Here is a 72,089-nt window from a genome sequence, read left to right as displayed (position 1 = left end):
GGATGCGGGAGCCTCGGCGCCCTTGAAAAGCACCTTCTAGACATCTTCATACGTCGTGTCGAAGAGCCTGTCAGAGTTCGGTGCTGCGCCGGGTTGAACTCCCACAGATTGAAGGCCCGTTGTTGACATGGGAGGATCCGGCGGATGAGCATGACCTGGACTACATTGACAAGCTTGAGCTGCTTGTCCACCAGGGTTTGGATGCATGTTTGCAGTCCAGTCACCTCTCCTTTGTTGCCCCACGACAGGCCCGTGTCTTTCCAGGATGTGAGCCGCGTTGGGGGTCCGGACTGGAACTCGGGGGCTGCGACCCACTTAGGGTCGCGCGGCTCGGTGATGTAAAACCACCCCGATTGCCACCCCTTCAGGGTCTCCACAAAGGAGCCCTCGAGCCATAAGACGTTGCGCATCTTGCCCACCATGGCGCCTCCGCACTCCGCCTGGTTGCCGTGCACCACCTTCGGCTTGACATTGAAAGTCTTGAGCCATAGGCCAAAATGGGGGCGGATGCAGAGGAAAGCCTCGCACACGACGATAAACACCGAGATGTTGAGGATGAAATTCGGGGCTAGATCATGGAAATCCAGGTCGTAGTAGAACATGAGTCCCCGGATGAATGGGTGGATAGGAAAGCCCAGTCCACGGAGGAAGTGGGGAAGGAACACTACCCTCTCATGGGGCCTTGGGGTGGGGAGGAGCTGCCCCTCTTCGGGAAGCCGGTACGCGATGTCGTTAGACAAGTATCCGGCCTTCCTCAGTTTTTTGATGTGTCCCTCCGTGAAGGAGGAGACCATCCACTTGCCTCCCGCTCCGGACATGGCTGGAGAAGGTTGAGGTGGGGAGTGCGGACTTGGGCGCTGGAGCTCGAGTGCACGAAAATGGATAGGCAAAGGAGGAAGAAGGTGTATGTGAAAAGGTGGATCATTATCCCCTTATATGGGTGGACGCAACTACGTGTCCCCACCAGCCTGGTAAAACTCACTTATCTCCAAGCGCCGTAATCAATGGCGCGGTTGGGTTACCCACGCCCGTATTGATGAGTATCCCGGAATAAGGGGACACGATCTCTGCTTTGACAAGACGTGCCAAGGAAACCGCCTCGCATGAGGCACTGAGGTGGGATAATAAAATGATTCGAATAAAGGCTTGGCCGTGGTGCGTCACACTACGGAATACGTCAGCTGATTAGATTTGTGTAAATATTATTCTCTCTATGGCAACATGTGGAAACTTATTTTGCAGAGCCGGACACTATCTTTGTGTTCAAAATCTTCTATGAAGTACTTGGAGGAGGAACCTGCCTTGCAATGCCAAAGACAAACTGCGCGCCGGACTCGTCGTCATTGAAGCCTGGTTCAGGGGCTACTGAGGGAGTCCTGGATTAGGGGTGTCCGGATGGCCGGACTATACCTTCAGCCGGACTCCTGGACTATGAAGATACAAGATTGAAGACTTCGTCCCGTGTCCGGAATGGACTTTCCTTGGCGTGGAAGGCAAGCTTGGCGATACGGATATGTAGATCTCGTACCATTGTAACTGACTTTGTGTAACCCTAACCCTCTCTGGTGTCTATATAAACCAGAGGGTTTTAGTCCGTAGGACAACATTCAAAACAACAATCATACCATAGGCTAGCTTCTAGGGTTTAGCCTCTCCGATCTCGTGGTAGATCTACTCTTGTACTACCCATATCATCAATATTAATCAAGCAGGACATAGGGTTTTACCTCCATCAAGAGGGCCCGAACCTGGGTAAAACTTCGTGTCCCTTGCCTCATGTTACCATCCAGCCTAGATGCACAGTTCGGGACCCCCTACCCGAGATCCGCCGGTTTTGACACCGACAGAGGGCTTTGTCAACTTAGTCAATATGCATGGTTCTAGCTCCAGTGACCCTACGATGTCCATCCAACGGCCGTAGTGCTTCTTCAACCTCTGGTCTTCTTGCTCCAGCCGCCCAAACCAGCACCGGCCATGCCTCGTGCTCCTGCCTCCCGTGGCCGGCTGCGATGCAGCGGAGGCCTCACCGCCCCCTACTACTCCCACCGCTGGCCAGGCCATCCCTCTACTCACCCACACCCCCTGTTATTCTGCGGCGACGGCAGCCTCACACCGCAGCGAACCAGTGACCCCTCGTACTCCTCTACGCGTGGGCATCCACTACCGCGTCTTCCCCGGCTCCGCGTCGTCCCCTTCCTAGGCCTCGCCGTCATCCACCGCCCTGGTGCTCTCGGCGCGGCGTGGTCAACATGGTCAAGGAACGGCTTCCATCGGACATGGACTGTACGTGGAGAGGCTGACAGCTAGGTCCATGGCCGCAGCAAGGAAGTGCCTCCTTATTACGTGCAAAATAATTATTCCTCCACCTGACAGCAGGACCCACCGGACGGGCCACCGTATTTCGCCCCCCTGACTGCTGGGACCCACCAGCTACATCTTCGCACGCAAGGAAGTGCCTGACAGTCGGGACCCACCTGGTCGAAGCGTATGTAGCATTGTCATTCTGGTCGCGAATGTGTACGTACATATATACTGGTCGATGTAGAGGCGTGCACGTGTCGTAGTAGAGGCGGCTAGGGTGCAAGAAAGAAAATACGGCCACGTATGTGTACATACGGGCGGAGTCTCGAACGCCTACTCGCGCATACGTACGACGAGGGCTCGTGTACATGGCTAGGTCGGAACGAAGAAACAGCGTCGTCATCGTGCTCATGGGGAGGCAACGGAATGCGTCGTGTTCATGGGGAGGCAACGGAATGCGGTGTGTTCATGAGGAGGCAACGGAATGCATCGTGTTCATCGGGAGGGCTTGAACAGAGCAGACGATGGAAAAGAGGCCTGGCGTACCACAGAACGGAGGAAACAGCCTTGTGTTCGACCGGCCACGTTCAAAACGGGATCCTGTTCATCGGGAGGGGTGTGGCGTACCGCAAAACGGAGGAAACGGACCTCCTACGGTCAAAATGGGGGTCCTATTGATCGGGAGGGGTATGGCGTGCCGCAAAACGGAGTGGTCATTCTGCCCTCCACCGTCTACTGTTCATCCAGCCCTCCACGGGGTGGTCCTGTTCATCCAGCCCTCCACGGGGTCCTGTTCATCCAGCCCCAACCGGCTCGATCGATCGGGGTCCAGTTCATCTAGAGGCAACACCACGGGGTCCTGTTCATCCACCCCCAACGGGAACTGTTCATCCAAACCCCCCTGCAACGCTCACTGTTCATCCAGAGGCAGCATCGATCGGCTTCAGTTAGCAGCAGTAGCGAAGGAAACGCTCGATCGGGTTCAGTTAATAGCCATCGATCGATCGCTCGGGTTCAGTAACACGTAGCCTGCAGTGTAATCGCTCGGGTTCAGTTAGAGCCCAACACCTCACTCGGGTTCAGTTAGAGCCAACGCCTCGCACACACGCGCGTACGTGTATGAGAGAAACGCGCATCGCTCGGCCCCTGACCTCCCACCATAACCGGGAACTCCCCGAAATTTTCCTCGCCCTCGCTTCTACCATGGTTTTTTCCGTCATGGACGGCCCAAAGAATGTCATGCAGCTGCGTCTCCGGCCAGCCCAGGACGAAAAGCCCATTTTCTGTCATGATTTTTTGTCATAGAAGTAGGAGCCCACCACATCTATGATGATACCGGGGTTTGTCACAATTATCATCATAGAAGTGTCATATGTATGACAGAAAAAAAATTTGTTCGGCCCAAAATGTCACGGATGTGTCTTTCTTTTGTAGTGCAAGTTCCAACCGACCCCTCGTGTGCGTGTCCGAAACTTCCCCAGACCCGACCCGGGCAGTCGTCACCGTTGGGTCCGGATCATCCCCAAACATCTAGAAAACATCACTGTTTTCTTACTTGGACTCCCTAGCCTATTTTTCCCGACCGTCCGATTTTGATCGGAGGGACGAGATAGCCCCTAAACTTAATCCCACCACTATATATAAGAGGACCAAACCCTAAAATCTAGGGAGATGTCCCATCCATCAAATCCTCCTCCTCCGCCACTGTTTTTCTCCCACCTCGGGACCCCCTTCGCACCAACCAGACACCAGCTCTTGATCCCCACCTTGTCCTCAATTTCAGCGCCACCCAACCATCATCCCCTCGACCCACCTCGCTCGCGGATCGCCCGCAGCCTCCCCGCCTTGCTGCACAATCGAGAGAGGAGCTCCTGATCCAAAGCATCCCCGTCTCCTGTGTCCTCCCGTCCCCGAGCACGCAAGCCACCGGAGACCTCTGACCCTGTCGTCTTCTTCTCCTTCACCGGATCTTCCTCCCGCCGAGTGCCGGCGGCGACCAAACCAGGACAGTGTAGCCACTTCCCCGACCGTCTCTCTTTTCCTCTCTGTCTCTAATCTCTTTGCTCCCTCTCTGCCGCCATGGACAGGGCTTCGACGCCGCCGCTGTCGTGTCTGCCTCCCTCCGCCTCGCCAAGTCCCTGAACCGCCAGGTCCGCAGGAGCCAAGCTCGCGGACGGCTTCCTCCAGGTCCGGCTGGATCCGCCTCCTCCTCCAAGCACGGCCCATCCTGGCCGGATCCCGCCGCCTGCTATCGTCCTGAACCTCACGTCGGCTGCATCTCGCGCCACCGCTGACTTCCCCTGCTCTCGCTACGCTCGTTCCGGTCGAGCGTTGACCGCAGTCCAATCCAGACCAACTCGGGCTCGTCCCACCGCCCCGAGCAAGGCCCAACCGGCTCCCCTATGATTCCCGCGTGGGCCGCCTCCTCTCCAGCCATCGTCAAGGCCCGCTCCAGAGCCCCGCGTGGGCCTCTTCCAGAGCCGGCCCAGCTCCAGTTTCGGCCAGAGATGGCCCGATGTGAGCGTGCACCCGAGCCGCCCCTGCACTTTTGGGCCAGCCAGATTCGGCCCGCTATGGTTTTTCCCTAGTCTTGCGAATTTTGCCAATATTCCAGAGACGACTATTTTACAGAAAATCCCCTGTTCTTCTTGCATTTAATAACTCACCAACCATGCATCACATGTAAAAACTTAATATATGAAACTTGCTTAGAATTTTGTGTAGATTAATAATTTGCAACTTTCATCCATGTTTAAAATGTTTAAATTGTTGTTTGCATATAATTTGCCTATTGTCATGCTAAAATGCTTTAATTCATAACTTAATAACCGTAGCTCGGTTTTTAATAAACTTTATATGTAAATGGGGTAGAAAAATACCTAGTTTAACATGGTGTACTTGCTTTGCATGTTTAACAACTTTAAAATATGGTTTAGGGCATAACAGTACCAAATCTAATATATGCTCATGAGGATTTTTCCGGACTTGTTGCTTGTTGTTCCGGCCTCATTTAAACTTGCCTAGTTAGGTAGTTTTCATTTTCTTAACCTCTTGCCATGTTAATCAACATTTAATATTGTTGGGTACATAAACGAGATCGAACCAAATAACTTGAATGTGGTGTTCCGTCAATATGCAACTCGTTGCATATTGAGCTCCACTTAATTTGTAGTATTGTTTGTGCACTTTGCCATGCCATGCCTCATTAAACCGTACATGCATCATACTTGGTTGTGCATCATGTCATGTTTATGTGATGGTTGTTCACCTTGATGTTTGCTCCTTTTCGGTATTGCTTCTTCGTGTTAGTTCTGGTAACGTTGCGTTTGTGAGGATCCGTTCGACTACGTCTGTTTGTCTTCTTCACGGACTCGCTCTTCTTCCTTGCGAGATCTCAGGCAAGATGACCATACCCTTGAAATCACTTCTATCTTTGTTTTTTGGTTGTTCGCTCTATTGCTATGTCGCGCTACCTACCACTTGCTATATCATGCCTCCCATATTGCCATGTCAAGCCTCTAACCCACCTTTCCTAGCAAACCGTTGTTTGGCTATGTTACCTCTTTGCTCAGCCCCTCTTATAGCATTGCCAGTTGCAGGTGAAGTTGAAGTTTGTTCCATGTTGGAACATGGATATTGTTGGGATATCACTATATATATTGTTTATTTAATGCATCTATATACTTGGTAAAGGGTGGAAGGCTCGGCGTTATGCCTGGTGTTTTGTTCCACTCTTGCCGCCCTAGTTTCCGTCATACCGGTGTTATGTTCCTTGATTTTGTGTTCCTTACACGGTTGGGTGTTATAGGAACCCCTTGACAGTTTGCTTTGAATAAAACTCCTCCAGCAAGGCCCAACCTTGGTTTTACCAGTTGCCTCACCACCACCTACCTTTTTCCCTTGGGAGTTGCGCTCCCGAGGGTCATCTTTATTTTAACCCCCTCCCCCGGGCCAGTGCTTGTCTAAGTGTTGGTCCAAACCTGCCAGTCGCTGGTGGCCATCAGGGAGCAACTCTGGGCTGGCCTACCGGAATCTTGGACAATCTGGTGTTGCCCTGAGAACGAGATATGTGCAGCTCCTATCAGGATGTCGGCACATCGGGCGGCTTTGCTGGTCTTGTTTTACCATTGTCGAAATGTCTTGTAACTGGGATTCTGAGACTGATTGGGTCTTCCCAGGAGAAGGAATATCCTTCGTTGACCATGAGAGCTTGTGATGGGCTAAGTTGGAACACCCCTGCGGGGTTTGAACTTTCGAAATCCATGCCCGCGGTTACGGGCAGATGGGAATTTGTTAATATCCGGTTGTAGATAACTTGACACTTAACTTAATTAAAATGAATCAACCGCGTGTGTAGCCGTGATGGTCTCGTTTCGGCGGAGTCCGGGAAGTGAACACGGTTCTTGTGTTATGCTTGAACGTAAGTAGTTTCAGGATCACTTCTTGATCACTTCTATCTTCTCGACCGTGCGTTGCTTCTCTTCTCGCTCTCTTTTGTGTATGTTAGCCACCATATATGCTTTGTGCTTGCTGCAGCTCCACCTCACTACCTTTTCCTACCCATAAGCTTAAATAGTCTTGATCTCGCGGGTGTGAGATTGTTGAGTCCTCGTGGCTCATAGATACTTCCAAACAGTTGCAGGTGCCGATGATACCAATGCAGATGACACAACCCATCTCAAGTGGGACCTTTATGAAGCTCATGTTTGTTGTGTTGTTTCGTTTCCAGTTGCTCAGTAGTGGAGCCCAGTTGGGACGATCGGGGATCTAGCATTTGGGGTTGTCTTTCTTTATTTTGGTTCCGTAGTCGGACCTTGTTTGTATTTTGGATGATGTATGATATATTTGTGTATTGTGTGAAGTGGCGGTTGTAATCCAACTCTTTACCCCTTTCTTATTCAGTACATGCGATGTGTAAAGATTACCTCTCTTGCGACATGATTACCATGCGGCTATGCCTCTATGTCATTCCCCGACACGTGGGAGATATAGCCGCATTGTGGGTGTTACAAGTTGGTAATAAGAGCCATCCCCGACTTAGGAGCCCCCTGCTTGATCGAATCGCTGACGTTGTTCAGTCTAGAACAAAATGTTTTTAGTCTTAGGATTATATATATCGCGGAGTAGGATTCTTTTTACTCTTCAGTCCCTTCGTCGCTCTGGTGAGGCCTCCTGACGCAGAAGTTTTGACTCTTCTTTCCTCAAATTTCACGATTTTTTTAGGATCACACGGGTATCTTGGAATCGTTCCGATGGTTTTGTGACGAGAACATTGTTCTTGGTGCCTCCTGACAGTTAGGGGTTGTGGCAGTGTCCCGGGGAGTTGAGCTCTGAGGTGTTGTCGTCACAATTTTATCGTTGCAGTTCTGGAATACCTGAGTTCGCCAACATCGAAAATCTCTTTTATGCTGTTTTTGGTGAGATAACCTCGACGCCACCCAGTACTGGGGCGGGAGTTTAGGAGTATTGCCATAACTCATATAACGGATGCTTTTCGAAGGTTGAGGTAAATGATTTCCGAAGGTTTCTTGGTTATGTGTTGAAGGATGGATACAACTGGATGTAGGATTTGCAAGTTTTGGGTGAGATATTATGCTTCCCCTGTATCCCCAACACCTGATTGCATAACCAGAAAGTTTCGGGAGTTTATAAGTGGGAATTCAAGTAGCTCCTAGAATATTTTTCCAACAGACACATGATACGATATGGGATCTATCATATGTTTGTTCTGGCTTATTTTGCAAGCCAATCCTTTGTTTTGTTTTTGTTGTGGTATTCGAGTTGCTTCAATGTCAAGTGTTGATTCCATACCTTTCCTAAGCGGTGTTCTCATATTCCTATGTGAATACTAATCCTTCTTGATCATCGAGTTTGTCATCTCAATTTCTTCTCAACCAGTGTGCTTCTCTTCAAGTGGATCCGATCATTTCAACATCCGCAAGATCACCTCTCATTTTTTTCCAATGTTGTTCGTTTCATCTTCCCCAAGTTGCCTTTGTTTTCCCGCCCACCCACCCTTTTTCTTCAAGGACTAATATTTATTAATCAAGTATCCATCTTATTGATGTGAAGTCTCTCCATTCTTTTCTGTCAATAGTCTTATCCGGTGATTCTCATGAAGATTCTAACGGAGCTTCAAGTTCATCATTCTTCGTTCTTTTTCTTCTCCGGTGGATCCAACTCAAGCTTTTAGTGTGATCATATTCCTTTCCTTGTTTCAAAGGTTTTCTCATGCTGACGCACCTCTTAAGCATCCACCTCTTGATATTTTTGTATCCGGAGTGCTGAAGATATATTAGAAGATTTGTGTCTCCTTTATCAATCCGTTCAAGATATCTCGAGGTTGTTATCTCATTCAAGCCATTTAATTCAACCACTGCAATCTCTCTTTTCAAGCAATCTTTTCAATGGTGTTTCTTTTGAGTGTGCCCTAACCCACAGGTTGAAGGAAATATGCCCTAGAGGCAATAATAAAGTTATTATTTATTTCCTTATATCATGATAAATGTTTATTATTCATGCTAGAATTGTATTAACTGGAAACATAATACATGTGTGAATACATAGACAAAAACAGAGAGTCACTAGTATGCCTCTACTTGACTAGCTCGTTAATCAAAGATGGTTATGTTTCCTAACCATAGACATGAGTTGTCATTTGATTAACGGGATCACATCATTAGGAGAATGATGTGATTGACTTGACCCATTCCGTTAGCTTAGCACTTGATCGTTTAGTTTGTTGCTATTGCTTTCTTCATAACTTATACATGTTCCTATGACTATGAGATTATGCAACTCCCGTTTATCGGAGGAACACTTTGTGTGCTACCAAACGTCACAACGTAACTGGGTGATTATAAAGGTGCTCTACAGGTGTCTCCGAAGGTACTTGTTGGGTTGGCGTATTTCGAGATTAGGATTTGTCACTCCGATTGTCGAAGAGGTATCTCTGGGCCCTCTCAGTAATGCACATCACTCAAGCCTTGCAAGCATTGCAACTAATAAGTTAGTTGCAGGATGATGTATTACGGAACGAGTAAAGAGACTTGCCGGTAACGAGATTGAACTAGGTATTGAGATACCGACGAATAAATCTCGGGCAAGTAACATACCGATGACAAAGGGAACAACATATGTTGTTATGCGGTCTGACTGATAAAGATCTTCGTAGAATATGTAGGAGCCAATATGAGCATCCAGGTTCCGCTATTGGTTATTGACCGGAGATGTGTCTCGGTCATGTCTGCATAGTTCTCGAACCCGTAGGGTCCGCACGCTTAAAGTTCGGTGACGATCGTAATTAGGGTTTTTGTGTTTTCATGTACCGAAGGTTGTTCGGAGTCCCGGATGTGATCACGGACATGATGAGGAGTCTCGAAATGGTCGAGACATAAAGATTGATATATTGGAAGCCTATATAAGGATATCGGAAACGTTCCGGGTGAAATCGGGATTTTACCGGAGTACCGGGGGGTTACCGGAACCCCCCTGGGGGTTATTGGGCCTACATGAGCCATAAGGGAGAAGAGGAGGGCCGGCCAGGGCAGGCCGCGCGCCCCCTCCCCCCTAGTCCGAATAGGACAAGGAAGGGGGGGCGCCCCCCTTTCCTCTTTCTCCCTTCCTCCTTCCTTTTCCAACAAGGCAAGAGGGGGGAGTCCTACTCTCGGTTGGAGTAGGACTCCTCCAGGCGCACCCATAGGACCGGCCGCACCTCCCCCTCTCCATCCTTTATATACTGAGGCACGGGGGCACCCCATGACACACAAGTTGATCCTCGTGATCATTCCTTAGCCGTGTGCGGTGCCCCCTTCCACCATATTCACCTCGATCATATCGTAGCGGTGCTTAGGCGAAGCCCTGCGTCGGTAGAACATCATCACCATCATCACGCCGTCGTGCTGACGAAACTCTCCCTCAATGTTTTGCTGGATCGGAACTCGAGGGACATCACCGAGTTGAACGTGTGCAGAACTCAGAGGTGTCGTACGTTCGGTACTTGGATCGGTCGGATCGGGAAGACGTACGACTACTTCCTCTACGTTGTGTCAACACTTCTGTTGCCGGTCTACGAGGGTACATAGACAACACTCTCCCCTCTCATTGCTATGCATCACCATGATCTTGCGTGTGCGTAGGATTTTTTTTGAAATTACTACGTTCCCCAACAGTGGCATCCGAGCCTAGGTTTTATGCGTTGATGTTGCGCACGAGTAGAACACAAGTGAGTTGTGGGCGATATAAGTCATACTGCTTACCAGCATGTCATACTTTGGTTCGGCGGTATTGTTGGATGAAGCGGCCCGGACCGACATTATGCGTACACTTACGCGAGACTGGTTCTACCGACGTGCTTTGCACACAGGTGGCTGGCGGGTGTCAGTTTCTCCAACTTTAGTTGAACCAAGTGTGGCTACGCCCGGTCCTTGCGAAGGTTAAAACAACGCCAACTTGACAAACTATCGTTGTGGTTTTGATGCGTAGGTAAGAACGGTTCTTGCTAAGCCCATAGCAACCACGTAAAACTTGCAACAACAAAGTAGAGGACGTCTAACTTGTTTTTCCAGGGCATGTTGTGATGTGATATGGTCAAGACATGATGCTAAATTTTATTGTATGAGATGATCATGTTTTGTAACCGAGTTATCGGCAACTGGCGGGAGCCATATGGTTGTCGCTTTATTGTATGCAATGCAATTGCGCTGTAATGCTTTACTTTATCACTAAGCGGTAGCGATAGTCGTGGAAGCATAAGATTGGCGAGACGACAACGATGCTACGATAGTGATCAAGGTGTCGCACCGGTGACGATGGTGATCATGAAGGTGCTTCGGAGATGGAGATCACAAGCACAAGATGATGATGGCCATATCATATCACTTATATTGATTGCATGTGATCTTTATCTTTTATGCATCTTATCTTGCTTTGATTGACGGTGGCATTATAAGATGATTCCCCACTAAATTATCAAAGTATAAGTGTTCTCCCTGAGTATGCACCGTTGCGAAAGTTCTTCGTGCTGAGACACCACGTGATGATCGGGTGTGATAGGCTCTACGTTCAAATACAACAGGTGCAAAACAGTTGCACACGCGGAATACTCAGGTTTAACTTGACGAGCCTAGCATATAACAGATATGGCCTTGGAACACGGAGACCGAAAGGTCGAGCGTGAATCACATAGTAGATATGATCAACATATTGATGTTCACCATTGATACTACTCCATCTCACGTGATGATCGGACATGGTTTAGTTGATTTGGATCACGTGATCACTTAGAGGATTAGAGGGATATCTTTCTAAGTGGGAGTTCTTAAGTAATATGATTAATTGAACTTAAATTTATCATGAACTTAGTACCTGATAGTATCTTGCTTGTCTATGTTTGATTGTAGATAGATGGCTCGTGCTGTTGTTCCGTTGAATTTTAGTGCGTTCCTTGAGAAAGCAAAGTTGAAAGATGATGGTAGCAATTACACGAACTGGGTCCGTAACTTCAGGATTATCCTCATTGCTGCATAGAAGAATTACGTCCTGGAAGCACCGCTAAGTGCCTAGCCTGCTACAGGAGCGACACCAGATGTTATGAATGTCTGGCAGAGCAAAGCTGATGACTACTCGATAGTTCAGTGTGCCATGCTTTACGTCTTAGAACCGGGTCTTCAACAATGTTTTGAACGTCATGGAGCATATGAGATGTTCCAGGAGTTGAAGTTAATATTTCAAGCAAATGCCCGGATTGAGAGATATGAAGTCTCCAATAAGTTCTATAGCTGCAAGATGGAGGAGAATAGTTCTGTCAGTGAACATGTACTCAAAATGTCCGGGTATCATAATCACTTGACTCAACTGGGGGTTAATCTTCCTGTTGATAGTGTCATTGACAGAGTTCTTCAATCACTGCCACCAAGCTACAAAAGCTTTGTGATAAACTATAATATGCAAGGGACGAATAAAACTATTCCTGAGCTCTTCGCGATGCTAAAAGCCACGGAGGTAGAAATCAAGAAGGAGCATCAAGTGTTGATTGTTAACAAGACCACCAGTTTCAAGAAAAAGGGCAAAGGGAAGAAGAAAGGGAACTTCAAGAAGAACAGCAAACAAGTTGCTGCTCAGGAGAAGAAACCCAAGTTTGGACCTAAGCCTGAGACTGAGTGCTTCTACTGCAAGCAGACTGGTCACTAGAAGCGGAACTGCCCCAAGTATTTGGCGGATAAGACGGATGGCAAAGTGAACAAAGGTATATGTGATATACATGGTATTGATGTGTACCTTACTAATGCTCGCAGTAGCACCTGGGTATTTGATACTGGTTCTGTTGCTAACATTTGCAACTCGAAACAGGGGCTATGGATTAAGCGGAGATTGGCTAAGGACGAGGTGACGATGCGCGTGGGAAATGGTTCCAAAGTCGATGTGATTGCGGTCGGCACGCTACCTCTATATCTACCTTCGGGATTAGTATTAGACCTAAATAATTGTTATTTGGTGCCAGCGTTGACCATGAACATTATATCTGGATCTTGTTTGATGCGAGATGGTTATTCATTGAAATCAGAGAATAATGGTTGTTCTATTTATATGAGTAATATCTTTTATGGTCATGCACCCTTGAAGAGTGGTCTATTTTTGATGAATCTCGATAGTAGTGATACACATATTCATAATGTTGAAATCAAAAGATGCAGAGTTGATAATGATAGTGCATCTTATTTGTGGCACTGCCGTTTAGGTCATATCGGTGTAAAGCGCATGAAGAAACTCCATACTGATGGACTTTTGGAACTACTTGATTATGAATCACTTGGTACTTGCGAACCGTGCCTCATGGGTAAGATGACTAAAAGGCCGTTCTCTGGTACTATGGAGAGAGCAACGGACTTGTTGGAAATCATAGATACAGATGTATGTGGTCCAATGAATGTTGAGGCTCATGGCGGATATCGTTATTTTCTCACCTTCACAGATGATTTAAGCAGATACGGGTATATCTACTTAATGAAACATAAGTTTGAAACATTTGAAAAGTTCAAAGAATTTCAGAGTGAAGTTGAAAATCATCGTAACAAGAAAATAAAGTTTCTACGATCTGATCGTGGAGGAGAATATTTGAGTTACGAGTTTGGTCTACATTTGAAACAATGCAGAATAGTTTCGCAACTCACGCCACCCGGAACACCACAGCGTAATGGTGTGTCCGAACATCGTAATCGTACTTTATTAGATATGGTGCGATCTATGATGTCACTTACTGATTTACCGTTATCGTTCTGGGGTTATGCTTTAGAGACGGCTGCATTCACGTTAAATAGGACACCATCGAAATCCGTTGAGACAACGCCTTATGAACTGTGGTTTGGCAAGAAACCAAAGTTGTCATTTCTGAAAGTTTGGGGCTATGATGCTTATGTGAAAAAGCTTCAACCTGATAAGCTCGAACCCAAATCGGAGAAATGTGTCTTCATAGGATACCCAAAGGAGACTGTTGGGTACACCTTCTATCACAGATCCGAAGGCAAAACTTTTGTTGCTAAATTTGGAGTTTTTCTAGAGAAGGAGTTTCTCTCGAAAGAAGTGAGTGGGAGAAAAGTAGAACTTGATGAGGTAACTGTACCTGCTCCCTTATTGGAAAGTAGTACATCACAGAAACCAGTTTCTGTGACACCAACACCAATTAGTGATGAAGCTAATGATAATGATCATGAAAGTTCAGATCAAGTTACTACCGAACCTCGTAGATCAACCAGAGTAAGATCCGCACCAGAGTGGTACGGTAATCCTGTTCTGGAAGTCATGCTACTAGATCATGATGAACCTACAAACTATGAAGAAGCGATGGTGAGCCCAGATTCCGCAAAATGGCTAGAAGCCATGAAATCTGAGATGGGATCCATGTATGAGAACAAAGTGTGGACTTTGGTTGACTTGCCCATTGATCGGCAAGCAATTGAGAATAAATGGATCTTCAAGAAGAAGACTGACGCTGACGGTAATGTTACTATCTAAAAATATCGACTTGTTGCAAAAGGTTTTCGACAAGTTCAAGGGATTGACTACGATGAGACCTTCTCACCCGTAGCGATGCTTAAGTCTGTCCGAAACATGTTAGCAATTGCCGCATTTTATGATTATGAAATTTGGCAAATGGATGTCAAAACTACATTCCTGAATGGATTTCTGGAAGAAGAGTTGTATATGATGCAACCAGAAGGTTTTGTCGATCTAAAGGGAGCTAACAAAGTGTGCAAGCTCTAGCGATCCATTTATGGACTGGTGCAAGCCTCTCGGAGTTGGAATAAACGCTTTGATAGTGTGATCAAAGCATTTGGTTTTGTACAGACTTTTGGAGAAGCCTGTATTTACAAGAAAGTGAGTGGGAGCTCTGTAGCATTTCTGATATTATATGTGGATGACATATTATTGATTGGAAATGATATAGAATTTCTGGATAGCATAAAGGGATACTTGAATAAGTTTTTTTCAATGAAAGACCTCGGTGAAGCTGCTTACATATTGGGCATTAAGATCTATAGAGATAGATCAAGACGCTTAATTGGACTTTCACAAAGCACATACCTTGATAAAGTTTTGAAGAAGTTCAAAATGGATCAAGCAAAGAAAAGGTTCTTGCCTGTGTTACAAGGTGTGAAGTTGAGTAAGACTCAATGTCCGACCACCACAGAAGATAGAGAGAAAATGAAAGATGTTCCCTATGCTTCAGCCATAGGCTCTATCATGTATGCAATGCTGTGTACCAGACCTGATGTGTGCCTTGCTATAAGTCTAGCAGGGAGGTACCAAAGTAATCCAGGAGTGGATCACTAGACAGCGGTCAAGAACATCCTGAAATACCTGAAAAGGATATGTTTCTCGTATATGGAGGTTACAAAGAGCTCATCGTAAATGGTTACGTTGATGCAAGCTTTGACACTGATCCGGACGATTCTAAATCGCAAACCAGATACGTGTTTTTACTAAACGGTGGAGCTGTCAGTTGGTGCAGTTCTAAACAAAGCGTCGTGGCGGGATCTACATGTGAAGCGAAGTACATAGCTGCTTCGGAAGCAGCAAATGAAGGAGTCTGGATGAAGGAGTTCATATCCGATCTAGGTGTCATACCTAGTGCATCGGGTCCAATGAAAATCTTTGTGACAATACTGGTGCAATTGCCTTGGCGATGGAATCCAGATTTCACAAGAGAACCAAACACATCAAGGGACGCTTCAATTCCATTCAGGATTTAGTCCAAGTGGGAGACATAGAAATTTGCAAAATACATACGGATCTGAATATTGCAGACCCACTGACTAAGCCTCTTCCACGAGCAAAACATGATCAGCACCAAGGCTCCATGGGTGTTAGAATCATTACTGTGTAATCTAGATTATTGACTCTAGTGCAAGTGGGAGACTGAAGGAAATATGCCCTAGAGGCAATAATGAAGTTATTATTTATTTACTTATATCATGATAAATGTTTATTATTCATGCTAGAATTGTATTAACCGGAAACATAATACATGTGTGAATACATAGACAAAAACAGAGAGTCACTAGTATGCCTCTACTTGACTAGCTCGTCAATCAAAGATGGTTATGTTTCCTAACCATAGACATGAGTTGTCATTTGATTAACGGGATCACATTATTAGGAGAATGATGTGATTGACTTGACCCATTCTGTTAGCTTAGCACTTGATCGTTTAGTTTGTTGCTATTGCTTTCTTCATAACTTATACATGATCCTATGACTATGAGATTATGCAACTCCCTTTACCGGAGGAACACTTTATGTGCTACCAAACGTCACAACGTAACTGGGTGATTATAAAGGTGATCTACAGGTGTCTCCGAAGGTACTTGTTGGGTTGGCGTATTTCGAGATTAGGATTTGTCACTCCGATCGTCGAAGAGGTATCTCTGGGCCCTCTCGGTAATGCAAATCACTCAAGCCTTGCAAGCATTGCAACTAATAAGTTAGTTGCAGGATGATGTATTACGGAACGAGTAAAGAGACTTGCCGGTAACGAGATTGAACTAGGTATTGAGATACCGACGATCGAATCTCGGGCAAGTAACATACCGATGACAAAGGGAACAACGTATGTTGTTATGCGGTCTGACCGATAAAGATCTTCATAGAATATGTAGGAGCTAATATGAGCATCCAGGTTCTGCTATTAGTTATTGACCGGAGACGTGTCTCGGTCATGTCTACATTGTTCTCAAACCCGTAGGGTCCGCACGCTTAATGTTCGGTGACGATCGTAATTAGGGTTTTTGTGTTTCGATGTACCGAAGGTTGTTCGGAGTCCCGGATGTGATCATGGACATGACGAGGAGTCTCGAAATGGTCGAGACATAAAGATTGATATATTGGAAGCCTATATTTGGATATCGGAAACGTTCCGGGTGAAATCGGGATTTTACCGGAGTACCGGGGGGTTACCGGAACCCCCCCGGGGGTTATTGGGCCTACATGGGCCATAAGGGACAAGAGGAGGGCCGGCCAGGGCAGGCCGCACGCCCCCTCCCCCCTAGTGCGAATAGGACAAGGAAGGGGGGGCGGCGCTCCCCTTTCCTCTTTCTCCCTTCCTCCTTCCTTTTCCAACAAGGCAATAGGGGGGAGTCCTACTCCCGGTTGGAGTAGGACTCCTCCAGGCGCACCCATAGGGCCGGCCGCACCTCCCCCTCTCCCTCCTTTATATACTGAGGCAAGGGGGGACCCCATGACACACAAGTTGATCCTCGTGATCGTTCCTTAGCCGTGTGCGGTGCCCCCTTCCATCATATTCACCTCGGTCATATCATAGCGGGGCTTAGGTGAAGCCCTGCGTCGGTAGAACATCATCACCGTCATCACGCCGTCGTGCTGACGAAACTCTCCCTCAATGTTTTTGTAACGCCCCAAGACCGGAGCTTCAGATGCCTTCCAGGGTTTCCGGGTTTCGTCGTGTGATTTGTTTGGTTCTTTGCATTCATCATTGCATCATGTTGCAAGTCATCATGTCATCATGTGCATTGTGTGTTTTTCATACATATTAAGTTGTTGCATGTTCCATGCATGAATCTTGCTTCATCACCTTCTCCTTCCCTCTACTTCCTTCTTTTGGCAAGTGTCACGTTCCCTTCTCTTTTAATGTTCATCTTTGCCTCAATATTCTAACACCATGCACCTAGCCTCTCTGTCAAATTTCATCTCTATTGAAATTGTTTTGGTTAGGGTTTAAAATGGTTCAAGTTTGAATTTAATTCAAACTTGAATTATTTTTACTTCCTTTAAAAATCTCCAAACCAATTTTGTTAAATAGAGCACATTTTCAGGATCACGAGTATATTTTTATATTTCTCTAGCTCCTCTCCTTTTTATCCTGCTCTTTCCTTTTTGTTTTTCTGTCTGAAGAAATAGAAAAGCAGCAGCAGCAGCTACCTGGGCCTTGGCCACCCGGTCGGCCCATTAGCTCAGCCAGCGCCTACTAACCCTAGGCCCATTTTCCTCTAAGGCCCAGCCTCCTTTCTAACCCTAGCCTTCCTGAGCCCGATCCCTCGCGCACCTCTCCCTCTCGATCCCTCCCTCACGCCGCCAGGAGAGGCACCGCGCTCGAACCCTCCTCTCGCCCGTGACCTTTTTCTCCCTGCTCGATCCCCTCTCTCCCTTCGCTCTCTCCGCGCCGCTGCATCCTCTGCACGTCAATCCCCTCGCTCGTCCTCCTCCAAACCCTGGCGCCGCTCTTCCTCTGCCATGGCCTTCCTCCTGCTTCTCCTCGGCGCTACCAACCCGCCTCGACCTTGTTGCCAGCAGCAGCTGCTGCACCATCTCGCCGACGCCCGTCGTCCCCTCTGCTCTACCCTGCCTCTGCTGCCGCCCATGGCCCGACGCCCGTCGCCCCCTCTGCTTCCCTGCTCCAGAACGGCTGCCAAGCCTCCTCCTCGTCCAGTGTCACCGCCCGATGCGTGAGCTCCGCCGCCCCTGCTTCCGTCGAGCTGTGTGGCTCCACCACCATCTTCAGCCGCTCCCGCCTGCAGCACCCTCAACCTGCGACCGTCATCGACCTCGCCTCGTGCACGATGTCGACCACCTCCTCTGCTCCAGGTGTGGACACCTCCTGCTCGAGACCCCACCTTCGGCCTCGCCATGGTTCCCCTGCATAAGCTGCATCCGTCAAGGACGTTGCCCCGCTGCCTTCTCTTGTCGAGACCGAGACCCCGTGAGCGTCAAGCTCTTCCATGATGCCCGAACGACTACGGGCTGGGACGCCAAGTCCAACGACCATTGAACAGGGAACATCGCCGAGTACCACGACAGACCGCCAAGTACCCTTTCGAAGCCGTCGAGACCGTCAAGTGAACGACTACCATCGCTCCAAGATTCGAATGGTTTCGACAACATGAACATCTACGGAACATTTACGACTACACGATGAACCGACAAGGCCGGCTACAACCCTTGTACCACTACTATCGCCAAGTACCACAACGACCGAAGCATAGTACCTCTACGTTTGCCATGTACATCGACCGTCACCGAAGACCCGTGTAGCACTAACGCCAAGTTCCCCTACCGTCGCCCTCGGAAACATCGAATGCGTCAAGTCCTTCTCCAAGACGTGTACCACTACTTCCTCTACTTTGCACCGACTCGTTCCGCCTTGAAATGCACCCTTGGAAGATATAACTACCGGACCAACCACCATGGACAAATGCATGTTGTATGTGATGTCCGCGTTTGCACCGTGTCCGAGTTGTCATTACACGTCTCCCCTCGTTTGCCATACCGTCGACCCGTGGGAACCTGGTATCCGGGATCACCCCACCATCCTTGCGTGACTCGCTCCCGTCACACTTTCTTTTCACCGGCATCTCAATCGAGTTACCGGAACCGGAATGTTGCCATGGCACCATTTTCGTTTCGTCGTCATGGCACCCCTTTCTTTCTACCACGGTGATAAAATGCTTCATAAAATGCTCTTATCAACTTTTTCATAAATATTGCATAAAACTTGCACATGCCATCCGCATCATGATAACAACAATTAAAATGTTTAAAACTGTTGTTTGCATTAATTACTAAATGCACGTGGGGATTTACCAGATTTGTTGTTTGTTATATCCGGCCCCATTTAAATTGTTTAAATGGTATAGTTTTGTTATGATTCACCTCTTTGCATGTTTAACAACTCTAAAATATTGTTTAGGGCAGAACAGTACCAAACCTTAAAATATGCACATGAGGAGTTTCCGGACTTGTTGCTTGTTGTTCCAGCCTCATTTAAACTTGCCTAGATAGGTAGTTTTCCTCTGCTCCACCTCTTGCCATGTTTAACAACATTTAATATTGTTGGGTACATAAACGAGATCGAACTAAATAACTTGTTGTGGTGTTTCGTCAATATGCAACTCGTTGCATATTGAGCTCCACTTAACTTGTAGTTTTGCTTGTGCACTTTGCCATGTCATGCCCTCTTTAAACCGGACATGCATCATACTTGGTTGTGCATCATGCCATGCTTATGTGATGGTTGTTTACTATGTTGTTTGCTTCTTTCCGGTGTTGCTTCTTCGGGTTGGTACCGATAACGTCGCGTTTGTGAGGACCCGTTCGTCTATGTCCGTTTGTCTTCCTCATGGACTCGTTCTTCTTCCTTGCGGGATTTCAGGCAAGATGACCATACCCTCGAAATCACTTCTATCTTTGCTTGCTAGTTGCTCGCTCTTTTGCTATGCCTATGCTGCGATACTTACCAATTGCTTATCATGCCTCCCATATTGTTGAACCAAGCCTCTAACCCACCTTGTCCTAGCAAACCGTTGTTTGGCTATGTTACCGCTTTGCTTAGCCCCTCTTATAGCATTGTTAGTTGCAGGTGAAGATTGAAGTTTGTTCCTTGTTGGAACATGTTTACTTGTTGGGATATCACAATATATCTTATTTAATTAATGCATCTATATATTTGGTAAAGGGTGGAAGGCTCGGCCTTTTGCCTAGTGTTTTGTTCCACTCTTGCCGCCCTAGTTTCCGTCATATTGGTGTTATGTTCCCGGATTTTGTGTTCCTTACGCGGTTCGGTTATAATGGGAACCCCTTGACAGTTCGCCTTGAATAAAACTCTTCCAGCAATGCCCAACATTAGTTTTGCCATTCGCCACCTAGCCTCTTTTTCCCTTGGGTTCCGCGGACTCAAGGGTCATCTTATTTTAAACCCCCCTGGGCCAGTGCTCCTCTGAGTGTTGGTCCGACTGAGCTGCCTGCGGGGCCACCTAGGGGAAACTTGAGGTTTGGTTTTACTCGTAGCTAGTCTCATTTGAGTGTGCCCTGAGAACGAGATATGTGCAGCTCCTATCGGGATTTGTCGGCACATTCGGGCGGTGTTGCTGGATTTGTTTTAACTTGTCGAAGTTGTCTTGTAGAACCGGGATGCCGAGTCTGATCGGAATGTCTCGGGAGAAGGTTTATCCTTCGTTGACCGTGAGAGCTTATGATGGGCTAAGTTGGGACAGCCCTGCAGGGTTATGAACTTTCGAAAGTTGTGCCCGTGGTTATGGGCAGATGGGAATTTGTTAATGTCCGGTTGTAGAAAACCTGAAGTTGACCTTAATTAAAGTACATCAACTGCGTGTGTAACCGTGATGGTCTCTTTCCGGCGGAGTCCGGGAAGTGAACACGGTGTTGGAGTAATGCTTGACGTAGGTTGTTCTAGGATCACTTCTTGATCATAGTTGTTCGACCGTGCTTTTGCCTTTCTTCTCGCTCTCATTTGCGTATGTTAGCCACCATATATGCTAGTCGCTTGCTGCAGCTCCTCATATTACCTTGCCTTACCTATAAGCTTAAATAGTCTTGATCACGAGGGTGTGAGATTGCTGAGTCCCCGTGGCTCACAGATACTTCCAAAACCAGTTTGCAGGTGCCGATGAGTCCGTGCAGATGACGCAACCAAGCTCAGGAGGAGCTCGACGAAGATCTTGTTCTTTATGTTGTTTCGTTCTAGTCGATCAGTAGTGGAGCCCAGTTGGGGTTGATCGGGGACCTTCTCGCATTTGGGGTTCTTCTTTCATTTTGGTTCCGTAGTCAGACCTTGATTGTATTTGGATGTTGTAATGTTGTATTAATGTATTTGTGTGAAGTGGCGAGTGTAAGCCAACTATGTATCTTTTCCCATATTGTATTACATGGGTTGTTTGCGAAGATTACCTCACTTGCGACATTGCTTTCAATGCGGTTATGCCTCTAAACCGTGCTTCAACACGTGGGAGATATAGCCGCATCGAGGGCGTTACAAGTTGGTAATCAGAGCCTTCCCCGACCTTAGGAGCCCCCACTGCTTGATCGAATTAGCTGTCGAGTTGAGTCTAGAAAAATGTTTTGAGTCATTTAGGAATTATATATCGGAGAGTTTAGGAATTCTTTTTACTCCCCAGTCCCTTCATCGCTCTAGTAAGGCATCCTGGCGTAGAGTTTTGTCTCTTCTCTTCTCAAATTTCACTAAAAAAATTTAGGATCACGCGGGTATGTTGGAATCGTTCCGATCGATTTGTGACGAGAACATTGTTCTTGGTGCCTCCTGTCATTTAGGGGTTGTGGCAGTGTCCCGGGGAGTTGAGCTCCGAGGTGTTGTCGTCTTAATTTTATTCTTGCAGTTCTGGAATACCTGAGTTTAGTTCGCCGACATCGAAAATCTCTTTTATGCAGTTGTTGGTGAGATAACCTTGACGCCACCCAGTACTGGGGCAGGAGTTCGGGAGTATTGCCATAACTCGTATAACGGATGCTTTTCGAAGGTTGAGGTAGACGATTTCCGAAGGTTTTTTTGGTTATGTGTTGAAGGATGGATACAACTGGATGTAGGATTTGCTAGTTTTGGGTGAGATATTATGCTTCCCCTGTATCCCCAACACCTGATTGCATAACCGGAAAATTTTGGGAGTTTATAAGTGGGAATTCAAGTAGATCTTAGGATATCTTTCCGACAGATGTATGATATGAAATTGGGGTTCGACGTCTAGTGGTCCGCCTATTCACGGTTGGTTTTATAGTGGTCTCGTTGTGTCTTAAAGAGTCCTTGGATATGCCGACTCGGGGACGCTTCGTATGTCATGTGCACTGCCTTGTACATGATGGTGCTGTACGATCGAGCCCGTGTAGGCCCCACCACGAAAACTTCAGACGAAATCTCTATCATATGTTTGTTCCGGCTTATTCTGCAAGCCAATCCTTTTGTTTTGTTTTGAGTTGTGGTATTCGAGTTGCTTCAATGTCAAGTGTTGATTCCATACCTTCCCTAAGAGGTGTTCTCATATCTCTATGTGAATACTAATCCTTCTTGATAATCGAGATTGTCATGTCAATTCTTTTCAACCGGTGTGTTTCTCTTCAAGTGGATCCGATCATTTCAACAACCGCAAGATCAAGTATCAGTTCTTCTCAATGGTGTTTGTTTCATCCGTCTCCAAGTTGCCTTTGTTTTCCCACCCTCCCTCCCTTGTTTTCTTCAAGGACTCAGATTTCTTAATCGAGTATCCATCTTATTGATTGGAAGTCTCTCCATTGATTCTCAGAAGATGCTAATGAAGCTTCAAGTTCGTCTCTCATCACTCGTTTTCTTCTCCGGTGGATTCAAATCAAGCTTTGGTGTTGATCATATCCTTTTTCCTCGTTTCAAATACCTTCTCATGCCGGTGCACCTCATAATCATCCACTCTTCGCTATTCATTTGTTCCGGAGTGTTCAAGATATCTTGAGTCTGTTATCTCACTCAAGCCATTTAATTCAACCGGTGCAATCTTTCTTTTAAATTGTTCAACGGTGTTTTCTTTTGAGTGGGCCCTAACCCACAGGTCTTTTTCCAGGATCTTACTTGACTCTTCTAATTTTCCCGGAGCTATTCTCAAATTTCTTTTCGAAGTTTGACGTAAGAATGATTTATCATCAGTCAAAAGTCCTCTCCAAGATCTGTCAAATTCTTTTCATCGTTGGCTCAACCTTTCCATTCTTGATTCCGGAGTGTCTAAATAATTCTTGGTGGTGTTTCTCATCGGTATTCTCAACATTTGAAGACCGAAGAAGGTTTGCTCTCAATCTTTTCCATTCTCTTCAAGATTCATGGCTCTAGCTTCATGTCATCCTCTCATAATTGTTTTCGATTGCGAGATATTCTTTTCACCTATCCGGAGCAATTCAGGAGTCTTTTCAGTTTGATTATCCGGAGCCCATCATTTCAGAAGACTTATTCATTCTCAGCCTTCAGCTATCATTCTCCTAATCATACCGGTGCATCCTTCAAACATTCTCTTTTCGGCTCGTGATCTCTTCGTTCTCATGTATCTAAATCCTCTCAAGTATCTTCGTTCATTTCATAATTCTTCCCGGTGTTTCTTTATCTTTACTTCATTCATAATCAATTCTTACGGTGGTTCGTTCAAGACTTCTCATCATTTGTTTATCATATCAACTCTTTCGTTCTTTTCAATCCTACCGGTGGATCATTGAAGACCTTTCTCAAGTTTGTGCCATATCCATCTTAATCCTTTCTATGAGAATAAGCAATATGCTAAATCCGTTCATTGCCATCAATTTAATTGGTGAAGGATAAGCATAACATAATTCTTATTCTTGTTCATCCAAGTGTTTAATTCCTTATTCCAGAGGCTCACCAAATTCTTGGTTTCAATAGCTCATCTTTCTTTTTCGGAGTTCCAAGCTCTCGCAATTATATCATCTCGAAGATACATCTAAAGCATTACAAGGTTTCACCTTGTGTTTTTCGACCTCTCTTTCCTTCCGTTTGATCATTTCTTTTGTTTCTGGAGTTCTTCATGGAGGTTCTACGTGATGGTTCATCAAGGATTTAATTCCTTCTCGAAGTGCTCATCAAGATTCTTTTCAGAGGAGTTCAAGCATTATTCATCTTGCATCCCAAAGTCCAATTCGTTCTATCTTCTCTTTTGAGGTGGTGTTATGTCATTTTTGGTAATTTTCCTTCGTGTTTCATGATTCACAAGTTATAAAGAATGAGATATTTTAAATCCATCAATCTCGTCATTTGAGTTATCTTGGGCTATATTTCACCTTAAGCTTTCCCTAAGGATCATTGCTAATTGTGGTGCTCATAAATGATCCAAGTTCTTCATTTATCCTCCCGGTGAAATAAGTTTCTCGTCTCCTCGTTGTTATCAATCCAATCTTTTCCATGAGTGGCAAGTTGTCACCTCATAACGTTGGGATGCCTTCTATAAGACCATATCAAGCCTATTCTTTTCGTTGTTGGTGTTCCAACAACTCCGTTCGACCCTTCACCTAAAGATGCCTCTTCAAGCTCTCTTGTGGCATAAGATGGCATTTTCTTCTCCATTCTTTTATTTCAATTATCTATCTTCTATTCTTTTGTTCCGGAGCCATTGTGATGTTGCTCTCTTCAACCCATCTTCTGGTCTTGTCAAGATCATGTTTGATTCGTGCTTATCCTTTCAACCGAAGTGTTGTGTCCTTTTGCTCAAGCTCTTTCATTTTATCAAGTCTTGTATCACTTTTTAACTGGAGTGCTGTCCGAATTCGTTCTTCCTTGTTCCTCTTTTCTAACAGAGTGCTTTCAACTTCGTTTATCTCCATTGTATTCTTTTCTCGAGATGGCTTAACCTCTTCAAGGTTCTTTGGTTTCACTCGTTTTGTCAAAGAAGCAACTTAGTCTTACTTCTTCTCTTTCTCTTTCGTTTTCCCTCCGGTACCATTCTAGATCTCGGGACGAGATCCTTTCGTAGTGGTGGAGTGTTGTAACGCCCCAAGACCGGAGCTTCAGATGCCTTCCAGGGTTTCCGGGTTTCATCGTGTGATTTGTTTGGTTCTTTGCATTCATCATTGCATCATGTTGCAAGTCATCATGTCATCATGTGCATTGTGTGTTTTTCATACATATTAAGTTGTTGCATGTTCCATGCATGAATCTTGCTTCATCACCTTCTCCTTCCCTCTACTTCCTTCTTTTGGCAAGTGTCACGTTCCCTTCTCTTTTAATGTTCATCTTTGCCTCAATATTCTAACACCATGCACCTAGCCTCTCTGTCAAATTTCATCTCTATTGAAATTGTTTTGGTTAGGGTTTAAAATGGTTCAAGTTTGAATTTAATTCAAACTTGAATTATTTTTACTTCCTTTAAAAATCTCCAAACCAATTTTGTTAAATAGAGCACATTTTCAGGATCACGAGTATATTTTTATATTTCTCTAGCTCCTCTCCTTTTTTTCCTGCTCTTTCCTTTTTGTTTTTCTGTCTGAAGAAATAGAAAAGCAGCAGTAGCAGCTACCTGGGCCTCGGCCACCTGGTCGGCCCATTAGCTCAGCCAGCGCCTACTAACCCTAGGCCCATTTTCCTCTAAGGCCCAGCCTCCTTTCTAACCCTAGCCTTCCTGAGCCCGATCCCTCGCGCACCTCTCCCTCTCGATCCCTCCCTCACGCCGCCAGGAGAGGCACCGCCCTCGACCCCTCCTCTCGCCCGTGACCTTTTTCTCCCTGCTCGATCCCCTCTCTCCCTTCGCTCTCTCCGTGCCGCTGCATCCTCTGCACGTCGATCCCCTCGCTCGTCCTCCTCCAAACCCCGGCGCCGCTCTTCCTCCGACATGGCCTTCCTCCTGCTTCTCCTCGGCGCTACCAACCCGCCTCGACCTTGTTGCCACCACCAGCTGCTGCACCATCTCGCCAATGCCCGTCGTCCCCTCTGCTCTACCCTGCCTCTGCTGCCGCCCATGGCCTGACGCCCGTCGCCCCCTCTGCTTCCCTGCTCCAGAACGGCTACCAAGCCTCCTCCTCGTCCAGTGTCACCGCCCGATGCGAGAGCTCCGCCGCCCCTGCTTCCGTCGAGCTGTGTGGCTCCACCACCATCTTCAGCCACTCCCACCTGCAGCACCCTCAACCTGCGACCGTCATCGACCTCGCCTCGTGCACGACATCGACCACCTCCTCTGCTCCAGGTGTGGACACCTCCTGCTTGAGACCCCACCTTCGGCCTCGCCATGGTTCCCCTGCACAAGCTGCATCCGTCAAGGACGTTGCCCTGCTGCCTTCTCTTGTCGAGACCGAGACCCCGTGAGCGTCAAGCTCTTCCACGATGCCCAAATGACTACGGGCTGGGATGCCAAGTCCAACGACCATTGAACAGGGAACATCGCCAAGTACCACGACAGACCGCCGAGTACCCTTTCGAATCCGTCAAGACCGTCAAGTGAACGACTACCATCGCTCCAAGATCTGAACGGTTTTGACGACATGAACATCTACGGAACGTTTACGACTACACGATGAACCGACAAGGCCGGCTACAACCCTTGTACCACTACTATCGCTAAGTACCACGACAACCGAAGCATAGTACCTCTACGTTTGCCATGTACATCGACCGTCACCGAAGACCCGTGTAGCACTAACGCCAAGTTCCCCTACCGTCGCCCTCGGAAACATCGAATGCATCAAGTCCTTCTCCGAGACGTGTACCACTACTTCCTCTACCGTCGCGAGAACGTCTACTTCCTCTACTTTGCACCGACTCGTTCCACCTCGAAATGCACCCTTGGAAGGTATAACTGCCGGACCAACCACCATGGACAAATGCATGTTGTATGTGATGTCCGCGTTTGCACCGTGTCCGAGTTGTCATTACACGTCTCCCCTTTTTTGCCACACCATCGACCCATGGGAACCTGGTATCCGGGATCACCCCACCATCCTTGCGTGACTCGCTCCCATCACACTTTCTTTTCACCGGCATCTCAATCGAGTTACCGGAACTGGAATGTTGCCATGGCACCATTTCCGTTTCGTCGTTGTGGCACCCCTTTCTTTCTACCACGGTGACAAATGCTTCATAAAATGCTCTTATCAACTTTTTCATAAATATTGCATAAAACTTGCACATGTCATCCGCATCATGATAACAACAATTAAAATGTTTAAAACTGTTGTTTGCATTAATTACTAAATGCACATGGGGATTTACCGGATTTGTTGTTTGTTATATCCGGCCCCATTTAAATTGTTTAAATGGTATAGTTTTGTTATGATTCACCTCTTTGCATGTTTAACAACTCTAAAATATTGTTTAGGGCAGAACAGTACCAAACCTTAAAATATGCACATGAGGAGTTTCCAGACTTGTTGGTTGTTGTTCCGGCCTCATTTAAACTTGCCTAGATAGGTAGTTTTCCTCTGCTCCACCTCTTGCCATGTTTAACAACATTTAATATTGTTGGGTACATAAACGAGATCGAACTAAATAACTTGTTGTGGTGTTTCATCAATATGCAACTCGTTGCATATTGAGCTCCACTTAACTTGTAGTTTTGCTTGTGCACTTTGCCATGTCATGCCCTCTTTAAACTGGACATGCATCATACTTGGTTGTGCATCGTGCCATGCTTATGTGATGGTTGTTTACTATGTTGTTTGCTTCTTTCCGGTGTTGCTTCTTCGGGTTGGTACCGATAACGTCGCGTTTGTGAGGACCCGTTCAACTACGTCCGTTTGTCTTCCTCATGGACTCGTTCTTCTTCCTTGCGGGATTTCAGGCAAGATGACCATACCCTCGAAATCACTTCTATCTTTGCTTGCTAGTTGCTCGCTCTTTTGCTATGCCTATGTTGCGATACCTACCACTTGCTTATCATGCCTCCCATATTGTTGAACCAAGCCTCTAACCCACCTTGTCCTAGCAAACCGTTGTTTGGCTATGTTACTGCTTTGCTCAGCCCCTCTTATAGCATTGTTAGTTGCAGGTGAAGATTGAAGTTTGTTCCTTGCTGGAACATGGAGATGTTGTTCCTTGTTGGAACATGTTTACTTGTTGGGATATCACAATATATCTTATTTAATTAATACATCTATATATTTGGTAAAGGGTGGAAGGCTCGGCCTTTTGCCTAGTGTTTTGTTCCACTCTTGCCGCCCTAGTTCCCGTCATATCGGTGTTATGTTCCCGGATTTTACGTTCCTTACGCGGTTGGGTTATAATGGGAACCCCTTGACAGTTCGCCTTGAATAAAACTCTTCCAGCAATGCCCAACATTGGTTTTACCATTCCCCACCTAGCCTCTTTTTCCCTTGGGTTCCGCGGACTCAAGGGTCATCTTATTTTAAACCCCCCTGGGCCAGTGCTCCTCTGAGTGTTGGTCCGACTGAGCTGCCTGCGGGGCCACCTCGGGGCAACTTGAGGTTTGGTTTTACTCGTAGCTAGTCTCATCTGAGTGTGCCCTGAGAATGAGATATGTGCAGCTCCTATCGGGATTTGTCGGCACATTCGGGCAGTGTTGCTGGATTTGTTTTAACTTGCCGAAGTTGTCTTGTAGAACCGGGATGCCAAGTCTGATCGGAATGTCCCGGGAGAAGGTTTATCCTTCGTTGACCGTGAGAGCTTGTGATGGGCTAAGTTGGGACACCCCTGCAGGGTTATGAACTTTCGAAAGTCGTGCCCTCGGTTATGGGCAGATGGGAATTTGTTAATGTCCGGTTGTAGAAACCCTGAAGTTGACCTTAACTAAAATACATCAACCGCGTCTGTAACCGTGATGGTCTCTTTCCGGCGGAGTCCGAGAAGTGAACACGGTGTTGGAGTAATGCTTGACGTAGGTTGTTCTAGGATCACTTCTTGATCATAGTTGTTTGACCGTGCTTTAGCCTTCTCTTCTCGCTCTCATTTGCATATGTTAGCCACCATATATGCTAGTCGCTTGCTGCAGCTCCTCATATTACCTTGCCTTACCTATAAGCTTAAATAGTCTTGATCGCGAGGGTGTGAGATTGCTGAGTCCCCGTGGCTCACAGATACTTCCAAAACCAGTTTGCAGGTGCCGATGAGTCCGTGCAGATGACGCAACCAAGCTCAGGAGGAGCTCGACAAAGATCTTGTTCTTTATGTTGTTTCGTTCTAGTCGATCAGTAGTGGAGCCAGTTGGAGTTGATCGGGGACCTTGTCGCATTTAGGGTTCTTCTTTCATTTTGGTTTCGTAGTCGGACCTTGATTGTATTTGGATGTTGTAATGTTGTATTAATGTATTTGTGTGAAGTGGCGAGTGTAAGCCAACTATGTATCTTTTCCCATATTGTATTACATGGGTTGTTTGCGAAGATTACCTCACTTGCGACATTGCTTTCAATGCGGTTATGCCTCTAAACCGTGCTTCGACACGTGGAAGATATAGCCGCATCGAGGGCGTTACAGTTTTGCTGGATCGGAACTCGAGGGACGTCACTGAGTTGAACGTGTGCAGAACTCGGAGGTGCCGTACATTCGATACTTGGATCGGTCGGATCGGGAAGACGTACGACTACTTCCTCTACGTTGTGTCAACACTTCCGTTGCCGGTCTACGAGGGTACGTAGACAACACTCTCCCCTCTCGTTGCTATGCATCACCATGATCTTGCGTGTGCGTAGGAATTTTTTTGAAATTACTACGTTCCCCAACACAGGTTTTCCCAGGATCTTACCCGATTCTTCTATTTTCCCGGTGTTGCTCTCAAATTCTTTTCCAAGTTTGACGTAAGAATGAATATCATCAGCCAAATGTCTTTTTCCAAGATCTTTCAAATTCTTTTCATTGTTGATTCAGCCTTTATATTCTTCATTATTCCGGAGTGTCTCAACAATTCATGGTGGTGTTTCCCATCGTCATTCTATGCTTTTGAAGACTAAAGAAGAGTTTCTCTTAAATCTTTCTCCGTTCTCGTGAAGATTTATGGTTCTAGCTTGTTGCCACCCTCTCATAATTATTTTCGATTGTGAGAATTCTTTTGACCCTTCTGGAGCAAATTAGGGGACTTTTCAGTTTGTTTCTCAAGAGCCCATCATCTCAGAAGTATTAATTCCAGCTTTCAGCTCTCGCTCTCCAAATCTTACCGGTGCATCGTTCAGATATCTTCTAATCAGTTCATGATATCTTTTGTTCTCTTGTATCGAAATTCTCTCAAGTATCTTCGTTCTTTTTATAATTCTTCCTGGTGTTTCTTTATCTTTTCTTCTTCCATTTTCAATTATTATGGTGATTCGTTCAAGAGTTCTCTTCCTTGGTTATCAGTTCAATTTATTCGTTGTTTCAATCCTCCTAGTGGTTCGTCGAAGACCTTCTCAAGTTCGCGCTATATCTATCTGAATCCTTTCTACGAGAATAAGTAGTATGCCAAATCCATTGTGTGTCATCAATTTAATTGATGAAGGATAACCATAATGGAATTCTTATTCTTGTTTCATCGAGTAAATTCAATTCCTTATTCCAGAGGTTCATCAAAATTCTTGGTTTCAATTGCTCATCTTTCTTTTCTGGAGTTCCAAGTTTTTTCGCATTATCTCGTCGCGAAGCTTCATCTAATCATTGCAAGGCTTCAATCTTATTCTTTTCATCCTCCACTTATTTTTGATCATCCTTTTATTACCGGAGTTCTTCATGGAGGCTCTACATGATGGTTCGTTAAGGATTCTTTTCATTCTTCAATTGTTCTTCAAGTTTTCTCTCGAAGCTAAGATCCGCCAAGCTATACTCTAAAATAAACATGGTGTTTAACACATGTTTTGTTCTAAGAAGTTCAAATATTCTTCTTCTTGCATTCCAAAGTGCAATTCTTGCTACCTTATTGTTTGAGATGCGTTATGTCACTCTTGATAATTTCCTTCATGTTTCATGATTCATAAGTTGTCCGGAATGACATATTTTAAACCCATTATTTTTAGTTCGTTCATGAGATCATTTGCAACCCATCAATCTCTTCATTGGAATTATATTGGGTTACTTTCACCTAAAGCCTTCCCTAAGGAATGTTGCTAATTGTGGTGTCTATCGATAATCCAAGTTTCCTCCTATTCTCGTGGTGAAAGAAGTTTTTCATCTCTTTGGTGCTCTCACTCAAATCAATAACTTCTTTTAGTGGTCGTTTGTCACCTCATAATGTTGAGATGTTTCCATAAGCCCACTACAAGCTTATTCTTTTCGTTGTTGATAATCCAACAACACCGTTCAACCTTTTCTTCATAAGCATGCTCTTTCAATTTTATTTGCGAGAGTTATCATTCTTCTTCTCCGTTCATTTCTTTCCAACCATCTAGTTTTCCATTCATTTGTTCCGGAGGCATCGTGACATTGCTCTCTTCGTCCTATCATCTCGTTTTGCCAAGATCATGCTCTTTCCTTTGTCTATCTATTCAACCGGAGTGTCATGTCCTTCATTCAAGTTCTCTCATCTTATCTAGTTTTCCCTCCCTTCTCAACCGGAGTGCTGTCCGAAATCTTTCTTACCCATTGTGCCTTTCTTTCAATAGTTCTGGAGGCAGTGTGTTGTTGAATACATCAAGTATCCTCTCATCTTGTCAAGTTCTTGTTAATTCCTTCCATTTATAGTCAGAATGCTGCCCAAATTATATCATTCTTATTCCTTCTCTATCTTGTTTTAACGGGGGTGTCGTGGCTATCATTCCTCTTCTAACCGGAGTCTCATCCAAGTGCTTTCATTTTGCCAAGTTCATATTCTTTACCTTCCATTTCCAACCGGAGTGTTGTCGTAATTGATCTTTATCGCTCCTTGTACATCTCGTATCGACCGGAGTGCTTGCATGTACTTCTTGTCCATTGCAACCTTTTTTTCTTATGTCTTTCAACATACAAGGTTCCCGTAAGGTTCCTTGTTCCTCTTTTCTAACGGAGTGTTTTCAACTTTGTTCTTCTTTGTTGCATTCTTTCTTTCAATTTTTTTAACCTCTCAAGGTTCGTTGGTTTCACTCGTTTGGCCAAGAAGCAACTTAGTTTTACCGCTTCCCCTTCCTCTTCCATTTCCCTCCGGTGCCATCCTAGATCTCGGGACGAGATCCTCTCGTAGTGGTGGAGTGTTGTGACGCCCCGAGACCGATGCGCTAGGTGTCTTCTAGTTATTCACTATTTGTTGTCGTGTTATTCGCTTGCATGTCGCATCTTGCCATGTCATCATCTGCTTTGCATCGTCATGTTTTTTAAAACTTGCATCCATCCTGGTCTCCTCGTTCTTTCCGTGTCCGTTCTGAGCCCAGACACACTTGCACGCGCCCCGCGGCATGTCCGAAATATTATTTTATAAGTGACCGGAAAAATGTTCTCGGAATGGGTTGAAAGTTGGCATGCAGTGTTTTTTTGTTGTTAGTAGGTCATCTGCCAAGTTTCATCGCATTCGGAGTCCGTTTGACGCCCCAACGGATAACTATAGCAACATTATAGTCGGTCTAGACGTCAGACGTTTTCAGTCTCCGGAAATAGTCGACGGGCCTCTCTCTCTTCTCTTCTCTCAGCTCGAGCCCTTCTGCACAACCCACAAGTTCCAACCGACCCCTCGCGTGCGTGTCCGAAACTTCCCCGGACCCGACCCGGGCAGTTGTCACCGTTGGGTCCGGATCATCCCCAAACATCTACAAAACATCATCGTTTTCTTATTTGGACTCCCTAGCCTATTTTTCTTGACCGTCTGATTTTGATCGGAGGGACGAGATAGCCCCTAAACTTAATCCCACCGCCATATATAAGAGGACCAAACCCTAAAATCTAGGGAGATGTCCCATCCATCAAATCCTCCTCCGCCGCCACTGTTTTTCTCCCACCTCGGGATCCCCTTTGCACCAACCAGACACCACCTCTCGATCCCACCTTCTCATCAATTTCAGCGCCACCCAACCAGCGTCCCCTCGACCCACCTCGCATGCGGATCGCCCGCAGCCTCCCCGCCTTGCTGCACGATCGAGAGAGGAGCTCCCGATCCAAAGCTTCCCCGCCTCCTGTGTCCTCCCGTCCCCGAGCACGCAAGCCACCGGAGACCTCCGCCCCTATCGTCTTCTTCTCCTTCACCGGACCTTCCTCCTGCCGAGTGCCATCGGCGACCAAACCAGGCCAGTGTAGCCACTTCCCCGACTGTCTCTCTTTTCCTCTCTATCTCTAATCTCTCTGCTCCCTCTCTGCCGCCATGGACAGGGCTTCGACGTCGCTGCTGTCGTGTCTGCCTCCCTCCGCCTCGCCAAGTCCTTGAACCGCTAGGTCCGCATGAGCCAAGCTCGCCGACGGCTTCCTCCAGGTCCGGCTGGATCTGCCTCCTCCTCCAGGCACGGCCCATCCTGGCCGGATCCCACTGCCTGCTGTCGTCCTAAACCTCACGTCGGCTGCATCTCGCGCCACCGCTGACTTCCCCTGCTCTCGCTACGCTCGTTTCGGTCGAGCCTTGACCGCAGTCTGATCCAAACCATATCGGGCTCATCCCATCGTGCCGAGCAAGGCCCATCCAGCTCCCTTGTGATTCCCGCGTGGGCCACCTCCTCTCCATCCATCGTCAAGGCCCGCTCCAGAGCCCCGTTTGGGCCTCTTCCAGAGCCGACCCAGCTCCAGTTTCGGCCAGAGCTGGCCTGATGTGAGCATGCACCCGAGCCCCCTGCACTTTTGGGCCGCCCAGATTTGGCCCGCTATGGTTTTTTCCTGGTCCTGCGAATTTTTCCAATATTCCAGAGACGACTATTTTACAGAAAAGCCCCTGTTCTTCTTGCATTTAATAACTCACCAACCATGCATCACATGTAAAAACTTAATATATGAAACTTGCTTAGAATTTTGTGTAGATTAATAATTTGCAACTTTCATCCATGTTTAAAATGTTTAAATTGATTTTTGCATATAATTTGCCTATTGTCATGCTAAAATGCTTTAATCCATAACTTAATAACCGTAGCTCGGTTTTTAATAAACTTTATATGTAAATGGGGTAGAAAAATACCTATTTTAACATGGTGTACTTGCTTTGCATGTTTAACAACTCTAAAGTATGGTTTAGGGTAGAACAGTACCAAATCTAATATATGCTCATGAGGATTTTTCTGGGCTTGTTGCTTGTTGTTCCGGCCTCATTTAAACTTGCCTAGTTAGGTAGTTTTCATTTGCTTCACCTCTTGCCATGTTAATCAACATTTAATATTGTTGGGTACATAAACGAGATCGAACCAAATAACTTGAATGTGGTGTTCCGTCAATATGCAACTCGTTGCATATTGAGCTCCACTTAATTTGTAGTATTGTTTGTGCACTTTGCCATGCCATGCCTCATTAAACCGGACATGCATCATACTTGGTTGTGCATCATGTCATGTTTATGTGATGGTTGTTCACCTTGATTTTGCTCCTTTCCGGTGTTGCTTCTTCGTGTTAGTTCCGGTAACGTCGCGTTTGTGAGGATCCGTTTGACTACGTCTGTTTGTCTTCTTCATGGACTCACTCTTCCTCCTTGCGAGATCTCAGGCAAGATGACCATACCCTCGAAATCACTTCAGTCTTTGCTTGCTAGTTGTTCGCTCTATTGCTATGCCACGCTACCTACCACTTGCTATATCATGCCTCCCATATTGCCATGTCAAGCCTCTAAACCACCTTTCCTAGAAAACCGTTGTTTGGCTATGTTACCGCTTTGCTCAGCCCCTCTTATAGCGTTGCTAGTTGCAGGTGAAGTTGAAGTTTATTCCATGTTGGAACATGGATATTGTTGGGATATCACTATATATATTGTTTATTTAATGCATCTATATACTTGGTAAAGGGTGGAAGGCTCGGCCTTATGCCTGGTGTTTTGTTCCACTCTTGCCGCCCTAGTTTCCGTCATACCGGTGTTATGTTCCTTGATTTTGCGTTCCTTACACGGTTGGGGGTTATGGGAACCCCTTGACAGTTTGCTTTGAATAAAACTCCTCCAGCAAGGCCCAACCTTGGTTTTACCATTTGCCTCACCACCACCTACCTTTTTCCCTTGGAAGTCGTGCTCTCGAGGGTCATCTTTATTTTAACCCCCCGGGCCAGTGCTTGTCTAAGTGTTGGTCCGAACCTGTCAGCCACCGGTGGCCACCAGGGGCAACTCTGGGTTGGACTATAGGAATCTTGAACAATCCAGTGTTTCCCTGAGAACGAGATATGTGCAGCTCCTATCAGGATGTCGGCACATCGGGCGGCTCTACTGGTCTTGTTTTACCATTGTCAAAATGTCTTGTAGCTAGGATTCCGAGACTGATCGGGTCTTCCCGGGAGAAGGAATATCCTTCGTTGACTGTGAGAGCTTGTGATGGGCTAAGTTGGGACACCCCTGCAGGGTTTGAACTTTCGAAAGTCGTGCCCACGGTTATGGGTAGATGGGAAGTTGTTAATATCCGGTTGTAGATAACTTGACACTTAACTTAATTAAAATGAATCAACCGCGTGTGTAGCTGTGATGGTCTCTTTTTGGCGGAGTCCGGGAAGTGAACACGGTTCTTGTGTTATGCTTGAACGTAAGTAGTTTCAGGATCACTTCTAGCTTCTCGATCGTGCGTTGCTTCTCTTCTCGCTCTCTTTTGCGTATGTTAGCCACCATATATGCTTAGTGCTTGCTGCAGCTCCACGTCACTACCTTTTCCTACCCATAAGCTTAAATAGTCTTGATCTCGCGGGTATGAGATTGTTGAGTCCTCGTGGCTCACAGATACTTCCAAACAGTTGCAGGTGCCGATGATACCAGTGCAGATGACACAACCCAGCTCAAGTGGGACCTTGATGAAGCTCGTGTTCGTTGTGTTGTTTCATTTCCAGTTGATCAGTAGTGGAGCCCAGTTGTGACGATCGGGGATCTAGCATTTGGGGTTGTCTTTCTTTATTTTGGTTCCATAGTCGGACCTTGTTTGTATTTTGGATGACGTATGACATATTTATGTATTGTGTGAAGTGGCGATTGTAAGCCAACTCTTTATCCCTTTTTATTCAGTACATGGGATGTGTAAAGATTACCCCTCTTGCGACATGCCTACCATGCGGCTATGCCTCTAAGTCGTGCCCCGACACGTGGGAGATATAGCCACGTTGTGGGTGTTACATTCACATACCCTGCAAACATCCAGGAGCACCACGAAACCCTATTTCCACCAGCGCAACCTTCTGTACCCAAGAGATCCCATCTTGGGGCCTTTTCCGGAGCTCCGCCGGAGGGGGCATTGATCACGGAGGGCCTCTACATCAACTCCATGGCCCCTCCGATGATGTGTGAGTAGTTTACTTCAGACCTTCGGGTCCATAGCTAGTAGCTAGATGGCTTCTTCTCTCTCTTTGGATCTCAATACAAAGTTCTCCTCGATTCTCTTGGAGATCTATTTGATGTAACTCTTCTTTTTGCGGTGTGTTTCTCGAGATCCGATGAATTGTGGGTTTATGATCAAGTTTATCTATGAACAATATTTGAATCTTCTCGAATTCTTTTATGTGTGATTGGTTTATCTTTGCAAGTCTCTTCGAATTATCTGTTTGGTTTGGCCTACTAGATTGATCTTTCTTGCAATGGGAGAAGTGCTTAGCTTTGGGTCCAATCTTGTGGTGCTCGATCCCAGTGACAGAAAGGGAAACGGCACGTATTGTATTGTTGCTATCGAGGATAGAAAGATGGGGTTTACATCATATTGCATTAGTTTATCCCTCTACATCATGTCATCTTGCTTAAGGCGTTACTCTGTTCTTATGAACTTAATACTCTAGATGCATGCTGGATAGCGGTCGATGTGTGGAGTAATAGTAGTAGATGTAGGCAGGAGTCGGTCTACTTGTCACGGACGTGATGCCTATATACATGATCATGCCTAGATATTCTCATAATTATTTGCTTTTCTATCAATTGTTCGCCAATAATTTGTTCACCTACCGTAATACTTATGCTATCTTGAGAGAAGCCACTAGTGAAACCTATGGCCCCGGGTCTATTTTCCATCATACAAGTTTCTAATCTATTTTATTTTGCAATCTTTACTTTCAATCTATATCATAAAAATACCAAAAATACTTATCTTATTATTATCATCTCTATCAAATCTCACTCTTGCAAGTGGCCGTGAAGGGATTGACAACCCCTTTATCGTGTTGGTTGTGAGGTTCTTATTTGTTTGTGTAGGTACGAGGTGACTCGCGCGTGGTCTCCTACTGGATTGCTACCTTGGTTCTCAAAAACTAAGGGAAATACTTACGCTGCTTTACTGCACCACCCTTTCCTCTTCAAGGGAAAACCAACGCAATGCTCAAGAGGTAGCAAGAAGGATTTTTGGCACCGTTGCCGGGGAGTCTACGCACAAGTGAAGACATGCCAAGTACCCATCACAAACTCTTATCCCTCGCATTACATTATTTGCCATTTGCCTCTCGTTTTCCTCTCCCCCACTTCACCCTTGCCGTTTTATTCTCCCTTTTTCTGTTCGCCTTCTTCCTGTATGTATCTTTCTTTGTGTTTCCATGTGCCTTCTATTTGCTTGCATCTTTGCTTGCTAAAAATCTATTGATATGGATCCACTTAAGGTGTTCTACTTGGATCATCTTTGATCCTTATGTGCTCGTGCTGAAACCCCAACTAGCCTAGTTGATGGGAAATCTTTAGATGAGCATGCTCATTTTATGCATCACCATTTGTATGAAAAAGGGAGATTCTTATGGGATCAAATAAACAGATTGCTATGTTATGCTTGGAATCTTTGTGAAATTTGTGATCTTACTTGTTGCTCTAAGAACCCTAAAAAACACCTCCCCTACCTATGTGAGTTTAATGATAATGAAATCTTATCTTCTTATGCAAAGGGTGTTTATTGTTACTACGATATTGAACAAATTGAAAAATTTGTTGCTTTTAAGGGTGCTTATGAAGTTGCTTCTTTGATTGAAAAGTATGATATTACTCTCTACGAATCTGAAAATTTTGACATACTTAAATATTGCGATGAAAACTATGCTCATAATGTCTATGTCAAAGAATTTATTGAAAGAATGACCGTTGCTTCGGAAGAAAATAATGATATGCATGAATCTATAGATAATTATGATTTCGATGATTTGATTGAAACATCCCTTGAAGAACATGATGCTTGCTATTCTTATGGCCATGATGCCAATATTTATGAAGATGAGTTTGCTATAGTTCCTTATGTTAAACATGAGATCGTTGCTATTGCACCCATACTTGATAGTTACTTCGATGAAAAGCATGATTGCAATGATGTTATTATGAATTCTCTTAATGTCAATTGTGCTAATAATATGCAAAACCCTAAGCTTGGGGATGCTAGTTTTGTTATGTCCTCTACTTGTTGCAATGATCATGATTGGGGTGATTCTTCTTTTGATCTTGAAAATTTATTTAAGCCCCGTGATGAATATGAGATTGATTATAATGTTTGCAATAATATTGAAAGTGGGTTTGGAAGAGTGTCAACTTTAGATCCCACATATTTGGAGAATGTTCAATCTTACGAAGTTTTTGATAAAAGTGGGTTTGGAGAGGTCATAACTTTAGTTAATGTTAATCCCGCTATTTTGGAAGAGTGTCAACTTTGCATACATGTGGATCTTGTTAAGAATATGTTTTGTGATAGCTATATTGTTGAATTTTCTGATGATCCTACATGTAATTATTATGAAAGAGGAAAATATGGTCGTAGAAATTTTCATGTTACTAAATTGCCTCTCGTTATGTTGAGATTGCTATTGTTTCGTTCCGCTTCCTTGCATATGCTAGTTTTTGCTTGCCTTGATAAGTTGTTTGCCTATAAGATGCCTATGCATAGGAAATATGTTAGACTTAGATGTGTTTGTCACATGTTTCATGATGCTCTATTTGTCTCAATTATTATCTTCTGTGTGAGCATCATTGAAATATTATGCCTAGCTAGGGGCATTAAATAATAGTGCTTGTTGGGAGACAACCCAATTTTAATTTTTTTTCTTGCTTTTTGCTCCTGTTTAGTAATAAATAATTTATCTAGCCTCTGTTTTGGTTGTGTTTTTGTGTTTAATTACTGTTTGTGCCAAGTATAACCGTTGGGAAGACTTGGGGAAGGTCTTTTTGATCCTGCTGTAAAAAACAGGAACTTTAGCGCTTGCGAGAATTGATGACATTTTTTACTGGAGAGTGATATTTAGTTAATTATTTCTGCAGGTGATTAATAGATAAATTACTCACTTCCATAAATTTATTTGAGAATTGTTGGGGTTCCATAAGTATTCGAAACCTACAGATTACTACAGACTGTTCTGTTTTTGACAGATTCTGTTTTGTGTGTGTTGTTTGCTTATTTTGATGAATCTATGGCTAGTAATAGAGTTTATGAACCATATAAAAGATGTAATACAGTAGGTTTAACATCAATATAAATCAATAATGAGTTCATTACAGTAGCTTGAAGTGGTGGTTTGTTTTCTTTTACTAATGGAGCTCATGAAGATTTTCTTTTAAGTTTTGTGTTGTGAAGTTTTCAAGTTTTGGGTAAAGATTTGATGGATTATGGAACAAGGAGTGGTAAGAGCCTAAGCTTGGGGATTCCCAAGGCACCCCAAGGTAAAATCCAAGGACAGCAAAAAGCCTAAGCTTGGGAATGCCCCAGAAGGCATCCCCTCTTTCGTCTTCGTCCATCGGTAACTTTACTTGAAGCTATATTTTTATTCGCCACATGATATGTGTTTTGCTTGGAGCGTATTGTATGATTTGAGTCCTTGCTTTTTAGTTTACCACAATCATCCTTGATGTACACACCTTTTGGGAGATACACACATGAATTGTAATTTATTAGAATACTCTATGCGCTTCACTTATATCTTTTGAGCTATATAATTTTTGCTCTAGTGCTTCGCTTATATCTTTTAGAGCACGGTGGTGGTTCTATTTTATAGAAATAATTGATCTCTCATGCTTCACTTATATCATTTTGAGAGTCCTTTAGAACAGCATGGTAATTCACTTTGGTTATAAATTTTTAAATGCTAAGAGAAGTTGGATGCTTGATAGATGGTTTTGAGATATAAAGGTGGTAATATTAGAGGTGTGCTAGTTGAGTAATTGTGAAATTGATGAATACTTGTGTTGAAGTTGGCAAGTCTCGTAGCATGCACGTATGGTGAATGTTATGTGACAAATTTGAAGCATGGGGTGTTCTTTGATTGCTTTCCTTATGAGTGGCGGTCAGGGACGAGCGATGGTCTTTTCCTACCAATCTATCCCCCTAGGAGCATGCGCGTAGTGCTTGATTTTGATGACTTGTAGATTTTTGCAATAAGTATGTGAGTTATTTATGACTAATGTTGAGTCCATGGATTATACACACTCTCACCCTTCCATCATTGCTAGCCTCTTCGGTACCGTGCATTTCCCTTTCTCACCTTGAGAGTTGGTGCAAACTTCGCCGGTGCATCCAAACCCCGTGATATGATACGCTCTATCACACATAAGCCTCCTTATATCTTCCTCAAAACAGCCACCATACCTACCTGTCGGTGTCAAAACCGGTGGATCTCGGGTAGGGGGTCCCGAACTGTGCGTCTAGGCTGGATGGTAACAGGAGGCAAGGGACACGAAGTTTTACCCAGGTTCGGGCCCTCTTGATGGAGGTAAAACCCTACGTCCTGCTTGATTAATATTGAAGATATGGGTGTTACAAGAGTAGATCTACCACGAGATCAGAGAGGCTAAACCCTAGAAGCTAGCCTATGGTATGATTGTATGTTGTGATTGTTGTCCTACGGACTAAAACCCTTCGGTTTATATAGACACCAAAGAGGGTTAGGGTTACACAAGGTCGGTTACAAAGGAGGAGATATCCATATACGTATTGCCTAGCTTACCTTCCATGCCAAGTAGAGTCCCATCCGGACACGAGACGAAGTCTTCAATCTTGTATCTTCATAGTCTAACAGTCCGGCCAATGGAGATAGTCCGGCTGTCCGGAGAACCCCTAATCCAGGACTCCCTCAGTAGCCCCTGAACCAGGCTTCAATGACGATGAGTCCAGCGCGCAGTTGTCTTCGACATTGCAAGGCGGGTTCCTTCTCCGAATACATCACAGAAGAATTTGAATACGAGGATAGTGTCCGACCCTGCAAAATAAGTCCCACATTTCACCGTGGAGAGAATAATGTTTTCGCAGATCTAATCCGCTAGCTTGTTTTGGCAACATGACGTTACGTCATGGCCCAGTGATTATTTGAACCATTTCTTTTAACCTGCCCCGCACATAACGCGAGGCAGTTTTTCGACATGTCTTGTCAAAGCAGAGATCGTGTCCCCTTATTATGGGATTCTCATCAATACGGGCGTGGGTAACCCAACCGCGCCATCAATTGCGGCACTTGGGGGATAAGCGAGTTTTACCATGCAAGTGGGGACGTTTAATTTTGTCCGCCCATATAAAGGGATAAGGATTCACCTTTCTATCCACGCCTTCTTCCTCCTCTGCTCATCCGCTCCCACACACTCGAGCTCTAGCACCCAATCTCTCACTTCCATCTCAACCTTCTCCAACCATGTCGAGAGCGGAGGGCAAGTGGATGGTCTCCCCCATCACGGAGGGAGACATCAAGAAATTGAGGAGAGCCGGATACCTGCCCGACGACATCGCGCACCGGCTCCCAGATGAGGGACAGCTCATCCCCACCCCCGAGCCCCATGAGAGGGTGGTATTCCTCACCCATTTCCTCCACGGACTAGGATTCCCTCTCCATCCCTTCGTCCGGGGGCTCATGTTTTATTACGGCCTGGATTTCCACGATCTGGCCCCGAACTTCATCCTCAACATCTCGGCGTTTATCGTCGTGTGCGAGGCCTTCCTTCGCATCAAGCCCCACTTCGACTTATGGTTGAAGACCTTCAATGTCAAGCCGAAGGTAGTGAGCGGCCGCCAGGCGGAGTGCGGAGGTGCCATGGTGGGCAAGATGCCCAACATCACATGGCTCGAGGCCACCTTCGTGGATACATAAAGGGGTAGCAATCGGGGTGGTTCTATATCACCGAGCCGCGCAACCCCGCATGGGTAGCGGCCCCCGAGTTCCGATCTGGCATCCCCATGCGGCTCACCTCCTGGAAAGAGAAGGGCCTGTCCTGGGGTAATTCAAAGGAGCTGACCGGACTCCAGTCATGTATTCAGAACATGGTGGACAAGAAGCTCAAGCTTGTCAACATAGTCCAGGTTATGCTCGTCCGCCGGATACTCCCGTGCCAACAATGGGAGTTTACCTTGTGGGAGTTCAATCCGGCGCAGCATCGAACTCTGAACAGGCTCTTCGATACGACTCATGAAGATGCCTGGAGGGTGCTGTTCAAGAGCGCCAGGTCCCTCCCCCCATTACTGAGGATCGCGGATTCAGCGCGAAGCGCCACGCCAGTGCGGTAAGTTGTTTTACCTTTTACAGGATATTTGTTTTCTATATAGATTGGCTCTATGCGGGATCTAAACTCCCGTGTCATTAACAGGACTGGAAGAAGATGGACGGACAAATCGACTGTCCGGCTCCCTTGCCCGAAGGCCCTGCAGACGCCCTTCTGGCGAAGATGTTGACTCCGGCTCCTTACAAGGTGCCGGAGAAGACCAAGAAGGCCAAGGGAGCTCGAAAGAGTTCCCAACGCCAGGCGTCGTCGGACTCACCGTCCGATGACTCTGCGGCGCACTCTTCCCCCGAAGAGGAGGTAGAGGAAGAAGAGGCTCCCCCACCAACTGGGTGAGATAAGAAAAGGAAGGCCGCCCCAACTGGGGAGGCCGGAGGGTCCAAGAAGGGAAGGATGCTCCTTTCGGACAGCTCCACCGCCGCCAACGAAAGTGAAGATGAGTGGTTTCTCAGGGCCAAGCCCCACGGGAGATCGTGAGTATTTGGATACCAAAGTAACCCATAGGATTCCTTTGTCGCATTGCTTTCCCTAACGCCGAACTCAATTGTGCAGGCCGCCCCAAGCCAATATCGAGGTATCCTCGGACGGCTCCCTGGGCTCGTCGGACATGGATAGCGATCCAGTCCAGATCGCCACCTCCCCTTATCTAGCCGATGACGCCAAGGCGCTGTCTCAAGAGGCACCGGATCGAGGGGGACAGTCCCGGAGGCGCCTCAAGGCAACCTTCCGGACTCCGGGAGCCGAGGGGACGGGGTCCCCGAGAGCTCCGAGTTCGGCCCTCAGCCGAACACCGCGCCGGACCCTCCAACGGTTCCGAGCTCGGGCAGGCAGTCCCCTTCTAAGGAGGGTGAAATGCCTGTGCCGGTGACCTCTGTCCATCCAGAGGCGCCGGCCACTATGTTGGAAGCGCTTCACAGCGCGTCCATCGAGCAGGAGCACCGCACTATCATGAGTGCGGTGATCCAGAAGGTTCAGTCCGCCAAGAGCGGATTGACTGAAGCCTGTACTAGCCTTCTAACAGGCTTCGAGGTAAGTGTTTTAAAATGTAGTAGAAATATTACCGCATAGACAGTAGCCCCTGATGCTTTGTTCGGTGTTCACAAAGAAAAGCTGAACAGAGGATCAAATAATATCGCATGAGTCTAATATAAGTATGTCAATATGCGTATGCAGGCTTCGCTGCTGGCGTCCGCCGCACTAAATGCGGAGGTCGCCGTACTGAAGGAGGCCCTCGAGGGGTCCCAGAAAGAGCTCGGCCTTGCTAAGAGGCAGCTCGAGGAGAACAAGGGTAAGTAATACCCCGTCTATAGATGAGAAAAAGGACGCGATTGCTAAATGACAGGATCATTTTATGTTTGCTAGGGGCCACGGCCGAGGTGGCGACCCTGAAGCTAGCACTGTCCCAGGCCGAAGAGAAGGCGGCCCAGGAGCGCACCGAGCGAGAGAGGCACGAGGCTCGGGTGGGCGAGGTGCAGCAAGAGCTCCAGGCTCTCGTGACGAAGCACGAGGCGTTGGAGCTTGACTTGAAGATGCGAGAGTCTGAGCTTGTCGCGGACCGTGAGAGCGCGAAGAGTGCCAAGGCCGAGGCCCAGAAGGCCCTTCAGGAGATCGACGCGATAAAGAAGATAGTGGTGGGTAAGGCTTTCTATATGCAAAGCAAGCATGTAAAAGTAAATTATCGATTACTTACCCGGATCCGAAGCTCTTCAGGAGCATTCGCAGATTTGCCCCATAGTGTGTCCGATGCCGCACAATTTTACCAGGCCGAGGACGGTAGCTCGACGGAGAAGTTGTTCTGGTCTCAGTATGCTGAGGCCGAACATCCGGTGCCGATGAGTGACCAGCTGAAGCAGATGGCCGAGCTACATAAGGCGGCCGATCAGGCCATGAAGGGCTACATAGTCTAGTTGTGGCCTGGCGATGCCCTTCCGAACAACTTCTTTGGCCTCGTGAGGCGGCTTGTGGATGCCTGCCCACGGCTGGAGGTCGTCAAGCAATCCGTCTGCATTGAAGGTGCACGCCGGGCCTTCGCCCGTGTAAAAACGCAGTGGGTCAAGCTAGACGCCGTGAAGCTGATCAAGGAGGGGCCGACGGAGGGCAAGGAACACCGCCACCCCGAGATGTACTACGAGGGTGTTCTGCCGGGTGCCCGTCTTATCGCAGATGAGTGTTCACAAAATGTAATATTTGAATGAGACTTGCTCGTTTTGTCCTGTATGAAAACTTGTATCGTATTTGCTATGCAACGCTTGTGTGAATTTAAAATATTACCTTCTGTTTGGCTGTTTATCCAATCTGAGAGATGGCTAGTCCTCGGCTTCTGCCCCCATGCCACGAGTGCCGGGGTGTTCGGGATAAACCTGAGCACTCTTGTTCCCATGTTTGGGTCCTTCGAGGGAGGTGCTCAGCACAACGAACAAGGCAACCGGACTAATAATGCTTTATCACTCTCACTTAGCCATAGAATTCTATAATTTGAAATTTCGGCGAAGCCCCTGGTATTCGGAAGGCCGAATTCGGGGAGCGATACATGCCTGTAACCCGGATGGAGCCGGCCCCTCGCCCTAAGCGGCATAAGTCTTTAGGGACTCGAAAAACCTCGCCGAACAGCGACCAGTCTCTCGCCTTATCATGACAGTCAGTTTTAGCTTTCTCTACTGAGGTGCTCGGCCCAGCAGAACCAGGGCACAATCGCAATAGTTCTCCTAGCGCTACCTTAGCCTATAGAGCGGAACGTAAGGTACCGAAACATAGGAGCCGGGCAAACCCAACATTTGACCAAAGACATGATTCGGAGCTGATGCATATAATGCTATAAGTTCGGGGTGCCGCACTTGTGAAAGTGTTCGGACTTTTCACACCATATTGTGGGTACGTAAGCCCCTAGTGCATTGGCCGTACCAGAGTGTACGGTTGCTAGGCGTCATTAATGAACACATAGATATGTATACATATAACAAAAATGCGATAATAGTCATAATGTCATGCATTGTATATTAAAAAATTGCATTAAAGCAGAGTGATACAAATAGTGTAATAAGCAAAAGAGTAGGACTATGTCCCTTCCAAGGGCGAGCTAAGGAATTATATGAAATCTGTAATCCACCTGGGAATTCCGTAGTTGTCGGCCTCCTTGGTTGTTGTATCATGTGTTCGGCAATAGAGCTGCCGGACAGTGTTTCCAGAGATTGAAGTCCTGAAAGAAAAAGAAAAATAACCAAACGGGAAGCCCCTGGTGCGGTTTAGGCCACGTTTTGGGGCGTGCCATAGTTGTGCCTCCCCCTCCCCATTTGTGCCCATGGTATTTTTAATGCGTAATTATGTACGCGCGGCACGAACAACGCCGTTGGGCTGGGATTGAGGTGGCCGCTGTATTGCTATGCGAGCTCAGATCGCGCCAGGCGGTCTGTTTGCCGATTTCCCCGAGCGTGCTTGAAGGTGTCCGGGCTTTGAAACACCGAACTGGTAGATTGCCTTGAGAGGCTGCTTTGCGCTTCTGCTGCGAGGGCCGCGGTGTGCTCCTCTGTTCGGAGAGAGCGCTCTGTGTTTCCATTGACTGTAATAACTCCGCGAGGTCCTGGCATCTTGAGCTTGAGGTATGCATAATGTGGTACCGCATTGAATCTAGCGAATGCGGTTCGTCCGAGCAGCGCGTGATAACCACTACGGAACGGGACTATATCGAAGATTAACTCTTCGCTTCGGAAGTTATCCGGGGATCCGAAGACCACTTCTAGTGCAATTGAGCCTGTGCAGTGGGCCTCTATGCCTGGAATGATGCCCTTAAAGGTCGTCTTTGTGGGTTTGATCCTTGAGGGGTCTATACCCATTTTTTGCACTGTGTCCTGATAAAGCAGGTTCAGGCTGCTGCCGCCGTCCATAAGGACTCGAGTGAGGTGAAATCCGTCAATGATTGGGTCTAGGACCAGTGCGGTGAATCCGCCGTGACGGATACTAGTGGGGTGGTCCCTGCGATCGAAGGTGATCGGACAGGAGGACCAAGGGTTGAACTTTGGGGCGACTGGCTCCAACGCATATACGTCCCTGAGCGCACACTTCCGCTCCCTCTTGGGGATGTGGGTTGCATATATCATGTTCACCGTCCGCACTTGCGGGGGAAACCTCTTCTGTCCTCCAGTGTGTGGCTGCCGGGGTTCTTCCTCATCATCACTATGCGGCCCCTTCTCCTTGTTTTCGGCAATTAACTTGCCAGCCTGCTTGAACACCCAACAATCCCTATTGGTGTGATTGGCTGGCTTGTCTGTGGTGCCGTGTATTTGACACGAGCGATCGAGTATACGGTCCAAGCTAGACGGACCCGGCGTACTTTGCTTGAATGGATTTTTCCGCTGACCGGGTTTAGAGCCTTTGAATCCGGCATTGACTGTCGTATCCTCAGTACTTTCGCTGTTAATGCGACGCTTATGCTTGTTGCAACGTGACCTGCTGTTGCCGTCCTTGGTATCTGAGGTACCATGGTTCTTTGATATGTTGTTACTGTGAGCCAACCAGCTGTCTTCTCCCGCACAAAAGCGGGTCATGAGCGTCGTGAGGGCTGCCATAGATTTCAGCTTTTCCTGACCAAGGTGCCGGGCTAGCCACTCGTCTCGGATGTTGTGCTTGAAAGCCGCTAAGGCCTCCGCATCCGGACAGTCAACGATTTGATTTTTCTTTGTAAGGAACCGAGTCCAGAATTGCCTGGCCGACTCTTCTGGCTGCTGAATTATGTGGCTCAAGTCACCGGCGTCTGGTGGTTGCACATAAGTGCCCTGAAAGTTGTCGAGGAATGCGGCTTCCAGATCTTCCCAACAGCTAATGGAGTCCACTGGCAAGCTATTAAGCCAATGCTGCGCTGGTCCTTTGAGTTTTAGTGGGAGGTATTTGATGGCATGTAAGTCATCACCGCGGGCCATGTGGATGTGGAGGAGGAAGTCCTCAATCCATACTGCGGGATCTGTTGTGCCGTCGTATGATAGAATGTTTACAGGTTTGAAACCTTCTGGGAATTGATGTTCCATTACTTCGTCTGTGAAGCATAAGGGGTGTGTGGCGCCTCTGTATTGGGCTATATCGCGACGCAGCTCGTATGGGTCCTGTCCGCTGTGTTCGGCTCGGCCGGATTTGCTTTTATTGTATCTGGCATGACGTTTACCGTCTCGTACAGTGGTGCGCCCTCGTGATCCGTAGATCGATCTTGAATGCTTTGCTTTCTCCTCCGATGCCTGCCTAGCTAGTTGGGTCGGCAGCTGCATGCATGCGGTGGTGGAGGTTTAGTCGGCGTGGTCCTGATGGTGGCCATGCGGGTGTCCTCGACAAGGGCCTTGCCGGGGCTCCGGCAAGGGTCTTGCCGAGGCGCCTGCTGTCATCCCCGGCAAGGCGCTTGCCGGGGGCCTTGTGGTCTTCCTCGGCTGGGATCTCGCCAAGGGTTGTCATCTCCTTAGTGCGTATCTGATCTTGAATGTCTTCATGAAGATCTGCATGCCGCCACGGGGATGTCTCCCGAATCCTTGCCCTTTGGGGGTAGTGGACTCAAGGGTGATTCGCTCCGTAGGCGCGGGACGAGTCGCCGCGGCAAGGGTCTTGCCGGGGCTACTAGAACTGTCTCCCGGCAAGGATCTTGCCGGGGGGAGTCCGCTTCGTCCCCTTTGCTCTTCGTGGTCTTGGCCTTGGCATCGAAGTTCTCTTGAGCTTCGGTCTTACCCTGGCTCACCTCCCTTGCCTTGCTTGGTGTGGTGGTGCCCGTGGCTCAGACTGCCCGTGCACAGTTATAGGGGTACAAAAAGTGTACCCCTCTTTTTGTACACCGACAGGAGCCCCCGGGCCTGGTCCACACATAAGCGCAGCGCGTTGTTGGGCTAGGCCCAAAAACGGTGCGCGGGCAGGCGGGGCGGTTTTACCGCGGTAAGATTCTTTGCGCGATGCACTTCCCACGACTCCCGCGCGTGGCGCGGCGTGGGGAGGTGCATGTGACGTGGGCAGCATGTGTGGCATTGGTTCCCGCGGGCATGCGTCACACCACAGTTAATGTGAAAGGAGGCGGCCCGTGTTTTCCCCCATAAAAAAGGAATAACCGCGGGCGCGCTGCTCACTTTCTCCTCTTTCCTCGTGCCTTTTCCAATCTCAGAGCCGCCGTTTCCTCTCTTCCTTCCTTCCTAAGCTTCCGTCGTCACCCGCCGTCGTTGCTTCGCCATCCCCCTTCCTTAGCCCTCTAAACTTCTTGGTCGCCATGGCGCCCAAACCCGTCAAGGGCAAGGGGGTGGCTAAGGGCGTTGGGACTGTGGAGCCGCCGGAGAGCGCGCTGTCGGGGGACCGGACGAAGTCCGCCTTTTTCTTCCCGTCGACGGTTGATGTTCAAGAGCTCCGGGCCTCCTTCAGGCCCCTATGGGGAGCGAAGACGGGGGGAGAGAATTCGGGACACCCGGCGACGCGCGTCATTCCTGCCGCTTGCGCCGATCCTGCTCCAAATCGGTATCCCTTTTTCGTCGATTATCTTTCTTGCGGGTTATGCCCCCCTTTCTCCGATTTCTTTTGCGACATTATGCACACCTTCGGCTTTCGCCTCTTGTATTTTACTCCGAATGCGGTGGCGTGCATGGCTTTCTTCGCGCATCTTTGCGAAGGCTTTGCCGGGGTGCAGCCCAACACGGCGCTCTTCCGCCATTACTTCTTCCCTCGGATCCAGCCGGGAGGTGCCATCTCTGGTTGCGTCACCTGGATCCCAAGATCCAAGGGGGCGTACCCGGACGGTGCCGTGAAGGAGAGGTGGGAGGAATGGCGTGGCCGGTGGTGCTGGATTGAGGATGAAAACCCGCCGGAATTCTGCAAGGTCCGCCGAGTGCCGCCGGCCCGTGGCAGCGATTGGAGCGATGTCGACGCCGCCGACGGGAGGCTCACTGTTGCCACTACTAGGATTCTCCGGCTCACCCGGGCCAGACTCACCCTTGAGATGATCGGGGCGGACATCATTCGCCGCTGGATCGCCCCGTTGCACAACAAGGGGAGGCCAGCTTGGCTCTTTACGAATCCGGCTGACATTATGCAACTCCGCCCCGGCCTCGATCACAACTTCACAATGCTGGCGCATGCCCACTTCTGCCAGCGGCTTTTCCAGCTTGATGTGGGTCGCGATGGCGAGGTTGAACGGACCGGCAAGGCCGCGAGGGCTGCCGCAAAGGTTGGCAAGGCCCTCAAGGGGCCGTTTTTCAAGCTGCCAGCGGGGGTGGTCCCGTTGTGCAACAATTCATGTCGGTCCGAGATCATCGCCATGATGCCGGACTGTAATGCGCACGGCCCTGTCCCGAGTTGGAGGGAGCCGAAGGACGTGGATGTGCAGCAATTCTTTGACACCCTGATCGAGGTGTATGTCAATGCTGACGCCGAGCGGTGGCTTGTCATGGACACCACCCAGGCAGAGGTGGACTACATCGCCACTAGGGCGAGGGAGGCACAGCTTGCCATGGAGGCCGGCAGCGCCGGGGGTGTGGAGGACAAGGCCGCAACGGCTGCGGAGGAAGAGGAGCTCACCCAGTGGGCGACAGCCTCCGGGGAGGTCAGCAGCGCCGACACTGGAGCTCCGCTCGTCGAAGACGCGGCCGACGAGTCGTCGGAGGAGGATGACGCGGCGGCGGGCTCGACGCCAACCAGGGGAAGAGGGTGAATCCCGCGGCGGGCTGGCTCTGGCGAGCCGGTCCGGCCTGGCAGGGCTACGCGGCCTCAATTGACCCTGGAGGGGTCTGGGCGTCACACGAGGGCCACGACAGCCAAGAGGCTGACGAAGGCCGCTGAGAAGAAGAAGACAACAGCCCCTTCCTCATCTGGGCGCGCACAAACCCCGCCGTCTTTGCCTCCTCCAGCAGATGTCGACTCGGATGTTGACACAGAGGTCACTTTTGATCTCGGGCCTCTCAGCCCGAAGAGGAAAAGGAAAGTGGTGGAAGAGGAGGAGGTGGATGACGAGTAAGTACTCCGTTCCTTCCTGCCATTTCCATTCCTCTGAATTAAGTCACTCATCTTGATCCATTTTTGCTTTTGCAGGGATGCAACGACGTTGGCCCAGAGGGTGAAGAGGGCGAAGGCCTCGGTGAGCAGTCAGCCCCCAGCTGGGGCTTCAAAGATGCCACTGGTGGTGTTGAGCAGCCCGGACAGCAGCCCCCGGCACAACCCCCAGCGTAAGTTCGTCACCCTCCTCTTATTCGACATGTGGTAGGCGTTCGATGCTATGGTGTTGACCTTGTCGGGTTTGCAGGAGGGGAGCGGCAGCATGAGGAGCCACAGAGGGCTACCCCCAACACACCACCCCCATCGACTACGCCGCCACGAGGGGTGTCCCCGGCAAGGGCATCAAGCACGGAGCCCACACCCATGGAGGAAGAGGGGAACTTGGGCGCTGGTGACTCTGCCACGGCGCCGGATGCTGGCGGGGAGGGGACATCTGCTTCACAGCCTGGCACTGGTGAGTCGCCTGTCCTCCGTCTCTGTTTTTCCCTTATTCTTTTTCTTGGCTTCAATGCTCCCATAACTACCCAGGCCCTCCTTCAATAGGTATGGAGGACGTGGATACTGTTGTTGGGAACATTGCTGAGGAGGCCGCCAGGGATGCTGACGAGGTCGCCGCTGACGAGGCCACCAAGGATGCTACCAAGGACACCGCTGCGGGGGCCGCCAAGGCGACCGACGAGGCTTCTGCCGAGGGCACCAACGGTGGGCCTGCCGGGGAAGCCGGCAAGGCCACTGCCGAGGAAGAGGTGGTTGATGATCAGCCTCCCTCCTCCTCAACCTCGGGCCCCGGCAGATATCTGAAGGTGGGCGACGATCTTTTCGTCCATCTCCCAAGGGCGTCAAGTTCCCGAGCGCCCGCCGAAGGGGAAGTCTTTGACGGCGAGGTGCTTGCCGCCACCGGGCTCGAGGTTGTCGCTGAGCCGGGCATTGGCGGTGATGGTTCTCCAGAAGAGCAGCTTTTCCGCGCTATGGGGGCCAACTTCCAAAAACTCCAGGCGCTCTACTGTGTCCGTCTGGACAAGGTTAAGTCCAGGACGGCAACGGTGGACCAGGCAGAGGTGGATTTCATGGCGCGCGTTGCTGAGACGCAGACCTAGTTCCACCAGACTCGCAAGGAGCAGAGGGCCTTTCAGGAGGAATTGGCCAAGCACAATGTCGAGCTCACCATGAAGATGGCTGACATCGAGAAGGCCCAGGAACAGGCGGCGAACTTGGCTGCCGCGGCCGAGGCCGTCCGGAACCAGCATCAAGCCGCACTAGATTTCTAGGAAGAGGACCTCACCGTGCGTGAGGCAAAGTTTGCCGCAGCGCTCCGTGGCAAGGATGAGGAGCTCGAGGCCCTTGTTGCGCGGCGGACTCGCGAGCTGGAGCAGAGGCACAAGGAGGCACTCGATGCCCAGGCCCCAGCCCATGCCGGCAAAGTAAGGGAGTTGGAGGTGGAGCGGGATGAGCTGAAGGAGCAGGCCCTCAAGCTATCCAACGAGAAGAGCACGCTCAACAGCGCCTTGGTGGAGGCGCAAGGAGCGGTCATCAGCAGGGCTGGGGAGCTCTCCGAAGCGCAAAACTCCGTCAGAGATCTCAAGCTGAAGCTGGGGGATCTCGAGAAGATGTTGTCGGAGAGCAGGGCTCGGGAGGAGACCTTGACCATGAGTCTGGAGGAGGAGAAGCAGCTGCGGGCGAACGAGGCCGCCTCCCACTAGGATTATGTGGCGCGCGAGAACAAATGGATCAGCCGTCTGGAGGACGTCACCGGCAGGGTCACCTCACAGTTGGCCACCATGGGGATGCCAAACGTGACCCTTGAGCGCAGCGGGACCGTCAACACCAAGCTGACTCTGTTCTTCGAGGGCATCCTTGGAGCCTTGGCTTATCTTCACTCCAGCAGAGTGGACACGTTGGCCGGGGAAGCCTGGCGACTTTGCCGGGGGGTCATGACCAAGGTCCTCACCAAGATGGCGTACTGGAACCCTGACCTCGACTTCGGTGCCACGATGGATAGCTTGCCAGACGGTATTGACCTCACGGTGCTCAAGGAGCGCATCAAGCCTATCATCAGCAGCATCCACGAAATCAAGAGGGTGGAAGGCCAGCGACGGGATTAGGCATCCCGTTCTTCACCGCTGCTACAGGTTCACGACCAAGACAAATTTCATCTTTAGTTAGAACTGCAGCAATGATGTGATGTAATATAACTTTGTAGTACTTTTAATTTCATGCACGTTATTTCCCTGTTCAATTCCTCTTTGTATGCGCGCCCTACGTCGATTGGGTAGGCTCGCCGGCGCGGAAGCCCCTAGCGGCGTTTTGGGGACGGATCCCCATGGGCCTGCTGGGTACGCATGCTGCCGGACGAGCCACCTTTCCGTTCTGAACGCAGCCGCTCGAACTGTCGAGCTTGACTCGAGTCAGAATCGAGAGCGTTGTTGATCATGAAAGGCTACTCTGCCATCCTCGACGCAGCCGCTTGAGCTGTTGAGCGGACTCGAAACAGAGCAAGGGCGTTGCCGGTCATGGGAGAGCCCCCTGGCGTGCAGGTTTCTCATACAAAGGCATGACATCTCCGGGGGGAATAACCTCATATAAAAAGGATAGAACAAATAAGGGTTCAGTGCAACTTAGCTTCTGTTTGTAGTCGCTCGAGCGCTGATCTTCCGGCCTCCTTCCCTCTCCAAGAGCCACGAAGATGAAGGGGTGCTGGGCTGATTGCTAGAGTCGATTCTCACAACTGCGCCCCCTACCTGGCGCACCCTAGAGATGTCGGTGGGAATGACACCTATGGGATCACAAGAATCCCTACTACGGTTGGCGGGGCACGGGGTCATGAGAAGAGCGGATCTAACAGGTAGCACACGGTTCGTTTATCCAGGTTCGGGGCGCGAGGATGCGTAAAACCCTACTCCTGCTTTGGTGGATCGTATATCTGTGTTCTTGAGCTAGCTATGGGGTGTGAGGAGCTCCAAAAAGCCGAATCCCTCTCCTGGTCGCCTCGGGCCTCCTTTTATAGAAAAAGGGGTTGCCACAGTGGCACACAGGAGGTGGAAAGGGTACAGTGATGCGAGGTTATCCCTCGCATTACATGACAAGGCGCATTTAATGCGTCTTGCTTAGGTGTCCTTGCTTTATCGGGGACGGGGGAGAAACCTGTCTCGTCCGTCGCCGCTCCTTCTTGTGTCGACACACGCCCTGGCCAGTGACGCCTGTGATGCCACGTAGGTAGGCAGACAGCTGAGGTGGCGCAGTGGTGGGTCTTCACGAAGATCTGCATGCCGCCACGCAGGTGCCTGCCCAGCTGGTTGGGTCGGCAGCTGCATGCATGCGGTGGTGGAGGTTTAGTCGGCATGGGCCTGATGGTGGCCCTGCGGGTGTCCTCGGGGGCGCGCCAGAGATGTCGGCGGGAACGACACCTATGGGATCACAAGAATCCCTACTACGGTTGGCGAGGCGCGGGGTCGTGAGAAGAGCGGATCTAACAGGTAGCACACGGTTCGTTTATCCAGGTTCAGGCCGCGAGGATGCATAAAACCCTACTCCTGCTTTGGTGGATCGTATATCTATGTTCTTGAGCCAGCTATGGGGCGTGAGGAGCTCCAAAAGCCGAATCCCTCTCCTGATCGCCTCGGACCTCCTTTTATAGAAAAAGGGGTTGCCATAGTGGCACACAGGAGGTGGAAAGGGTACAGTTATGCGAGGTTATCCCTCGCATTACATGACAAGGCGCATTTAATGTGTCTTGCTTAGGTGTCCTTGCTTTATCGGGGACGGGGGAGAAACATGTCTCGTCCGTCGCCGCTCCTTCTTGTGTCGACATGCGCCCTGGCCAGCGACGCCTGTGATGCCACGTAGGTAGGCAGGCAGCTGAGGTGGCGTAGTGGTGGGTCTTCACGAAGATCTGCATGCCGCCACGCAGGTGCCTGCCTAGCTGGTTGGGTCGGCAGTTGCATGCATGCGGTGGTGGAGGTTTAGTCGACGTGGGCCTGATGGTGGCCCTGCGGGTGTCCTCGACAAGGGCCTTGCCGGGGCTCCGGCAAGGGTCTTGCCGAGGCGCCTGCTGTCATCCCCGGCAAGGCGCTTGCAGGGGGCCTTGTGGTCTTCCTCGGCTGGGATCCCGCCAAGGGTTGTCGTCTCCTTAGTGCGTATCTGATCTTGAATGTCTTCACGAAGATCTGCATGCCGCCACGGGGATGTCTCCCGAATCCTTGCCCTTCGGGGGCAGTGGACTCAAGGGTGATTCGCTCCGTAGGCGCGGGACGAGTCGCCGCGGCAAGGGTCTTGCCGGGGCTGCTAGAACTGTCTCCCGGCAAGGATCTTGCCGGGGGGAGTCCTCTTCGTCCCCTTTGCTCTTCGTGGTCTTGGCCTTGGCGTCGTAGTTCTCTTGAGCTTCGGTCTTACCCTCGCTCACCTCCCTTGCCTTGCTTGGTGTGGTGGTGCCCGTGGCTCAGACTGCCCGTGCACAGTTATAGGGGTACAAAAAGTGTACCCCTCTTTTTGTACGCCGACATCCGATATGTCTCGCAGGTCTGGCGTATCTCCTCATGCCTTTTTATTTGGATGGCGTTGGGGTGGAGGCTGAGTTTTTGGCTGGAATGCCTCTCTATCGCGGCCACGAGGTGGCCGATCAGCCATATCATACGCTTCTTCCTCCAGTCGGGGTAGTAACCTGCGTCTTGGGTAACTCTTGGAGGGACGATCGAGTTTATATTCCTCAGCCGCGGGGACTTCAGTCCATTTGTCAGCTAGCAGATCTTGATCAGCTTGAAGTTGCTGCTGCTTTTTCTTCAGGCTATTTGTCGTGGCCATAAGCCTGTGCTTGAAGCGCTCTTGTTCGACGGGATCCTCGGGTACGGCGAATTCATCGTCGCCGAGGCTTGCCTCGTCTTCAGAGGGGGGCATGTAATTGTCATCCTCCTCCTCTCCGCCAGCCGCTCTCTCAGGAGAGCTGGCTCCTTCATCCTCCTGATCTAACTCTTGCTGGAGGGGATTTTTGTTGTCTTCGGCGCTATCCGGAGTGTTATTATCTCCTGTGCCGGTATCACCACTTTTGCTTTGGCGGGACTTAGAGCGGCGCCGCTGACGTCGGCGCTTGGGTTGCTTCTTGGAGGGGTCATCCTCCGATGTCTCGTCGCCGTTGCCTTCATTGGGTGTATCCACCATGTATATGTCATACAACAAGGTGGCTTTCCAGTGCCCTATAGGTGCTGGTTCATGTTCGTCTCCTACATCGTCGTCCATACCGTCGATGTCTTCGGAGTCGAAGTCGAGCATGTCGGTTAAATCATCGATAGTGGCTACAAAGTGGGTGGTGGGTGGGCGTCGAATTTCTTCGTCGTCCGCATCCCAGTCCTATTGGCCATAATCCGGCCAAGGCTCTCCTGACAAAGAGAGAGACCTTAGTGAATTCAGAATGTCGCCGAAGGGCGAGTGCTGAAAGATATCCGCAGCGGTGAATTCCATGATCAGCGCCCAATCAGATTCGATTGGAAGGGGCGCGGATGGTTCGGGGTCCGGAGGAGAGTCCGGCACCTTGGAGTCACGGGCTGCGTAGAGGATTATGCTGGTGTTTGGCTCGATCGCCGTCAAGACTGCAGCCCCTGAGGCGGTGTCTAGCCACCCGTCCTCGATTGGCGCAGCTGGCTCCGAGCTAAGGGTCGGAGCTGATGCGGGCGCGGCCTTGTTGGAAATATGCCCTAGAGGCAATGATAAAATGGTTATTATTATATTTCTTTGTTCATGAGAATTGTCTATTGTTCATGCTATAATTGTGTTATCCGAAAATCGTAATACATGTGTGAATACATAGACCACAACATGTCCCTAGTGAGCCTCTAGTTGACTAGCTCGTTGATCAAAGGATAGTCATGGTTTCCTGACTATGGACATTGGATGTCATTGATAACGGGATCACATCATTAGGAGAATGATGTGATGGACAAGACCCAATCCTAAGCTTAGCTCAAAGATCGTGTAGTATCATTTCCTTAGACCATGAGATTGTGCAACTCCCGGATACCGTAGGAGTGCCTTGGGTGTGCCAAACGTCACAACATAACTGGGGTGACTATAAAGGTACATTACAGGTATCTCCGAAAGTGTCTGTTGGGTTGGCACGAATCGAGACTGGGATTTGTCACTCCGTATGACGGAGAGGTATCTCTGGGCCCACTCAGTAATGCATCATCATAATGAGCTCAATGTGACCAAGTGGTTGATCACGGGATCATGCATTACGGCACGAGTAAAGTGACTTGCCGGTGACGAGATTGAACTAGGTATTGGGATACCGACGATCGAGTCTCGGGCAAGTAACATACCGATTGACAAAGGGAATTGTATACGGATTGATTGAATCCTCGACATCGTGGTTCATCCGATGAGATCATCATGGAGCATGTGGGAGCCAACATGGGTATCCAGATCCCACTGTTGGTTATTGACCGGAGAAGCGTCTCGGTCATGTCTGCATGTCTCCCGAACCCGTAGGGTCTACACACTTAAGGTTCGGTGACGCTAGGGTTGTAGAGATATTAGCATACGGTAACCTGAAAGTTGTTCAGAGTCCCGGATGAGATCCTGGACATCACGAGGAGTTCCAGAATGGTCCGGAGGTGAAGATTTATATATAGGAAGTCAAGTTTCGGCCATCGGGAAAGTTTTGGGGGTAATCGGTATTGTACCGGGACCACCGGAAGGGTCCCGGAGGTCCACCGGGTGGGGCCACCTATCCCGGAGGGCCCCATGGGCTGAAGTGGGAGGGGAACCAGCCCCTAGTGGGCTGGTGCGCCCCCCTTGGGCCTCCCCCTGCGCCTAGGGTTGGAAACCCTAGGGTGGGGGGCGCCACCCTTGCCTTGGGGGGCAAGGCACCCCCTTTGGCCGCCGCCCCCCTAGCAGATTGGATCTCCTAGGGCCGGCGCCCCCCTAGGCACCCTATATATAGTGGGGGAGGGAGGGCAGCCGCATCCAAGCCCCTGGCCTCTCCCTCTCCCTCCCGTGACACTCCTCCGTCTCCCTGCGCTTGGCTAAGCCCTGCCGAGATCACCGTTGCTTCCACCACCACGCCATCGTGCTGCTGGATCTTCATCAACCTCTCCTTCCCCCTTGCTGGATCAAGTTGGAGGAGACGTCTTCCCAACCGTACGTGTGTTGAATGCGGAGGTGCCATCCGTTCAGCACTTGGTCATTGGTGATTTGGATCACGTCGAGTACGACTCCATCAACCCCATTCTCTTGAATGCTTCCGCGCGTGATCTACAAGGGTATGTAGATGCACTCCTCTCTCCCTCGTTGCTAGATGACTCCATAGATTGATCTTGGTTATGCGTAGAAATTTTTTAAAATTCTGCTACGTTCCCCAACAGTGGCACCATGAGCTAGGTCTATGCGTAGTTACTATGCACGAGTAGAACACAAAGCAGTTGTGGGCGTCGATATTGTCAATTTGCTTGGCGTTACTAGTCTTATCTTGATTCGGCGGCATCGTGGGATGAAGCGGCCCGGATCAACCTTACACGTACGCTTACGTGAGACTGGTTCCACCGACTGACATGCACTAGTTGCATAAGGTGGCTGGCGGGTGTCTGTCTCTCCCACTTTAGTCGGATCGGATTCGATGAACAGGGTCCTTATGAAGGGTAAATAGAAATTGGCAATTCATGTTGTGGTTTTGGCATAGGTAAGAAACGTTCTTGCTAGAAACCTATAGCAGCCACGTAAAAACTTGCAACAACAATTAGAGGACGTCTAACTTGTTTTTGCACCAAGTGTTTTGTGATGTGATATGGCCAAAGGATGTGATGAATGATATATGTGATGTATGAGATGATCATGTTCTTGTAATAGGAATCACGACTTGCATGTCGATGAGTATGACAACCGGCAGGAGCCATAGGAGTTGTCTTTATTTATTTATGACCTGCGTGTCAACATAAACGTCATGTAATTACTTTACTTTATTGCTAAAGTGTTAGCCATAGTAGTAGAAGTAATAGATGACGAGACAACTTCAAGAAGACACGATGATGGAGATCATGGTGTCATGCCGGTGACAACAATGATCATGGAGCCCCGAAGATGGAGATCAAAAGGAGCAAATGATATTGGCCATATCTTGTCACTATTTGATTGCATGTGATGTTTATCATGTTTTACATCTTATTTTCTTAGAACGGCGGTAGCCTAAATAAGATGATCCCTCGTAATAATTTCAAGAAAGTGTTCCCCCTAACTGTGCACTGTTGTGAAGGTTCGTTGTTTCGAAGCACCATGTGATGATCGGGTGTGATAGATTCTAACATTCGAATACAACGGGTGTAAGCCAGATTTACACACACAATACACTTAGGTTGACTTGACGAGCCTAGCATGTACAGACATGGCCTCGGAACACGGAAGACCGAAAGGTCGAGCATGAGTCGTATAAGAGATACGATCAACATGAAGATGTTCACCGATGTTGGCTAATCCGTCTCACGTGATGATCGGACACGGCCTAGTTAACTCGGATCATGTTTCACTTAAATGACTAGAGGGATGTCTATCTGAGTGGGAGTTCATTGAGTAATTTGATTAGATGAACTTAATTATCATGAACTTAGTCTAAAAGCTTTACAATATGTCTTGTAGATCAAATGGCCCATGTTGTCCTCAACTTCAATGCGTTCCTAGAGAAAACCAAACTGAAAGACGATGGCAGCAACTATACAGACTGGGTCCGGAACCTGAGGATCATCCTCATAGCTGCCAAGAAATATTATGTCCTAGAAGCATCGCTAGGTGACGCACCTGTCCCAGAGAACCAAGACATTATGAATGCTTGGCAGTCACGTGCTGATGATTACTCCCTCGTTCAGTGCGGCATGCTTTACAGCTTAGAACCGGGGCTCCAAAAGCGTTTTGAGAGACACGGAGCATATGAGATGTTCGAAGAGCTGAAAATGGTTTTTCAAGCTCATGCCTGGGTCGAGAGATATGAAGTCTCTGACAAGTTCTTCAGCTGTAACATGGAGGAAAATAGTTCTGTCAGTGAGCACATACTCAGAATGTCTGGGTTGCATAACCGCTTGACTCAGCTGGGAGTTAATCTCCCGGATGACGCGGTCATTGACAGAATCCTTCAGTCGCTTCCACCAAGCTACAAGAGCTTTGTGATGAACTCCAATATGCAGGGGATGGAAAAGACCATTCCTGAGGTGTATTTAATGCTGAAATCAGCAGAGGTGGAAATCAAAAAGGAACATCAAGTGTTGATGGTGAATAAAACCACTAAGTTCAAGAAAGGCAAGGGTAAGAAGAACTTCAAGAGGGACGGCAAGGGAGTTGCCGCGCCCGGTAAGCAAGCTGCCGGGAAGAAGCCAAAGAATGGACCCAAGCCCGAGACTGAGTGTTTTTATTGCAAGGGAAGTGGTCACTGGAAGCGGAACTGCCCCAAATACTTAGCGGACAAGAAGGCCGGCAACACTAAAGGTATATGTGATATACATGTAATTGATGTATACCTTACCAGTACTCATAGTAGCTCCTGGGTATTTGATACCGGTGCGGTTGCTCACATTTGTAACTGAAAGCAGGAGCTGCAGAATAAGCGGAGACTGGCGAAGGACGAGGTAACGATGCGCGTCAGGAATGGTTCCAAGGTCGATGTGATCACCGTCGGCACGCTGCCTCTACATTTACCTACGGGATTAGTTTTAAACCTCAATAATTGTTATTTAGTGCCATCTTTGAGCATGAACATTGTATCAGGATCTCGTTTAATTCGAGATGGCTACTCATTTAAATCCGAGAATAATGGTTATTCTATTTATATGAGAGATATGTTTTATGGTCATGCTCCATTGGTGAATGGTTTATTCTTAATGAATCTTGAGCGTAATGCTACACATATTCATAGTGTGAATACCAAAAGATGTAAGGTTGATAATGATAGTCCCACATACTTGTCGCACTGCCGCCTTGGTCACATAGGTGTCAAATGCATGAAGAAGCTCCATGCAGATGGACTTTTAGAGTCTCTTGATTACGAATCATTTGACACGTGTGAACCATGCCTCATGGGTAAAATGACCAAGACTCTGTTCTCAGGAACAATGGAGCGAGCAACCAACTTATTGGAAATCATACATACTGATGTGTGCGGTCCAATGAGTGTTGAGGCTCGTGGTGGCTATCGTTATGTTCTCACCCTCACTGATGACTTGAGTAGATATGGGTATGTCTACTTAATGAAACACAAGTCTGAGACCTTTGAAAAGTTCAAGGAATTTTAGAGTGAGGTTGAGAATCAATGTGACAAGAAAATCAAGTTCTTGCGATCAGATCGTGGGGGAGAATACTTGAGTCACGAATTTGGCACACACTTAAGAAAATGTGGAATAGTTTCACAACTCACGCCGCCTAGAACACCTCAGCGTAATGGTGTGTTCGAACGTTGTAATCGCACTCTATTGGATATGGTGCGATCTATGATGTCTCTTACCGATTTACCGCTATCATTTTGGGGCTATGCTTTAGAGACTGCTGCATTCACTTTAAATAGGGCTCCGTCGAAATCCGTTGAGACGACACCGTATGAATTATGGTTTGGGAAGAAACCTAAGCCGTTGTTTCTAAAAGTTTGGGGATGCAATGCTTATGTCAAGAAACTTCAACCTGAAAAGCTCGAACCCAAGTCGGAAAAATGCGTCTTCATAGGATACCCTAAAGAAACTGTTGGGTATACCTTCTACCTCAGATCCGAAGGCAAGATCTTTGTTGCCAACAATGGGTCCTTTTTAGAGAAAGAGTTTCTCTCGAAAGAAATAAGTGGGAGGAAAGTAGAACTTGATGAAGTATTACCTCTTGAACCGGTAAGTGGCGCAGCTCAAGAAAATGTTCCTGAGGTGCCTGCACCGACTAGAGAGGAAGTTAATGATGATGATCATGAAACTTCAGATCAAGTTACTACTGAACTTTGTAGGTCCACGAGGACACGTTCCGCACCAGAGTGGTACGGCAACCCTGTCTTGGAAATCATGTTGTTAGACAACGATGAACCTTCGAACTATGAAGAAGCGATGGCGGGCCCAGATTCCGACAAGTGGCTGGAAGCCATGAAATCCGAGATAGGATCCATTTATGAAAACAAAGTGTGGACTTTGACTGACTTGCCCATTGATTGGCGAGCCATAGAAAATAAATGGATCTTTAAGAAGAAGACAGACGCGGATGGTAATGTGACCATCTATAAAGCTCGGCTTGTCGCTAAGGGTTATCGACAAGTTCAAGGGGTTGACTACGATGAGACTTTCTCACCCGTAGCGAAGCTGAAGACCGTCCGAATCATGTTAGCAATTGTCGCATTCTATGATTATGAAATATGGCAAATGGACGTCAAAACGACATTCCTTAATGGTTTCCTTAAGGAAGAATTGTATATGATGCAGCCGGAAGGTTTTGTCGATCCTAAGAATGCTGACAAGGTGTGCAAGCTCCAACGCTCGATTTATGGGCTGGTGCAAGCATCTCGGAGTTGGAACATTCGTTTTGATGAGATGATCAAAGCGTTTGGGTTTACACAGACTTATGGAGAAGCCTGCATTTACAAGAAAGTGAGTGGGAGCTCTGTAGCATTTCTCATATTGTATGTGGATGACATACTGTTGATGGGAAATGATATAGAATTCTTGGAAAGCATAACAAGTGTTTTTCAATGAAGGACCTTGGAGAAGCTGCTTATATATTAGGCATCAAGATCTATAGAGATAGATCGAGACGCCTCATTGGTCTTTCACAGAGTACGTACCTTGACAAGATATTGAAGAAGTTCAAAATGGATCAGTCAAAGAAGGGGTTCTTGCCTGTATTGCAAGGTACGAGATTGAGCACGGCTCAATGCCCGACCATGATAGAAGATAGAGAAAATATGAGTGTTGTCCCCTATGCCTCGGCCATAGGGTCTATCATGTATGCTATGCTGTGTACCAGACCTGATGTAAACCTTGCCGTAAGTTTGGTAGGAAGGTACCAAAGTAATCCCGGCATGGAACACTGGATAGCGGTCAAGAATATCCTGAAGCACCTGAAAAGGACTAAGGACATGTTTCTCGTGTATGGAGGTGATGAAGAGCTCGTCGTAAAGGGTTACGTCGATGCTAGCTTCGACACAGATCTGGATGACTCTAAGTCACAAACCGGATACGTGTATATTTTGAATGGTGGGCAGTAAGCTGGTGCAGTTGCAAGCAAAGCGTTGTGGCAGGATCTACATGTGAAGCGGAGTACATGGCAGCCTCGGAGGCAGCACAAGAAGCAGTCTGGGTGAAGGAGTTCATTACCGATCTAGGAGTCATACCCAATGCGTCGGGCCCGATGACTCTCTTCTGTGACAACACTGGAGCTATTGCCCTTGCCAAGGAGCCCAGGTTTCACAGGAAGACCAGGCATATCAAGCGTCGCTTCAACTCCAATCGTGAAAGTGTTCAAAATGGAGACATAGAGATTTGTAAAGTACATACGGACCTGAATGTGGCAGATCCGTTGACTAAACCTCTCCCTAGAGCAAAACATGATCAACACCAGAACTGCATGGGTGTTCGGTACATCACAATGTAACTAGACTATTGACTCTAGTGCAAGTGGGAGACTGTTGGAAATATGCCCTAGAGGCAATGATAAAATGGTTATTATTATATTTCTTTGTTCATGATAATTGTCTATTGTTCATGCTATAATTGTGTTATCCGGAAATCGAAATACATGTGTGAATACATAGACCACAACACGTCCCTAGTGAGCCTCTAGTTGACTAGCTCGTTGATCAAAGGATAGTCATGGTTTCCTGACTATGGACATTGGATGTCATTGATAACGGGATCACATCATTAGGAGAATGATGTGATGGACAAGACCCAATCCTAAGCTTAGCTCAAAGATCGTGTAGTTCGTTTGCTGTAGCTTTTCTGAATTTCAAGTATCATTTCCTTAGACCATGAGATTGTGCAACTCCCAGATACCGTAGGAGTGCCTTGGGTGTGCCAAACGTCACAACGTAACTGGGTGACTATAAAGGTACATTACAGGTATCTCCGAAAGTGTCTGTTGGGTTGGCACGAATCGCGACTGGGATTTGTCACTCCGTATGATAGAGAGGTATCTCTGGGCCCACTCAGTAATGCATCATCATAATGAGCTCAATATGACCAAGTGGTTGATCACGGGATCATGCATTACGGCACGAGTAAAGTGACTTGCCGGTAACGAGATTGAACTAGGTATTGGGATACCGACGATCGAGTCTCAGGCAAGTAACGTACCGATTGACAAAGGGAATTGTATAAGGATTGATTGAATCCTTGACATCGTGGTTCATCCGATGAGATCATCGTGGATCATGTGGGAGCCAACATGGGTATCTAGATCCCGTTGTTGTTTATTGACCGGAGAAGCGTCTCGGTCATGTCTGCATGTCTCCCGAACCCGTAGGGTCTACACACTTAAGGTTCGGTGACGCTAGGGTTGTAGAGATATTAGCATACCGTAACCCGAAAGTTGTTCGGAGTCCCGGATGAGATCCTGGACGTCACGAGGAGTTCCGGAATGGTACGAAGGTGAAGATTTATATATAGGAAGTCAAGTTCCGGCCATCGAGAAAGTTTCGGGGGTAATCGGTATTGTACCGGGACCATCAGAAGGGTCCCGGAGGTCCACCGGGTGGGGCCACCTATCCCGGAGGGCCCCATGGGCTGAAGTGGGAGGGGAACCAGCCCCTAGTGGGCTGGTGCGCCCCCCTTGGGCCTCCCATGCGCCTAGGGTTGGAAACCCTAGGGGTGGGGGGCGCCACCCTTGCCTTGGGGGGCAAGGCACCCCCTTTGGCCGCCGCCCCCTAGGAGAATGGATCTCCTAGGGCTGGCGCCCCCCCAGGCACCCTATATATAGTGGGGGGAGGGAGGGCAGCCGCACCCAAGCCCCTAGCCTCTCCCTCTCCCTCCCGTGACACTCCTCCGTCTCCCTGCGCTTGGCGAAGCCCTGCCGAGATCACCGTTGCTTCCACCACCACGCCGTCGTGCTGCTGGATCTTCATCAACCTCTCCTTCCCCCTTGCTGGATCAAGTTGGAGGAGACGTCTTCCCAACCGTACGTGTGTTGAACGCGGAGGTGCCGTCCATTCGGCACTTGGTCATCGGTGATTTGGATCACGTCGAGTACGACTCCATCAACCCCGTTCTCTTGAACGCTTCCGCACGCGATCTACAAGGGTATGTAGATGCACTCCTCTCTCCCTCGTTGCTAGATGACTCCATAGATTGATCTTGGTGATGTGTAGAATTTTTTTAAAATTCTGCTACGTTCCCCAACAGGCCTCTGGGGTACCGTCCGATGGCAGAGCTAGGTCATACCCATCGCGTCAGTGCGGCGCGCCCGACTATGGCTCGAATCCGTCGAAGATCAAGTCCCCACGGATGTTGGCCGTGTAATTCAAACTTCCAAATCTGACCTGATGGCCAGGGGCGTAGATTTCAATCTGCTCCAGATGGCCAAGTGAATTAGCCCGCAGTGCAAAGCCGCCGAATACGAAGATCTGTCCGGGAAGAAAAGTCTCACCCTGGACCACATCGCTATCGATGATAGTAGGAACCATCAAGCCTAACAGCGACGACACAGAGGAACTCTCAATGAAAGCACCAATGTCGGTGTCAAAACCGGCGGATCTCGGGTAGGGGGTCTCGAACTCTACGTCTAGGCCGGATGGTAACAAGAGGCAAGGGACACGAAGTTTTACCCAGGTTCAGGCCCTCTTGATGGAGGTAAAACCCTACGACCTGCTTGATTAATATTGAAGATATGGATGTTACAAGGGTAGATCTACCACGAGATCAGAGAGGCTAAACCCTAGAAGCTAGCCTATGGTATGATTGTATGTTGTGATTGTTGTCCTACGGACTAAAACCCTTCGGTTTATATAGACACCAAAGAGGGTTAGGGTTACACAAGGTCGGTTACAAAGGAGGAGATATCCATATACGTATTGCCTAGCTTGACTTCCACGCCAAGTAGAGTCCCATCCGAACACAAGACGAAGTCTTCAATCTTGTATCTTCATAGTCTAACAGTCCGGCCAATGGAGATAGTCCAGCTGTCCGGAGACCCCCTAATCCAGGACTCCCTCACTACCTATTATGGCATTTCCATAGCCATTCCGAGATATATTGCCATGCAACTTTCCACCGTTCCATTTATTATGACATGCATCATCATTTTCATATTGCTTTGCATGATCATGTAGTTGACATCGTATTTGTGGCAAAGCCACCGTTCATAATTTTTTTCATACATGTCACTCTTGATTCACCGCAATCCCGGTACACCACGGGAGGCATTCACATAGAGTCATATTTTGTTCTAAGTATCGAGTTGTAATTCTTGAGTTGTAAGAAAATAAAAGTGTGATGATCATCATTAGAGCATTGTCCCATGTGAGGAAAGGACGATAGAGACTATGATTCCCCCACAAGTCGGGATGAGACTCCGGACGAAAAAGAAAAAAAGGAAGAAAAAAGGCCAAAAAAGAAGGCCCAAATAAAAATAAATAAATAAATAAATGAGAGAAAAAGAGAAAAGGGACAATGTTACTATCCTTTTTTCCACACTTGTGCTTCAAAGTAGCACCATGATCTTCATAATAGAGAGTCTCTTATTTTGTCACTTTCATATAATAGTGGGAATTTTTCATTATAGAACTTGGCTTGTATATTCCAATGATGGGCTTCCTCAAATGCCCTAGGTCTTCGTGAGCAAGCGAGTTGGATGCACACCCACTTAGTTTCTTTGATGAGCTTTCATATATTTATAGGTCTAGTGCATCTGTTGCATGGCAATCCCTACTCCTTGCATTGACATCAATCGGTGGGCATCTCCATAGCCCATTGATTATCCGCGTCAATGTGAGACTTTCTCCCTTTTTGTCTTCTCATACAACCTCAATCATCATATTCTATTCCACCCATAGTGCTATGTCCATGGCTCACGCTCATATATTGCATAAAAGTTGAAAGAGTTTGAAAAAGCTAAGTATTAAACAATTGCTTGGCTTGTCATCGGGGTTGTGCATGATGAGAGCATTTTGTGTGACGAAAATGAAGCATGGCCAAACTATATGACTTTGTAGGGATAAGTTTTCTTTGGCTATGGTATTTTGATAAGACATAATTGCTTGATTAGCATACTTGGAGTATTACTATTTTTATGTCAACAATAAACTTTTATCTTGAATCTTTCGGATCTGAACATTCATGCCACAATATTGAAAAATACATTGAAGAATATTCTAGAAAGCATTCCACATCAAAAATTCTGTTTTTATCATTTACGTACTGGAGGACCAGCAGGAATTAAGCTTGGGGATGCTGATACGTCTCCAATGTATCTATAATTTTTATTGTTTCATACTATTATATTATCTGTTTTGGATGTTACTGGGCTTTATTTTACACTTTTATATTATTTTTGGGACTAACCTATTAACCGGAGGCCCAGCCCAAATTGTTGTTTTTTTGCCTATTTCAGTGTTTCGTAGAAAAGGAATATCAAACGGAGTCCAAACGGAATGAAACCTTCGGGAACGTGATTTTTTGGAACAAACGTGATCCAGAGGACTTGGAGTGGACGTCAAGCAATCAACGAGGCGGCCACGAGGCCGGGGGCGCGCCTACCCCCCTGGGCGCGCGTGCCCTCCCCCTCGTGGGCCCCTCGTAGCTCCACTGACCTACTTCTTCTTCCTATATATGTTCACATACCCCGCAAACATCCAGGAGCACCACGAAACCCTATTTCCACCGCCGCAACCTTCTGTACTCAAGAGATCTCAGCTTGGGGCCTTTTCCGGAGCTCCGCCGGAGGGGGCATTGATCACGGAGGGCCTCTACATCAACTCCATGGCCCCTCCAATGATGTGTGAGTAGTTTACTTCAGTCCTTCGGGTCCATAGCTAGTAGCTAGTGGCTTCTTCTCTCTCTTTGGATCTCAATACAAAGTTCTCCTCGATTCTCTTGGAGATCTATTCGATGTAACTCTTCTTTTTGTGGTGTGTTTGTCGAGATCCGATGAATTGTGGGTTTATGATCAAGTTTATCTATGAACAATATTTGAATCTTTTCTAAATTATTTTATGTATGATTAGTTTATCTTTGCAAGTCTCTTAGAATTATCAGTTTGGTTTGGCCTACTAGATTGATCTTTCTTGCAATGGTATAAGTGCTTAGCTTTGGGTTCAATCTTGCGGTGCTCGATCCCAGTGACAGAAAGGGAAACGACACGTATTGTATTGTTGCCATCGAGGATAAAAAGACGGGGTTTACATCATATTGCATTAGTTTATCGCTCTACATCATGTCATCTTGCTTAAGGCGTTACTCTGTTCTTATGAACTTAATACTCTAGATGCATGTTGGATAGCGGTCGATGTGTGGAGTAATAGTAGTAGATGCAGGCAGGAGTCGGTCTACTTGTCACGGACATGATGCCTATATATATATGATCATGCCTAGATATTCTCATAATTATTCGCTTTTCTATCAATTGCTCGACAGTAATTTGTTCACCCACCATAATACTTATGCTATCTTGAGAGAAGCCACTAGTGAAACCTATGGCCCCCGGGTCTATTTTCCATCATACAAGTTTATAATCTATTTTATTTTGCAATCTTTACTTCCAATCTATATCATAAAAATACCAAAAATACTTATCTTATTATTATCATCTCTATCGGATCTCACTCTTGCAAGTGGACGTGAAGGGATTGACAACCCCTTTATCGTGTTGGTTGCGAGGTTCTTATTTGTTTGTGTAGGTACGAGGTGACTCGCGCGTGGTCTCCTACTGGATAGATACCTTGGTTCTCAAAAACTGAGGGAAATACTTACGCTGCTTTACTGCACCATCCTTTCCTCTTCAAGGGAAAACCAACGCAGTGCTCAAGAGGTAGCAGTAGGTTAGGTTTAAATGTGCTAATCATATTCTTCATGATGCTCTCTTTATGTTCCAATTCTTATCTTTTATGTGAGCATCATTGAAATCATCATGTCTAGCTAAAAGGCATTAAAGAAAAGCGCTTGTTGGGAGACAACCCAATATTTACCCTTACTGTTTTTGTGTGTTATCATGATTAAGCTACTATATTAATCATGTATTATAGATTTTGTTTCAATAAAGTGCCAAGTAAGACCTTTGGGAAGACTTGGGTGAAAGTTATGTGATCTTGCTGTAAAAAACAGAAACTTTGCGCTCACGAGATTAGCTTCCATTTTTTACAGAAGAGTGTAATTGAGTTGATTCTTTTTTCAGAAGATTAATAGACAAATTCCTCACGTCCACCAATTTATTTCAGAATTTTTGGAGTAGCAGAAGTATGGTTGGTGTTCAGATCATTACAGACTGTTCTGTTTCTGCCAGATTCGGTTTTCATTGCATAGTTTGCTTGTTTTCTAGTTTCTATGACTTATATTTCTCAATATAAATTGTAGAAATTATATGGTACAGTAGGAATTGTGTGAGAACAATTATGATCCTTGTCTTTGACAGTACCAAAGTGAATGGTTTACTCTTTATCATACTAACCTATCTCACGAAGTTCCATTAAGTTTTGTGTGCTTGAAGTTTTCAAGCTTTTGGTGAGATATCGATATGAGGAGAATAAGGAGTGGAAAGACCCTAAGCTTGGGGATGCACAAGGCACCCCAAGGTAATATTCAAGGAAGACTCAAGCACCTAAGCTTGGGGATGCCCCGGAAGGCATCCCCTCTTTCGTCTTCAAAATTATCGGTATACCTTACTCGGAGCTATATTTTTATTCGTCACATGATATGTGTTTTGCTTGGAGTGTGTTTTTAATTTTAATTTCTGTTTGAATAAAATCATTGGATCTTAAATCTTGAATGAAAAAGAATCCTCCCATGGCTAGTTAATTATTTTACTACTCAGTGTCCTTCACTTATATCTTTTTGGAGTAGTTTGTCATTTACTCACGTGCTTCACATATATCCTATGAGTAAATGGTTGAATAAAATGAATATCATAAAACTGAATTTATATATGTTTCATATGCTTATACCATGGGGAGTAATGACTTCACTTAGAATAAGTATAGGTAGTAAACTTATTGAAAGTTAGCAAACGTAGAATTGGTCACTTGAACAATTCATGAAAGAATATTGAAGGAAGAGAGATTTCACATATAAATATACTATCTTGGACATATTTTGTAATTGTGAGCACTCATTAAAATATGACTTGCTAAAAGGTTGATGTCGGACAAGGAAGACAACGTAATGGGTTATGTTTTCTTATATCTGAAATAAAGTATATTGTCTTGGATCATCCAACATGTTGAGCTTGCTTTTTCCCCTCATGCTAGCCAAATTCTTTGCACCAAGTAGAGATACTACTTGTGCTTCCAAACATTCCTTAAACCAGTTTTGCCATGAGAGTCCACCATACCTATCTATGGATTGAGTAAGATCCTTCAAGTAAGTTGTCATCGGTGCATGCAATAAAAATTGCCCTCTAAATATGTATGATCTATTAATGTGGAGAAAATAAGCTTTATACGATCTTGTGATGTAGAAGAAATAAAAGCGACAGACTGCATAATAAAGGTCCATATCACAAGTGGCAATATAAAGTGACGTTCTTTTGCATTAAGATTTTGTGCATCCAGCCATAAAAGCGCATGATAACCTCTCCTTCCCTCTGCGAAGGGCCTATCTTTTACTTTTATCTTCTACCCTTATGCAAGAGTCATGGTGATCTTCACCTTTCCTTTTCACATTTTATCCTTTGGCAAGCACATTGTGTTGGAAGGATCCTGATATATATATCCAATTGGATGTAAGTTATCATGAACTATTATTGTTGACATTAACCTTGAGGTAAAAGGTTGGGAGGCGAATTTATAAGCCCCTATCTTTCTCTGTGTCCGATTAAAACTTTGAACCCATAAATATCACGTGAGTGTTAGCAATTGTGAAAGATTAAATGATGGTTGAGTATGTGGAGTTTGCTAAATCAAAGCTCTGACATAGACCCTTCCTGAAAATAAGATGAATTGCAATTGTTTGATGACTGAGAATATAGTTTGTTAGTTTCAAGAAAGTGTATGATCTATACTATAACATGTGAATAGCTTGTTACTTGATCATGAAAATTTCTTATGAAAATGAGATACTATTATGATATATAATGATGCTAGAAAAAGTGATTGGAACTATCATTGATGAAACTTATGCACTTGATAGCATTCACACTTCATAAATTATTTCTTTTATCATTTACCTACTTGAGGACGAGCAGGAATTAAGCTTAGGGATGCTGATATGTCTCCAATGTATCTATAATTTATGAAGTATTCATGCTATTATATTATCAACCTTGGATGTTTTATATGCATTTATATGCTATTTTATATGATTTTTGGGACTAACCTATTAACCTAGAGCCCAGTGCCAGTTTCTGTTTTTCCTTGTTTTTGAGTTTTGCAGAAAAGGAATACCAAGCGAAGTCCAATTGACGTGTCAATTTTTGATGATTTTTTATGGACCAAAAGAAGACCCTGGAGTAAAAGACTTGGGCCATAAGAGTACCGGGCCATCCACGAGGGTGTGGCCGCGCCCACCCCCCACCCCCCACCCCGGGCGTGTGGGCCTGCCTCGTGGATGACTCAGGCACCTCCTTGACGTGAGACCGACGCCAAAAATTCCTATAAATACACAAACCTCCAGAAAATAACCTAGATCGGAAGTTCCACCGCCGCAAGCCTCTGTAACCACGAGAAATCAATCTAGGCCCTCTCTGGTACCCTGCCGGAGGGGTCCATCATCACCGGAGGGCATGGAGGAGGATCCCGGAGGGGCCATCATCATGAAGGCCAAGGACCAGAGGGAGAACCTCTCCCCATCCAGGGGGAGGCCATGGAGGAGGAAGCACAAGGGGGAGAACCTCTCCTCCTCTCTATCGGTGGCACCGGAGTGCCATCGGGATGGGAATCATCATCGCGGTGATCGTCTTCATCAACATCACCATCCTCATCTCTTTTACGCGGTCCACTCTCCTGCACCCCGCTGTAATCCCTAGTTGAACATGGTGCTTTATGCCACATATTATAATCCAATGATATGTTGCCATCCTATGATGTTTTGAGTAGATATCCTTTGTCTTTGGGTTGATTCATGATCTAGATTGGTATGAGTTGTATGTTTTACTTTGGTGTTGTCCTATGGTGCCCTCCGTGTCGCGCAAACATGAGGGATTCCCGCTGTAGGGTGTTGCAATATGTCCATGGTTTTCTTATTGTCTGTGTTGCGTGAGTGACTAAAACACAAACACGGATAAGCAGGACATGGCGTATGGGAATAAAGAGGACTTGATACTTTAATGCTATGGTTGGGTTTTACCTTAATGATCTTTAGTAGTAGCGGATGCTTGCTAGAGTTCCAATGATAAGTGCATATGACCCAAGAAGAGAAAGTATGTTAGCTTATGCCTCTCCCTCATATGAAACTGCAATAGTGATTACCGGTCCTGTTAACAATTGCCTAGGGCAATTCTGCACACCGATCCACCATTATTCCACACTCGTTATTTATAATATTTAGT

This window comes from Triticum dicoccoides, chromosome 6A, assembly GCF_002162155.2.
Source record: "Triticum dicoccoides isolate Atlit2015 ecotype Zavitan chromosome 6A, WEW_v2.0, whole genome shotgun sequence".
NCBI lineage: Eukaryota > Viridiplantae > Streptophyta > Magnoliopsida > Poales > Poaceae > Triticum > Triticum dicoccoides.
The sequence above is the reverse complement of the archived record's forward strand: the minus strand, read 5'-3'. Positions refer to the sequence as shown.